This window comes from Bos taurus, chromosome 29, assembly GCF_002263795.3.
Source record: "Bos taurus isolate L1 Dominette 01449 registration number 42190680 breed Hereford chromosome 29, ARS-UCD2.0, whole genome shotgun sequence".
NCBI lineage: Eukaryota > Metazoa > Chordata > Mammalia > Artiodactyla > Bovidae > Bos > Bos taurus.
The window spans coordinates 125,672-197,760 of NC_037356.1; the positions used below are offsets into that span (position 1 = coordinate 125,672).

The 72,089-nt window shown below is 44.7% G+C and overlaps 1 long non-coding RNA gene and 1 pseudogene across 1 annotated transcript in view; both read right to left on the reverse strand.

The window, feature by feature from the left end:
* The window catches only part of LOC132344233 (uncharacterized), a 3,606-nt gene extending 3,350 nt beyond the window's left edge, over window positions 1-256 (reverse strand). The window contains exon 1 of the long non-coding RNA XR_009493410.1: window positions 1-256. This exon is cut by the window's left edge and continues 328 nt beyond it. This is a non-coding gene — a long non-coding RNA (uncharacterized lncRNA).
* Window positions 257-27,607: 27,351 nt separating this feature from the next.
* Window positions 27,608-50,618, reverse strand: LOC132344193 (coiled-coil domain-containing protein 3-like; annotated as a pseudogene).
* Between the last annotated feature and the right edge of the window lie 21,471 nt (window positions 50,619-72,089).

Below are 72,089 nucleotides of genomic sequence, written 5' to 3' on the forward strand. Positions count from 1 at the left end.
AAAAGAGGGAGGGACGGAGTTCCGTCCCGGGAAGGGAGTCTTAAAAAGAGAGAAGTTTCCAAACACCAGGAAACCTTCTCACTGCCGAATCTGTGCCGAGCTTTGGTAGCACAGAGGGCAACATAACAGGGAGAAAAAATACATAAACAATTAAAACTTGCAGATTGCGAGCCCTACGGTAACTCCCCCAGTGGAGAAGCAGCGCAGACGCCTGCATCCATCATTAGCAAGCGGGGGCTGGGCAGGAGGCCTGGCGCGGGCTGCATTGCTGAGAGTAAGAATCTGGCCTGAATACCCTGAGCGCTATCTGAGCGAAATAATTTGGGCTAGCAAACCAGACTGTGGGATATCTACCACGCGAAAAGCCAGCCCTAACCTAAGACCGCCAGGCCCGCGCATGGAACAAAGGACTGAACAGAGATAGCCGGCTGCAGACCTTCCCCCTCCGGTGACAGGCAGCCAGAGCCGGAAGAGGGCAATCGCAGCCCCAGAGAGACATTATCTATAAAACTGTAAGCAGGCTTCTTTGCTAACTAAAACTTCTTGGGGGTCTGGACGGTTAACATCTGCCTGAGAAGGTGCACCGGTTTTACACCCAGATAACCAAGTGGCGGGGAGGCGATAAGTCGCAGCATTGGCGCTCGCCAAACACCTCATCACCTGAGCTGCTCGGACCTGGGAAGAGCACAAAACGCAGGCCCAACTGAGTCTGCGCCTCTGAGGACTACCCGAGTGCCTGAACCTGAGCGGCTTGGACCTGGGAGGTGCATGCAGCCCAGGGCCGGCCTCGGATTGTTCCCGGCGGAACAACCTAGAGTCCGAGCAGTGTGGACAGGGAGGCTACACACGCCGTGAGCGGGGGCAGACCCAGTGTGGCTGAGGCACTGCGAGCGCACGCCAGTGCTATTTGTTTGCAGCATCCCTCCCTCCCTCCCCACAGCGCGACTGAACAAGTAAGCCTAAAAAAAAAAAAAGTGTCCTCCACCGTGCCCTTTGTGTCAGGGCGGAAACCAGATACTGAAGAGATTAGCAAACAGAAGAAGATATAACAGAGGGAAACGCCTTGGAAGCTACAGGCAATAGATCAAAACCCTGTGGTTACTACGGACTACATAGGAAGGGGCCTATAGATCTTGAGAAATATAAGTCTGACCAAGGAACTAGCCAAAAATGAACTAAACCCACAACACCCACAAAAAAACCAAGAAAGTCCTAGATATATTTTTATTATTTTTACGATCATTCTTTCTTTTTTTTTTAATTAAAAAAAAATTTTTAAGTCCTCTATTGTTCCTTTAATTTTCACTTTTATAACCTATTACTTTGCAAAAAAAAAGACCCTATTTTTTTCTTCTTCAGCAAACTTCATATATATATATTTTATAATTTTTTGACCTTGTTTTTAGTTTTTTGTTTTTTGTTTTTGTTTTTTTCTTCTTTTCTTTAACATTGTATTTTTGAAATTCCAAACTCTATTCTAGATTTTTAATTTTCACTTTTTGGTATATGTTATCAATTTTGTACCTATAGTTTTTTTTTTTTATATAATTTCTGTGACTTTTTTTTTTCTTCTTCTCTGTTTCTTTCTCTTCTTCTTTTATATAAAATTGTATATCTGAAATTCCAAACTCTACTCTAGATTTTTAATTTATGCTTTTTGGTATTTGATATCAATTTTGTACCTTTATTTTCTTTATAATTTTTGTGACATTGTTTGTATTGGTTTGTTTGTTTTCTCTCTTTATTTTTCTTCTTCTTTTTTTTTTAACATTGTATTTTTGAAATTCCAAACTCTACTCTAGATTTTTAATTTTTGCTTTCTGGTATTAGTTATCAATTTTGTACCTGTACTTTCTTTATAATTTTCATGACCTTGTTTGTTTTTGTTTGTTCATTTTTTCTCTCTTTTTCTTCTTCTTTTCTTTAACATCGTATTTTTGAAATTCCAAACTCTACTCTAGATTTTTAATTTTTGCTTTTATGTATTTGTTACCAATTTTGAACCTTTAAGGACCCAATCTTCAGGACCCATTTTTCACTAGGGAGTGAGATTACTGGCTTGACTGCTCTCTCTCCCTTTGGACTCTCCTTTTTCTCCACCAGGTTGCCTATGTCTCCTCCCTAACCTCTCTCTACTCTACCTAACTCTGTGAATTTCTGTGTGTTCCAGACGGTGGAGAACACTTAGGGAACTGATTACTGGCTGGATCTGTCTCCCTCCTTTTCATTCCCCCCTTTTATCCTTCTGGCCACCTCTGTCACCTTCCTCCTTCTTCTCTTCTCTGTATAACTCCGTGAACATCTCTGAGTGGTCCAGTTGTGGAGTGCACATAAAGAAGTGACTACTGGCTAGCCCACTCTCTCCACTATTGATTCACCTCATCTCATTTGGGTCACCTCTAACTCCCTCCTCCCTCTTCTCTTCTCCATGTAACCCTGTGAACCTCTCTGAGTGACCGTCACTGTAGAGAAACTTTTCATCTTTAATGTAGATGTTTTATCAATGGTGCTGTATAGAAGGAGAAGTTTTGAAACTACTGTAAAAATAAGACCGATAACCGGAAGCAGGAGACTTAAGTCCAAAACCTGACTCAAGGAACTCCTGACTCCAAGGAACATTAATTGACAGGAGCTCATCAAATGCCTCCATACCGACACTGAAACCAAGCACCACACAAGGGCCAATAAGTTCCAAGGCAAGACATACCAAGCAGATTCTCCAGCAACAAAGGAACACAGCCCTGAGCTTCAAGATACAGGCTGCCCAAAGTCACCCCAAAACTATAGACATCTCATAACTCATTACTGGACATTTCATTGCACTCCAGAGAGAAGAAATACAGCTCCACCCACCAGAACACCGACACAAGCTTCCCTAACCAGGAAACCTTGACAAGCCACCTGTACGAACCCACACACAGTGAGGAAATGCCACAATAAAGAGAACTCCACAAACTGCCAGAATACAGAAAGGACACCCCAAACTCAGCAATTTAAACAAGATGAAGAGACAGAGGAATACTCAGCAGATAAAGGAACAGGATAAATGCCCACCAAACCAAACAAAAGAGGAAGAGATAGGGAATATACCTGATAAAGAATTCCGAATAATGATAGTGAAATTGATCCAAAATCTTGAAACTAAAATGGAATTACAGATAAATAGCCTGGAGACAAGGATTGAGAAGATGCAAGAAAGGTTTAACAAGGACCTAGAAGAAATAAAAAAGAGTCAATATATAATGAATAATGCAATAAATGAAATTAAAAACACTCTGGAGGCAACAAATAGCAGAATAACAGAGGCAGAAGATAGGATTAGTGAATTAGAAGATAGAATGGTAGAAATAAATGAATCAGAGAGGATAAAAGAAAAACGAATTAAAAGAAATGAGGACAATCTCAGAGACCTCCAGGACAATATTAAACGCTACAACATTCGAATCATAGGGGTCCCAGAAGAAGAAGACAAAAAGAACGACCATGAGAAAATACTTGAGGAGATAATAGTTGAAAACTTCCCTAAAAGGGGGAAGGAAATAATCACCCAAGTCCAAGAAACCCAGAGAGTCCCAAACAGGATAAACCCAAGAAGAAACACCCCAAGACACATATAAATCAAATTAACAAAGATCAAACACAAAGAACAAATATTAAAAGCAGCAAGGGAAAAACAACAAATAACACAAAAGGGAATTCCAATAAGGATTACAGCTGATCTTTCAATAGAAACTCTTCAAGCCAGGAGGGAATGGCAAGACATACTTAAAATGATGAAAGAAAATAACCTACAGCCCAGATTATTGTACCCAGCAAGGATCTCATTCAAGTATGAAGGAGAAATCAAAAGCTTTTCAGACAAGCAAAAGCTGAGAGAATTCTGCACCACCAAACCAGCTCTCCAACAAATACTAAAGGATATTCTCTAGACAGGAAACACAAAAACGGTGTATAAACTCGAACCCAAAACAATAAAGTAAATGACAATGGGATCATACTTATCAGTAATTACCTTAAACGAAAATGGGTTGAATGCCACAACCAAAAGACAAAGACTGGCTGAATGGATACAAAAACAAGACCCCTACATATGTTGTCTACAAGAGACCCACCTCAAAACAGGGGACACATACAGACTGAAATTGAAGGGCTGGAAAAAGATTTTCCATGCAAATAGGGACCAAAAGAAAGCAGGAGTAGCAATACTCATATCAGACAAAATAGACTTTAAAACAAAGGCTGTGAAAAGAGACAAAGAAGGTCACTACATAATGATCAAAGGATCAATCCAGGAAGAAGATATAACAATTATAAATATATATGCACCCAACACGGGAGCACCACAGTACATAAGACAAATGCTAACAAGTATGAAAGGAGAAATTAACAATAACACAATAATAGTGGGAGACTTTAATACCCCACTTACACCTATGGATAGATCAACTAAACAGAAAATTAACAAGGAAACACAAACTTTAAACGATACAATAGACCAGTTAGAACTAATTGATATCTATAGGACATTTCATCCCAAAACAATGAATTTCACCTTTTTCTCAAGTGCACATGGAACCTTCTCCAGGATAGATCACATCCTGGGCCATAAAGCTAGCCTTGGTAAATTCAAAAAAATAGAAATCATTCCAAGCATTTTTTCTGACCACAATGCAGCAAGATTAGATCTCAATCACAGGAGAAAAACTATTAAAAATTCCAACATATGGAGGCTGAACAACACGCTGCTGAATAACCAACAAATCACAGAAGAAATCAAAAAAGAAATCAAAATTTGCATAGAAATGAACGAAAATGAAAACATAACAACCCAAAACCTGTGGGACACTGTAAAAGCAGTCCTAAGGGGAAAGTTCATAGCAATACAGGCACACCTCAAGAAACAAGAAAAAAGTCAAATAAATAACCTAACTCTACACCTAAAGCAACTAGAAAAGGAAGAAATGAAGAACCCCAGGGTTAGTAGAAGGAAAGAAATCTTAAAAATTAGAGCAGAAATAAATGCAAAAGAAACAAAAGAGACCATAGCAAAAATCAACAAAACAAAAAGCTGGTTCTTTGAAAGGATAAATAAAATTGACAAACCATTAGCCAGACTCATCAAGAAACAAAGGGAGAAAAATCAAATCAACAAAATTAGAAATGAAAATGGAGAGATCACAACAGACAACACAGAAATACAAAGGATCATAAGAGATTACTATCAACAATTATATGCCAATAAAATGGACAACGTGGAAGAAATGGACAAATTCTTAGAAAAGTACAACTTTCCAAAACTGGACCAGGAAGAAATAGAAAATCTTAACAGACCCATCACAAACACGGAAATTGAAACTGTAATCAAAAATCTTCCAGTAAACAAAAGTCCCGGTCCAGACGGCTTCACAGTTGAATTCTACCAAAAATTTAGAGAAGAGCTAACACCTATCCTGCTCAAACTCTTCCAGAAAATTGCAGAGGAAGGTAAACTTCCAAACTCATTCTATGAGGCCACCATCACCCTAATACCAAAACCTGACAAAGATCCCACAAAAAAAGAAAACTACAGGCCAATATCACTGATGAACATAGATGCAAAAATCCTTAACAAAATTCTAGCAATCAGAATCCAACAACACATTAAAAAGATCATACACCATGATCAAGTGGGCTTTATCCCAGGGATGCAAGGATTCTTCAATATCCCCAAATCAATCAATGTAATACACCACATTAACAAATTGAAAGATAAAAACCATATGATTATCTCAATAGATGCAGAGAAAGCCTTTGACAAAATTCAACATCCATTTATGATAAAAACTCTCCAGAAAGCAGGAATAGAAGGAACATACCTCAACATAATAAAATCTATATATGACAAACCCATAGCAAACATTATCCTCAATGGTGAAAAATTGAAAGCATTTCCTCTAAAGCCAGGAACAAAACAAGGGTGCCCACTTTCACCATTACTATTCAACATAGTTTTGGAAGTTTTGGCCACAGCAATCAGAGCAGGAAAAGAAATAAAAGGAATCCAAATTGGAAAAGAAGAAGTAAAACTCTCACTATTTGCAGATGACATGATCCTCTACATAGAAAACCCTAAAGATTCCACCAGAAAATTACCAGAAAGAATCAATGACTATAGTAAAGTTGCAGGATATAAAATCAACACACAGAAATCCCTTGCATTCCTATACACTAATAATGAGAAAACTGAAAGAGAAATTAAGGAAACAATTCCATTCACCATTGCAACGGAAAGAATAAAATACTTAGGAATATATCTACCTAAAGAAACTAAAGACCTGTATATAGAAAACTATAAAACACTGGTGAAAGAAATCAAAGAGGACACTAATAGATGGAGAAATATACCATGTTCATGGATTGGAAGAATCAATATAGTGAAAATGAGTATACTACCCAAAGCAATTTATAGATTCAACGCAATCCCTATCAAACTACCAACAGTATTCTTCACAGAGCTAGAACAAATAATTTCACAATTTGTATGGAAATACAAAAAACCTCAAATAGCCAAAGCGATCTTGAGAAAGAAGAATGGAACTGGAGGAATCAACCTACCTGACTTCAGGCTCTACTACAAAGCCACAGTTATCAAGACAGTATGGTACTGGCACAAAGACAGAAATATTGATCAATGGAACAAACTAGAAAGCCCAGAGATAAATCCACGCACCTATGGACACCTTATCTTTGACAAAGGAGGCAAGAATATGCAATGGATTAAAGACAATCTCTTTAACAAGTGGTGCTGGGAAATCTGGTCAACCACTTGTAAAAGAATGAAACTAGACCACTTTCTAACACCATACACAAAAATAAACTCAAAATGGATTAAAGATCTAAACGTAAGACCAGAAACTATAAAACTCCTAGAGGAGAACATAGGCAAAACACTCTCCAACATACATCACAGCAGGATCCTCTATGACCCACCTTCCAGAATATTGGAAATAAAAGCAAAAATAAACAAATGGGACCTAATTAAACTTAAAAGCTTCTGCACATCAAAGGAAACTATTAGCAAGGTGAAAAGACAGCCTTCAGAATGGGAGAAAATAATAGCAAATGAAGCAACCGACAAACAACTAATCTCAAAAATATACAAGCAACTCCTACAGCTCAACTCCAGAAAAATAAACAACCCAATCAAAAAATGGGCCAAAGAACTAAATAGACATTTCTCCTAAGAAGACATACAGATGGCTAACAAACACATGAAAAGATGCTCAACATCACTCATTATCAGAGAAATGCAAATCAAAACCACTATGAGGTACCATTTCACACCAGTCAGAATGGCTGCGATCCAAACGTCTACAAATAATAAATGCTGGAGAGGGTGTGGAGAAAAGGGAACCCTCTTACACTGTTGGTGGTAATGCAAACTAGTACAGCCACTATGGAGAACAGTGTGGAGATTCCTTAAAAAACTGGAAATAGAACTGCCTTATGATCCAGCAATCCCACTGCTGGGCATACACACTGAGGAAACCGGAAGGGAAAGAGACACGTGTACCCCAATGTTCATCGCAGCACTGTTTATAATAGCCAGGACATGGAAGCAACCTAGATGTCCATCAGCAGATGAATGGATAAGAAAGCTGTGGTACATGTACACAATGGAGTATTACTCAGCCATTAAAAAGAATACATTTGAATCAGTTCTAATGAGGTGGATGAAACTGGAGCCTATTATACAGAGTGAAGTAAGCCAGAAGGAAAAACATCAATACAGTATACTAACGCATATATATGGAATTTAGAAAGATGGTAACAATAACCCGGTGTACGAGACAGCAAAAGAGACACTGATGTATAGAACAGTCTTATGGACTCTGTGGGAGAGGGAGAGGGTGGGAAGATTTGGGAGAATGGCATTGAAACGTAAAATATCATGTAAGAAACGAGTTGCCAGTCCAGGTTCGATGCACGATACTGGATGCTTGGGGCTAGTGCACTGGGACGACCCAGAGGGATGGTATGGGGAGGGAGGAGGGAGGAGGGTTCAGGATGGGAAACACATGTATACCTGTGGTGGATTCATTTTGATATTTGGCAAAACTAATACAATTATGTAAAGCTTAAAAATAAAATAAAATTAGAAAAATAAAAAAACTTAAAAAAAAAAAAAGAACATGAGAGGAAGAAAAAAAAAAAAGTAAAACATGCGATTTTTTACCATTGTTCTGTCTTTTCATGTACTAATGATATAACCTCAGTTTAAAATATGGAACTTTATGATTCTATCAGTGAATGATTGTTTTAAAATAAAATATCTGGTCTTACTTAAAAAAAAATAATTATTCTCACACATGATTTTTTTTAAGATTTTTTTTTTTTTTTTTTGACGTAGACCATTTTTAAAGTCTTTATTGAATTGACTGCAATATGCTTCTGTTTTATGTTTTTGTGTTTTGGCTGTGAGGCATGTGGAGCCCCAGCTCCCCAACCAGGAATCAAACCCAAACCCTCTGCCTTGGAAGGCATAGTTTTAACCCTTGGACTGTCACGGCATTCCTTCACACATAGATTTTTAAAATATCACATTGTTTTTGAACAGACATCTGCAGGTTCAATTACATAGATTCTTAGAATTTTGAAAAGTAGATGATTTGGCCACTGTACTGTTTTTCTATTTGTGACTAATTGCCTTCCCTAGTGGCTCAGATGGTAAAGAATCTGCTGACAATGCAGGAGACCCAGGTTCGATCCCTGAGTCAGGAAGATCCCCTGGAGAAGGGAATGGCAACCCACTCCAGGTTTCTTGCCTGGAGAATTCCATGGACAAAGGAGCCTGGACAGCTAGAGTCCATGGCGTTGCGGAGTCAGACATGACTGAGCAATTAAAACTTTCACTTTTCACTTGTGGATAATGTGCAAAATATGGAAATAATGGGGGAAAATTATGCATCTCAAAACAGCTCAAAGCTGAAATGTTACACAGCTTCACGATAATGTGCTTATTATCACTATTGATCTATTCTCATATTATACTGTTTATCTGCTTTATATTTATTTTGTATGCTGCTTTAAATCATACTTTTGGATGGGATCCTGTGTTCTCTCAGCATATCTCACAGCCTCTGTAAGTTGATTCTGTGCTTTTTGCAACTAAAAAAAAAAAAAAAAAGAAAGAAAGAAAAAACAACTTTTTAAACTACTAATAACCTGGTAAATCCGCCATCATTGGTTTTTGTGTCTTCTGTCTGCATATTGTTAACAGCTGCTTTCCTGCCATACAGCAGAGATGAGTTGTTACAACAGACATCTTACAGTCCACAAAGTGAAAATATTTCCTGTCTGCCCTCTGCAGGTTACTGACCTCTCCACTAGCACTCAAACACAACATCATCCACGCTTTAAATCAGATTTTCTCAAATAAACACACAAATTTATAAACTACTCAAATGGAGAAAGACAGAAAAATACCTTATGGTAAACAAATTTTTTTTTTTTAATCCAGGCTCCACATCGGCCATCACTTTAAATATCCACATATGTAAATGACCACAGATCTTCCAATGGTTACAAGAGCTAACACTGCTATTGGTGACAACCGGATGCTTCAGGAACTAGTGTGAGAGGCAGTAGATACACAGGAGCCAGAATGCGTGGGCCTGTGCCACAGTTCCATCAGTTCTGAGCTGTGTGTCCTGGAGCAAATAACTTAACCTTTCTGTATTTCAGTTTCTCCATCCATAATGGAGATAATGGTAGCATCAACCTCAGGGGGATGTTTGTGTCCTTTACATAATGTACTTTAGAGAAGGATATGGCTCCAGTATTGCCAGAAAGAAACCCACTCCAGTATTCTTGCCTGGAGAATCCCATGGACAGAGGAGCTTAATGTGCTACTGTTCATGAGGTCACAAAGAATTGGACATGACTGACTAACCACATACATAAACTATTTAGAAGAGGAAATGTTCTAAAGTAAGGCCTGATCCCCCTGCCGTGATTCCAGAGCACTCCTGTGCTCGCCCTCACAAATCAAAAAGAGACCTGACTTCTCTAAGGCAACATGAGAGGCTCCCTGAGTTCCCCATGGTACCTGGAGTGGAATCCCAAGCCTCCAGCTGTGACTCAAGACAAACCAAAAGATTCCCCCGTCCACGCAAGATGAGGCCCTTTTCTCCTGAAGCACCTCGAGTGCAATCACAAGTTTCCTCTCAAAACTTGAGAGGAGGCTTGACTCCCTTCATGCAACTCAAGGGGACCCAGAGATCTGCATCAAAACTCTAGATGAAAGCCGATTTTCCCGCCACAACTCGACAAGAGCCCTGTGTGGCCAACCTCATCTGGAGATGAGGGCCCATTCCCTGCTTCAACTCAAGAGGAATCCCAACTTCCCCTCGCACGACAAGAGGAGGCCTGTGTCACTGATTGAATCTTGAGTGGAACCCAACGGATCCTGCTGCAAGGAAAAAGGACACCGAATTCCCACCTCGCTGCAGATAAGTCCTGATTCCTCTGCAATGGCTCCAATGGAACACCGAGTATACCATCACAACAGGACGGGAGGCCTGTCGCCCCTGCCTATCCTCTTGAAAAAGCCCAAAATCCCTGCCTGAACTTGACAGGAGGCCTGATACCCCTTCGACAACTCGAGAGGAATGCAGAGTTCCATGCCTCAACACCAGACCTGGCCTGACTCCCAAGCTGAAACTTGATAGGAAGCCCGAGATCCCGGTCCCCACAGAGAGGAACACTGAGTTTCCCGACTGAACTAGACACATGGTCCTATTTGCCGGCAGCGACTTGAGAGGAATCCCGACGTGCCCCTCGCAACTTGTAAAGAGACTTGACTAATCTGAGGCAACAAGAGTGGGTCCCTGTGCCCCATCGCTACTAGAGAGGAACCCCAAGCTTCCTTCCCCAACTCGAGAACAACCATGAGATTCTCCACTCAACGCGAGATGAGGCCCTTTTCCAGAGCAGTGTCTCGAGAGAAACCCCATGTTCCCTCTTGAAATGTGAAAGGGTACTTGACACCCTTGATGAAACTCAGGAAGGCCCCCGAGATACCCGTCCCCACTCGAGAGGAACACAGAGTTTCATGCCACAACTCAAGAAGAGCCCCGTTTTCCCCCTCCTCAACTTGAGATGAGCGTTGATTTCCCTGTTTTTCGGGAAAGGAATCCCAACGTTTCTGTCACCCCTCAGGAGGAGGCCGGTCTCATCTTGAAACTTGAGTGCATCCTCAGGAGTCGTGCCTCAATTTGAAAAGACCCCAATTTCCCCATCCACTCCAGATAAGCCTGATTCCCTGGCACTGACTCGACTGGAACCCTGAGGATCAACTCAAAATACGAAGGGAGGTGTGAAAGCCCCGTGGCACCTTGAGAAAAAGCAGCTGACCCCTGTGTCCACTCGACAGGAAGCCTGACAACCATTTTACACCTCGAGAGGAAAGCGGAGTTCCATGTCTCCACACGAGAAGAGGCCTGACTCCACTGTTGAAACTTCATAGGAACCCCGAGATCCATGGCAGAATTGGAGAGGAACCCTGAGGTTCTGGCCTCAACTCGAGATGAGGCCCTATGCCCCTGCATCGACTGGAGGGGAATCCCAAGAGGCCCCTCGCAACTCCAATGGAGACTTGACTCCTGATGCAACACAAGCGGGTCCCTGAGGTCCCCATCGCAACTCGAGAGGAACTCCAAGTTTCCTGCCGCAACTAGAGAAAACCCAGGAGATTCTCCCCTCAACGCGAGATGAGGCCCTTTTCTGCTGCAGTGTCTCGATTGAAATCCCACCTTCCCTCTTGAGCCTCGAAGGGGTACTTGACACCCTTTAGGCCACTCAAGAAGTTCGCCAAATACCCGTCTCCACTCGAGAGGAACATCGAGTTTCCCGCCACAACTCAAGAAGAGCCCCATTTTCCCTTCCTCATCTCGAGATGAGGTTCCATTCCCCTGCTTCATCTGCAAAGGAATCCCAACGTTCTGGTCGCACCTCAGAAGGAGGCCGGTCTCACCTTGAAACTCGAGAAGAATTCCAGGGGTCGTGCCACCGTTTGGAAAGACCCCGATGTCCCCGTCCACGTGAGATAAGGCCTCATTCCCCTACAGTAACTCGAATGTCACCCCGAATATCAACTCACGACATGAAGGGAGTACTGAGAGTCCCGTGGCACCTTTAGAAATAGCCCCAGATCCCTGCCTCCACTCGACATGGAGGCCTGACAACCCTTTTCCACCTCAAGAGGGAAGCAGAGTTCCATGTCCCAATACGAGATGATGTCTGACTCCCCAGTGGAATCCCCATAGGGACCCTGAGATCCCTGTCAGAGCTGGAGAGGAACCCTGAGTTTCCCACCTCTACTTGAGATGAGGCCCTAGCCACCTGCACCAACTCGAGAGGAATCCCGAGAGGTCCGTCACAACTCGAAAGGATTCCTGACTTCCCAGAGACAACTTAAGAGCCTCCCTCAGGTCCCCGTGGCAACTCGAGGGAACTCACCCTTCCTGCTGCAACTCGAGAAACACCTTGAGATTCCCCCTTCCATATGAACTGAGGCCTGATTCCCCTGCTGCAACTCCAGAGCACTCCCGTGTTCAGCCTCTCAACTCGAGTGGAGACTTGACTTCCCCGACGAAACACAACAGGCTCCCTGAATTCCTCGTGGTACCTGGAGTCGAATCCCAAGCCTCCAGCCGGGACTCGAGACAAACTAAAAGATTCCCCCATCAACGTGAGATGAGGCCCTTTTTTTCTGCAGCACCACGAGAGCAATCCCAAGTTCCCTCTCAAAACTCGAGAGGAGGCTTGACTCACTTCATGCAACTCAAGGTGGTCCAGAGATCACCGTGATGACTCGAGATGAAAGGCGAGCTTCCTGCCACAACTCGACAAGAGCCCCATGTGTCCCAGCTCATGAAGATGAGGGCCCATTCCCTGCTTCAACTCAAGAGGAATCCCAACTTCCCCTCGCACCACAAGAGGAGGCCTGTGTCACCAATTGTATCTCGAGTGGAACCCCACGGATCCAGCTGCAAGGAAAAAGGATGCCGAGTTCCCCCTCTGCTCCAGATAAGTCCAGATTCCCCTGCACCGGCTCCAATGGAACACCGAGTATCCCCACACAACATGATGCGAGGCCTGTCTCCCCTGCCTATCCTCTTGAAAAAGCCCAAATTCCCTGCCTGAACTCGACCAGAGGCCTGACATCCCTTTGACAACTCGAGAGGAATGCAGAGATCCATGCTTCAACACCAGACGAGGCCTGACTCCCTAGTTGAACCTTGATAGGAAGCCCAAGATCCCAGTTGCCGCCGAGAGGAACACTGAATTTCCCGACTGAACTTCTAGACATGGCCCTATTCGCCAGCAGCGACTTGAGAGGAATCCCCACGTGCCCCCCACAACTCGAAAAGAGACCTGACTTCTCTGAGGCAACACGAGCGGTTCCCTGAGGTCCCCGTCGCAACTCAAAAGGAAACCCAAGTTTCCCGCCCAAACTCGAGAACAACCATGAGATTCTCCCCTCAATGCAAGATGAGGCCATTTTCAGAGCAGTGTCTCTAGAGAAAACCCACATTCCCTCTTGAAACGCAAAAGGGTACTTGACACCCTTGAAGCAACTCAGGAAGGTCCCCGAGATACCCGTCCCCACTCGAAAGGAACACTGAGTTTCACGCCACAATTCAAGAAGAGCCCCGTTTTCCCCCTCCTGAACTCGAGATGAGGGTCGATTCTCCTGCTTCATCGAGAAAGGAATCCCGAAGTTGCCATCACCCCTCTGAGGAGGCTGGTCTCACCTTGAAACTCGAGCGCATCCCCAGGAGTTGTGCCTCAATTCGAAAAGACCCCGATTTCCCCATCCACTCCAGATAAGCCTGATTCCCCTGCACGGACTTGACTGGACCACCAAGGATCGACTCAAAACATGAAGGGAGGTGTGACAGCCCCATGGCACCTCGAGAAAAAGCCACGGACCCATGTGTCCACTCGACAGGAAGCCTGACAACCGTTTTACACCTCGAGAGGGAAGCGGAGTTCCATGTCTCCACATGAGACGAGGCCTGACTCCCCTGTTGAAACTCCATAGGAACCACGAGATCCAGGTCAGAACTGGAGGGGAACCCTGAGGTTCCGGCCTCAACTCGAGATGAGGTCCTATGCCCCTGCACAGACTGGAAAGGAATCCTGAAGGGCCCCTCGCAACTCGAATGGAGACTTGACTTTCCTGAGGCAACACGAGCGGTTCCTGAGGTTCCCGTCACAACTCGAGAGGAACACCAAACTTCCTGCCAAGCCTTGAGGAAAACCACGGGATTCTTCCCTCAATGTGAGATGAGGCCCTTTCCGACTGCAGCATCTCAAGAGAAGTCCCATGTTTCCTCTTGAAACTTGGAATGGTACTCAACACCCTTTATGCAACTCAAGAAGTTCCCTGACAAACCCATCCCTACTCTAGAGGAACACCGAGTTTCCCAGCACACCTCAATCTCAGCCCCTTTGCCCCTCCTCACCTTGAGATGAGGGTCGAGTCCCCTGATTTGGTTGGAAAGGAACCCTTAAGTTCCTGTTGCACCTCAAGAGGAGGCCAGTCTCACATTGTAACTCGACAGGAAACCTTGTGGGTCATGCCACAATCCCAGAGACACTGATTTCCCCATCCACTCGACATAAGGCCTGATGCCCCTGCACTAGTTCAAATGGAGCCCCGAGTATTGAGTCACACACGAATGGGCACTGACACCCTGGTTGCATCCTCTGGAAAAAGCCACAGGTTCGAAATCCAACTCGACAAGAGGCCTGACACCCCATTCACAACTCGAGAGGCAAGCCGAGTTCCATGCCTCAACACAAGACCAGGACTGCGTCCAACATCCACAGAAACACCGAGATCCATGGCAGAAATGGAGAGGAACCCTGAGGTCTCCACCGCAACTAGAGATGAGGCCCTACTCATCCCTGCAGCAATTTGAGATGAATCCCGAGGTGGCCCTAACAACTGGAAAGCAGATCTGACTTACCTGAAGAAACATGAACATGTCTCCCAGGTCGCCACGCAACTCGAGAGGAACCCTAAGCTTCCCACCACAACTCCACAAAACCAAGAAATTGTCCCCGCCACGGGAGATGAGGCCCTTTTATGCTGCAGGATTTCCCAAGAAATCCCACGTTCCCTCTTGGAAATTTAAAGGGAACTTGACACTCTTTATGAAACCCCAGAAGCATCCTGAGATACCGTCCCCACTCGAGAGGAATGCTGAGTTTCCCGCCACAAGTCAAGAAGAGCCACGTTTTCCCCTCCTCAACTCGAGATGAGCATCGATTCCTCTACTTCATCTGGAAAGGAATTCTGACATCCCCGTTGCCCCTCAAGAAGAGGCTGGTCTCAGCTGGAAACTGGAGAGGAACCCGGGGATCTTGCCAAAGTTCGAAAGACATGGATTTCCCCATCAACTAGAGATAAGGCCTGATTCTGTTGCACCGATTAGAATGGAACCCCGAGAATCAACTTACAACATGAAGGGAGGACTGATACCCAGGTTGTAAATTCGAGAAAAGCCCCAGGTCCCCAATTCAACTTGACTGGAGGCCTGAAACCTCTTTTGCATCTCAAGAGGAAAGCAGACTTCCATGCCTGCACACAAGTCGAGACCTGCCTCCCTGTTTGAAACTGCAGACACACCCCGAGAATCACAACAGAACAGGAGAGGAACCCTGTTGAGGTTTCCGCCTCAACTGGAGATGAGGCCCTCTTCCATTGCACCAACCCCAGAGGAATCCTGAGAGGCCCCTCACAATGCAAAACGATTCCTCACTTCCCATAGGCACCACGAGAAGCTCCTTGATGTCACCGTCACAATTCGAGGGAACACAAAGTTTCCTGCCACAACTCAAGAAGGACCTCGAGATTCCCCCTTCAATGCAAATTGAGGCCCGATTCCCCTGCCATGACTCAAGAGCAATCCTGCGCTCCCTTCGCAACTCGAATGGAGACTGGAATTCCCTGAGGCAACATGAGAGGCTCCCTGTGTTCCCCGTCATAACTCGAGAGAAACCCCACACTTCCTGCCGCAACTCGAGAAAAACCAAGAAATTCCCCGGTCATAGCCAGATGAAGCCCTTCTTTTCCTGCAGGGCCTAGAGAGCAATCCCAAGTTCCCTCTTAAAACTCCATAGGAGGCTTGATTCCTTTTAGTCCACATAAAGGGCTCCAGGGGATACCTGTCGCAAATGGAGAGGAGAGTAGAGTTCTTTGCTTCAACTCGAGACCAGGCCTACTCCCCAAGTGAACCTTGAACACAACCCCGAGATCCAGTCGCCACTGGAGAGGAACATGGAGCTTTGGACACAAGTCGAAATGAGGTCTATTTCTCCTGCAGTGAATTGCAAGGAATCCCAAGGTGCCTGTCACAACTCTAAATGAGACCTGACTTCCCTGAGGCAATATGATTGGAACCCTGAGGTCCGTGTAACAACTCGAGAGGAATCCCCAAATTCCCGCCAAGCCTCGATGAAAACCAGAAGATTGTTCCCTCATCGCGAGATGATGCCCGTTCCCAATGCACCATTTCCAGAGAAATCCCACGTTCCCTCTTGAAAATCAAAATGGTACTCGACACCCTATATGCAACTCCAGAAGTTCCAGGACATACCTGTCCCCACTCGAGAGGAACACCGAGTTTCCCAGCACACAACAATCTCAGCCCCTTTGCCCTTCCTCAACTCAAGATGAGGGTCAATTACCCTGCTCTGTCTGGAAAGGAATGCCGACGTCCCTGTCGCCCCTCAAGAAGAGGCTGGTCTCAACTGGAAACTGGAGAGGAACCTGGGGGTCTTGCCAAAGTTCAAAAGACACGGATTTCCCCATCAACTCGAGATAAGGCCTGATTCCCTTGCACCGATTCGAATGGAATGCTGAGAATCAACTCACAACATGAAGAGAAGACTGATGCTCTGGTTGCAAACTGGAGAAAAGCCCCAGGTTCCCAATTCAACTCGATTGGAGGCCTGAAACTTCTTTTGCATCTCAAGAGGAAAGAAGAGTTCCATGCCTCCACACAAGTCGAGACCTGCCTCCCTGTTTGAAACTGCAGACACACCCCGAGAATCACGACAGAACAGGAGAGGAACCCTGTTGAGGTTCCCGCCTCAACTGGAGATGAGGCCCTCTTCCATTGCACCAACCACAGAGGAATCCCGAGAGGTCCCTCACAATTTGAAATGAGAAGCTCCCTGATGTCACTGTCTCAATTCAAGGAAACCCAAAATTTCCTGCCACAACTAGAGATTTCCCCTTCAACGCGAACTGAGGCCCAATTCCCCTCCCGTGACTAGAGAGAAATCCTGCGCTCCCCCGTACAACTTGAATGGAGACTGGACTTGCCTGGGGCAACACAAGACGTTCCCTGAGTTCCCCGTCAGAATTCGGGAGAAAGCCACACTTCCCGCCACAACTCAGGAAAAACCACGAGATTCCCCTGGCATCGTAAAACGAGCCCTTTATTTTCCTGCAGGGCCTAGTGAACAATCCCAAGTTCCCTCTCAAAACTCCATAGGAGGTTTGATTGCCTTTAGGTCACTCAAAGGGCTCCAGGAGATACCCGTCACAACTGGAGAGGAGCACGAGGTTCTGGACACAAGTCTAGATGAGGCCTATGTCCGCTGCAGTGACTTGCGAGGAATCCCGAGGTGCCTGTCACAACTTGAAATGAGACCTGACTTCCCTGAGGCAACACGAGTGGGACTCTGAGGTCCATGTTGCAACTCGAAAGGAACCCCAAACTTCCCGCCAAGCCTCGAGGAAAACCACGGGATTCCCCCCTCTATGTGAGATGAGGCCCTTTCAAACTGCAGCGTCTCAAGAGAAGTGCCACGTTTCCTCTTGGAACTCAAAATGGTACTCGACAGCCTTTATGCAACTCAAGAAGTTCCCCGATAAACCCGTCCCCACTCAAGAGGAACACCGAGTTTCCCGGCACACCTCAATCTCAGCCCCTTTGCCCTTCCTCACCTCGACATAAGGGTCAATTCCCCTGATTTGGTTGGAAAGGAATCCTGATGTGCCCATCGCACCTTAAGAGGAGGCCAGTCTCGCATTGAAACTCGACAGGAAGCATCGTGGGTCGTGCCACAATTCCAAAGAAACCGATTTCCCCATCCACTCGAGATAAGGCCTGATGCCCCTGCACCGATTCAAATGGAACCCCGAGTACTGACTCACACAGGAAGGGGCACTGACATCCCAGTTGCATCATCCAGAAAAAGCCACAGGTTCCAAACCAACTTGACAAGAGGCCTGACACCCCATTCACAACTCGAGATGCAAGCCGAGTTCCATGCCTCAACACAAGACTAGGACTGCCTCCCCTGTTTAACGTCCACAGAAACCCCGAGATCGATGTCAACCCGAGATGAGGCCCTACTCAACCCTGCAGCGATTCGAGATGAATCCCAAGGTGCCCTTCGCAACTCAAAAGCAGATCTGACTTCCCTGAAGAAACATGAGTATATCCCCCAGGTCCCGAAGCAACTCGATAGGAACCCTAAGCTTCCCGCCACAACTCCACAAAACCCACGAAGTTCTCCCCTCCACAGGAGATGAGGCCCTTTTATGCTGCAGGATTTCCCAAGAAGTTCCACATTCCCTCTTGGAACTCGAAAGGGAACTTGATACTCTTTATGAAACCCAGAAGCTTCCTGAAAATCTTCTCCACTCGAGAGGAATACTGAGTTTTATGTCACAAGTCAAGAAGAGCCCTGTTTTCCCCTCCTCAACTTGAGATCGGGGTCGATTCCCCTCCTTTGTCTGGTAAGGAATGCCAACGTCCCTGTCGCCCCTCAAGAGGAGGTCGGTCTTAACTTGAAACTGGAGAGGAACCCAGGGGTCTTGCCATAGTTCGCAAGACATGGATTTTCCCATCAATTCAAGATAAGGCTGGAATCCCTTGCACCGACTCAAATGGAACCTCGAGAATCAACTCACAACACGAAAGGTGGACTGATACCCCGGTTGCAAATTCGAGAAAAGCCCCAGGGTCACACTTCAACTCGACTGGAGGCCTGAAAACTCTTTTGCATCTTGAGAGGAAAGTAGACTTCCATGCCTCCACACAAGCTGAGACCTGCCTCCCTGTTTGAAATTGCAGACACACCCCGAGACTCACGACAGAACAGGAAAGGAACTCTGTTGAGGTTCCCGCCTCAACTGGAGATGAGGCCCTCTTGCATTGCACCAACCCCAGAGGAATCCCGAGATGTCCGTCACAATGTGAAATGATTCCTGACTTCCCATAGGCACCATAAGAAGCTCCCTGATGTCACCCTCGCAATTCGAAGCAACACAAAATTTCCTGCCACCACTTGAGGAAGACGTCAAGATTTTCCCTTCAACGCGAATTGAGGCCCCATTCCCCTGCTGTTACTGTAGACAAATCCCGCGCTCCCCCCTGCAACTCGAATGGAGACTGGACTTCTCTGGGGCAACACAAGACGTTCCCTGAGTTCCCCATCAGAATTCAAGAGAAAGCCCACACTTCCTGCCGCAACTTGAGAAAAACCACGAGATTCCCCCGGCATCGTAAAACGAGCCGTTTCTTTTCCTGCAGGGCCTAGTGAACAATCCTGAGTTCCCTCTCAAAACTCCATAGGAGGTTTGACTCCCTTTAGGTCACTCAAAGGGCTCCAGGAGATACCCGTCGCAACTGGAGAGGAGAGCAGAGTGCTTTGCTTCAACTCCAGATGAGGCCTGACTCCCCAGGTGGACCTTGAACCCAACCCCAAGATCCCTGTCACGACTGGAGAGGAGCACGAGGTTCTGGACACAAGTCTAGATGAGGCCTATGTCCGCTGCAGTGACTTGCGAGGAATCCCGAGGTGCCTGTCACAACTTGAAATGAGACCTGACTTCCCTGAGGCAACACGAGCGGGACCCTGAGGTCCATGTCGCAACTCGAAAGGAACCCCAAACTTCCCGCCAAGCCTCGAGGAAAACCACCGGATTCTTCCCTCTACATGAGATGAGGCCCTTTCAAACTGCAGCATCTCAAGAGAAGTGCCACGTTTCCTCTTGTAACTCAAAATGGTATTCGACAGCCTTTATGCAACTCAAGAAGTTCCCCGATATACCCGTCCCCACTCAAGAGGAACACCGAGTTTCCCGGCACACCTCAATCTCAGCCCCTTTGCCCCTCCTCACCTCGACATGAGGGTTGATTCCCCTGATTTGGTTGGACAGGAATATTGACGTGCCCATCGCACCCCAAGAGGAGGCCGGTCTTGCATTGAAACTCTACAGGAACCATCATGGGTCTTGCCACAATTCCAAAGACACTGATTTCCCCATCCACTCGAGATAAGGCCTCATGCTCCTGCACCGAGTCAAATGGAACCACGAGAACCGACACACACGAAGGGACACTGACACCCCGGTTGCATCCTCCAGAAAAAGCCACAGGTTCCAAATCCAACTCGACAAGAGGCCTGACACCCCATTCACAACTCAAGAGGCAAGCCGAGTTCCATGCCTCAAAAAAGACTAGGACTGCCTCCCCTGTTCAAAGTCCACAGAAACACCGAGATCGATGTCAGAAATAGGGAGAAGCCCTGAGGTTCTCACCTGAACCTGAGATGAGGCCCTACTCAACCCTGCAGCGATTTGAGATGAATCCCAAGGTGCACTTTGCAACTCAAAAGCAGATCTGACTTCGCTGAAGAAACATGAGCATATCCCCCAGGTCCTGAAGCAACTCGAGAGAAACCCTAAGTTTCCCACCACAACTCCACAAAAACCACGAAATTCTCCCCTCCACAAGAGATGAGGCCCTTTTACATTGCAGGATTTCCCAAGAAGTCCCACGTTCCCTCTTAGAACTCGAAAGGGAACTTGATACTCTTTATGAAACCCCAGAAGCTTCCCGAAAATCTTCCCCACTTGAGAGGAACGCTGAGTTTCATGCCACAAGTCATGAAGAGCCCCATTTTCTCCTCCTCAACTCAAGATCAGGGTCGATTCCCCTGCTTTGTCTGGAAAGGAATGCCGATGTCCCCGTCACCCCTCAAGAGGAAGTCAGTCTTAACTTGAAACTGGAGAGGAACACGGGAGTCTTGTCACAGTATGAAAGACATGGATTTTTCCATCAACTAGAGATAAGGCCTGATACCCTTACACGGATTCGAATGGAACCCCGTGAATCAACTCACAACACGAAGGGTGGACTGATACCCCAGTTGCAAATTCGAGAAAAGCCCCAGGTTCCCAATTCAACTCGACTGGAGGCCTGAAACCTCTTTTGCATCTCGAGAGGAAAGCAGAGTTCCATGCCTGCACACAAGTCGAGACCTGCCTCCCTGTTTGAAACTGCAGACACACCCCAAGAATCACAACAGAACAGGAGAGGAACCCTGTTGAAGTTCCCGCCTCAACTGGAGATGAGGCTCTCTTCTATTGCACCAACCCCAGAAGAATCCCGAGAGGCCCGTCACAATGTGAAATGATTCCTTACTTCCCATAGGCACCATGAGAAGCTCCCTGATGTCACCATCGCAATTCGAGGGAACCCAAAATTTCCTGCCACAACTCGAGAAAGACCTCGAGATTTCCCCTTCAACGCGAATTGAGGCCCGATTCCCCTGCCTTGACTCGAGAGAAATCCTGCGCTCCCCCTTGCAACTCCAATGGAGACTGGACTTCACTGGGGCAACACAAGATGTTCCCTGAGTTCCCCGTCAGAATTTGGGAGAAAGCCCACACTTCCCGCCGCAACTCGAGAAAAACCATGAGATTGCCCCTGCATCGTAAAACGAGCCCTTTCTTTTCCTGCAGGGCCTAGAGAACAATCCCGAGTTCCCTCTCAAAACTCCATAGGAGGTTTGACTCCCTTTAGGTCATTCGAAGGGCTCCAGGAGATACCCGTCTCAACTGGAGAGGAGAGCAGAGTGCTTTGCTTCAACTCCAGACGAGGCCTGACTCCCCAGGTGAACCTTAAACCCAACCCCAAGATCCCTGTCACAACTGGAGAGGAGCACGAGGTTCTGGACACAAGTCTAGATGAGGCCTATGTCCGCTGCAGTGACTTGCGAGGAATCCCGAGGTGCCTGTCACAACTTGAAATGAGACCTGACTTCCCTGAGGCAACACAAGCAGGACTCTGAGGTCCATGTTGCAACTCGACAAGAATGCCAAACTTCCCGCCAAGCCTCAAGGAAAACCATGGGATTCTTCCCTCTACTTGAGATGAGACCCTTTCAAACGGCAGTGTATCAAGAGAAGTCCCATGTTTTCTTTTCAAACCCGAAATAGTACTCGACAGCCTTTATGCAAATCAAGAAGTTCCCCAACGTACCCGTAGCCACTCGAGAGGAACACCGAGTTTCCCGACACACCTCAATCGGAGCCCCTTTGCACCTCCTCATCTTGAGATGAGGGTCAATTCCCCTGATTTGGTTGGAAAGGAATCCTGACGTTCCCGTCGCACCTCAAGAGGAGGCCTGTCTCACATTGAAACTCGACAGGAACCCTCGTGGGTTGTGGCACGTTCCAATAGACACTGATTTCCCCATCCACTCGAAATAAGGCCCAATGCCCCTGCACCGATTCGAATGGAACCCCGAGTATCGAGTCACAACATGAAGGGGCACTGACACCCCGGTTGCATCCTCTGGAAAAAGCCGCAGATTCCAAATCCAGCTCGACAAGAGGCCTGATACCCCATTCACAACTCGAGAGGCAAGCCAAGTTCCATGCCTAAACACAAAACCAGGACTGCGTCCCCTGTTCAATGTCCACAGAAACCCCGAGATCAATGTCAGAAATGGAGAGGAACCCTGAGTTTCCCACTGCAACTCAAGATGAGGCTCTTTTCGTCCCTGCAGCAATTCGATATGAATCCTGAGTTGCCCCTCGCACTTGAAATCAGTTCGGACTTTCCTGAGGAAACACGAGCAGGTATCCCAGGTCCCATGCAACTCGAGATGAAGTCTAAGCTTCCAGGCACAACTCCAAAAAAACCACAAAATTCTCCCCTCCACGCAAGATGAATCCCTTTTACACTGCAGCATTTCCCAAGAAATCCCACGTTCCTTCTGGGAACTCGAAAGGGAACTTGACACCCTTTAGGAAACCCCAGAAGCTTCCCAATATACTTGTCCCCACTCGAGAGGAACACTGAGTTTCCCGCCACAGCTCAAGAAGACCCCAGTTTTCCCCTTCTGAACTCCAGATGAGGGTTGATTGCCCTGCTTCGTCTTGAAAGGAATTCTGACATCCCCGTCGCCCCTCAAGAGGAGGTCAGTCTTACCTTGAAACCGGAGAGGAACCCTCATGGGTTGTGGCACAATCCAATAGACACGGATTTCCCCATCCACTCGACATAAGAACTGATGTCCCTGCACCGATTCGAATGGAACCCCGAGTACTGAGTCACAACACAAAGGGGCACTGACACAGTGGTTGCATCCTCTGGACAAAGCCACAGATTCCAAATCCAGCTCGACAAGAGGCCTGACACCCCATTTACAACTCGAGAGGCAAGCCGAGTTCCATGCCTCAACACAAGACCAGGACTGCCTCCCCTGTTCAACGTCCACAGAAACCCGGAGATCGATGTCAGAAATGGAGAGGAACCCTGAGGTTCCCGCCACAACTTGAGATGAGGTCCTACTCATCCCTGCAGTGATTCGATATGAATCCTGAGGTGCCTCTCGCACTCGAAAGCAGTTCTGACTTTCCTAAGGAAACACGAGCAGGTATCCCAGGTCCCACGCAACTCGAGACGAAGTCTAAGCTTCCAGGCACAACTCCACAAAAACCATGAAATTCTCCCCTCCACACAAGATGAGACCCTTTTACACTGCAGTGTTTCCCAAGAAATCCCACGTTCCCTCTGGGAACTCGAAAGGGAACTTGACACCCTTTAGGAAACCCCAGAAGCTTCCCGAGATACTTGTCCCCACTCGAGAGGAACACTGAGTTTCCCACCACAGCTCAAGAAAACTCCAGTTTTCCCCTTCTCAACTCGAGATGAGCGTTGATTCCCCTGCTTCATCTTGAAAGGAATGCCGACATCCCTGTCGCCCCTCAAGTAGAGTCCGGTCTCAATGGGATACTGGAGAGGATCTCGGGGGATCTTGCCACAGTTCGAAAGACACGGATTTCCCCATCCATTTGAGATAAGGCTGATTGCCTTGCATCGATTCGCATGGAACCTGAGAATCAACTAGCAACACCAAGGGAGGCCTGATACCCCGGTTGCAAATTCGAGAAAAGCCCCAGGTCCCCAATTCAACTCGACTAGAGGCCTGAAACCTCTTTTGCAGCTCGAGAGGAAAGCAGAGTTCCATGCCTCAACACAAGTTCAGACCTCCCTTCCTGTTTGAAACTGCAGACACACCATGAGATCCACATCAGAACAAGAGAGGAACCCTGAGGTCCCTGCGTCAACTGGAGATGAGGCCCTCTTCCATTGCACCAACCCCACAGGAATCCCGAGAGGCCCCTCACAAAGCAAACTATTTCTGACTTCCCATAGGCACCATGAGAAGCTCCCTGAGGTCACTGTCTCAAATCTACAGAACCCAAAGTTTCCTGCTGCAACTCGAGAAAGACCTCGAGATTCCCCCTTCAACGCAAATTGAGGCCCGATTCCCCTGCCGTGACTTGAGAGCAATCCTGCACTCCCCCTTACAACTCGAATGGAGACTGGACTTCCCTGGGGCAACACGAGAGGCTCCCTGAGTTCCCCATTGTAACTCGAGAGAAACCCCACACTTCCCGCAGCAACTCGAGAAAAACCACGAGATTCCCGTGTCATTGCCAAATGAGGTCCTTCTTTTCATGCAGGGCCTAGAGAACAATCCCGAGTTCCCTCTCAAATGCCAGAGGAGGTTTGACTCCCTTTACGTCACTCAAATGGCTCCAGGAGATACCCGTCGCAACTGGAGAGGAGAGCACAGTGCTTTGCTTCAACTCAAGACGAGGCTTGACTCCCCAGGTGAACCTTGAATGCAACCCCGAGATCCCTGTCGCCACTGGAGAGGAGCACAAAGTTTTGGAAATAAGTCTAGATGAGGCCTATGTCCCCTGCAGTGACTTGCGAGGAATCGCGAGTTGCCTGTCACAGCTTGAAATGAGACCTGACTTCCCTGAGGCAACACGACCAGGACCCTGAACCACATCGAAAATCGAGAAGAACCCCAATTTCCTGCCAAGCCTTGAGGAAAACCACGGGATTCTTCCCTTAATGTGAGATGAGGCCCTTTCTGACTGCAGCTTCACAAGAGAAATCCCACGTTTCCTCTTGAAACTAGAAATGGTACTTGACACCGTTTATGCAACTCAAGAAGTTCCCCAACATACCCGTCTCCACTCAAGAAAAACACCGAGTTTCCCAGCACACCTCAATCTGAGCCCCTTTGCACCTCCTCATTTCGAGATGAGTGTCGATTCCCCTGCTTTGTCTGGAAAGGAATCCCGACGATCCCGTCGCACCTCAAGAGGAGGCCTGTCTCACATTGAAACTCGACAGGAACCTTCGTGGGTCGTGGCACAATCCAATAGACACCGATTTCCCCATCCACTTGACATAAGGCCTGATGCCTCTGCACTGATTCGAATGGAACCCTGAGTATCAAGTCACAACACGAAGGGGCATTGACACCCCAGTTGCATTGTTCAGAAAAAGCCACAGATTCTAAATCCAACTTGACAAGAGGCCTGACACCCCATTCACAACTCGAGAGGAAAGCCGAGTTCCATGCCTCAACACAAGACCAGGACTGCGTCCCCTGTTCAATGTCCACAGAAACCCCAAGATCCATGTCAGAAATGGAGAGGAACCCTGAGGTACCGGCCTCAACTCGAGATGAGGCCCTACTCATCCCTGCAGCAACGTGAGAGGTATCCCGAGGTGCCCCTCACAACTCGAAAGCAGATCTGACTTCCCTGAGGAAACACGAGCAGTTCCCCCAGGTCCCCACACAACTCAAGAGGAACCCTAAGCTTCCCGCCACAACTCCACAAAAAGCACGAAATTCTCCCCTCCATGCAAGATGAGTCCCTTTTACACTTCAGTGTTTCCCAAGAAATCCCACGTTGCCTCCGGAAACACTAAATGGAACTTGACACCCTTTATGAAACCACAGAAGCTTCCCGAGATACTTGTCCCCACTCGAGAGGTATGTTGATTTTCCCGCCACAGCTCAAGAAGACCCCTGTTTTCCCCTCTTCAACTCGAGATGAGGGTCGATTCCCCTGCTTCGTCTGGAAAGGAATGTGGACATTCCCGTCGCACCTCAAGAGGAGGCCGGTCTCAACTGGAAACTGGAGAGGAACTCGGGGGTCTTGCCACAGTACGAAAGACACGGATTTCCCTATCCACTCGAGATAAGGCCTCATTGCCTTGCACCAATTCGAATCGAACCCTGAGAATCAACTCACAACACGAAGGGAATTCTGATACCCTGGCTGTAAATTCAAGAAAAGCCCCAGGTCCCCAATTCAACTCTCCTGGAGGCCTGAAACTGCCTTCACATCTCAAGAGGAAACCAGAGTTTCATGCCTCAATACAAGTGGAGACCTGACTCCCTGTTTGAAACTGTAGACACACACCAAGATCCACGTCAGAACAGGAGAGGACTCTGAGGTTCTCACCTCAACTGGAGATGAGGCCCTCTTCCATTGCACCGACCCCAGAGGAATCCAGAGAGGCCCATCACAACACAAAACGTTTCCTGACTTCCCATAGGCACCATGAGAAGCTCCCTGAAGTCACCGTCGCAACTCGATGGAACCCAAAGTTTCCTGCCGCAACTCGAGAATGACATTGAGATTCCCCCTTCAACGCGAATTGAGGCCCGATTGCCCTGCAGTTACTCGGGAGCAATCCCGTGCTCCCCCTCACAACTCGAATGGAGACTGCACTTCCCTGGGGCAACACAAGAGGCTCCCTGAGTTCCCTGTCTTAACTCGAGAGAAACCCCACACTTCCCGCCGCAACTCGAGAAAAACCACGAGATTCTCCCGTCATCGCCAGATGAGGCCCTTCTTTTCCTGCAGGGCCTAGAGAGTAATCCCGAGTTCCCTCTCAAAACTCCACAGGAGGCTTGACTGCCTTTAGGCCACTCAATGGGCTCCAGGAGATACCCGTCGCAACTGGAGAGGAGAGCACAGTGCTTTGCTTCAACTCAAGACGAGGCCTGACTCCCCACATAAATCTTGAACGCAACCCTGAGATCCCTGTCACCACTGGAGAGGAATACGGAGTTTCAGAACACAAGTCTAGATGAGGCCTGTTTCCCCTGCAGTGACTTGCAAGGAATCCTGAGATGCCGGTCACAACTCAAAATGAGACCTGACTTCCCTGAGTCGATATGATTGGGACCCTGAGGTCCACGTCGCAACTCAAGAGGAACTGCAAACTTCCCAGGAAGCCTCGAGGAAAATCACTGGATTCTCCCCTCAACGCGATATGAGGCCCTTTCCCAATGCTGCATCTCCAGAGAAATCCCATGTTCCCTCTTTAAAATAGAAACAGTACTCGATACCCTTTATGCAACTCCGAAGTTCCGCGACATACCCATCCCCACTCGAGAAGAACACCGAGTTTCCCGGTACACTTCAATGTGAGCCCTTTTGCCCCTCCTCATCTCGAGATGAGGGTTGATTGCCCTGCTTTTTCTGGAAAGGAATCGCGATGTTCCCATCGCACCTCAAGAGGAGGCCAGTCTCACATTGATACTCGACAGGAACCCTCGTGGGCCGTGCCACTATCCCAAAGACACCGATTTCCCCATCCACTTGACAAAAGGCCTGATGCCCCTGCACCGTGTGGAATGGAACCTGAGTATCGAGTCACAACACGAAGGGGAACCTACACCCCAGTTGCATCCTCCAGAAAAAAGCCGCAGGTTCCAAATCCAACTGGACAAGAGGCCTGACACCCCATTCCAACTCGAGAGGCAAGCCGAGTTCCACGCCTCAACACAAGACCAGGACTGCCTCCCCTGTTCAACGTCCACAGAAACCCCGAGATCAATGTCAGAAATGGAGAGGAACACTGAGGTTCCCACCGCAACTTGAGATGAGGCCCTACTCATCCCTGCAGCGATTCAATATGAATCCTGGGGTGCCCCTCTCACTCGAAAGCAGTTCTGACTTTCCTGAGGAAACACGAGCAGGTATCCCAGGTCCCACGCAACTCGAGACGAAGTCTAAGCTTCCAGGCACAACTCCACAAAAACCACGAAATTCTCCCCTCCATGCAAGAGGAGTCCCTTTTACGCTGCAGTGTTTCCCAAGAAATCCCACGTTCCCTCTGGGAACTCGAAAGGGAACTTGACACCCTTTAGGAAACCCCAGAAACTTCCAGAGATACTTGTCCCCACTTGAGAGGAACTCTGAGTTTCCTGGCACAGCTCAAGAAGACCCCTGTTTTCCCCTCCTCAACTCGAGATGAGGGTTGATTCCCCTGCTTCGTCTGGAAAGGAATGCTGACACCCCCGCCACCCTTCAAGAGGATGCCGGTCTCAGCTGGAAACTGGAGAGGAACTTGGGGGTCTTGCCACAGTTCAAAAGACACGGATTTCTGCATCCACTTGAGACAAGGCCTGATTGCCTTGCACCAATTCAAATGGAACCTTGAGAATCAACTTACAACATGAAGGGAGGCCTGATACCCCGGTTGCAAATTTGAGAAAAGCCCCAGGTCCCTAATTTAACTCGACTGGAGGCCTGAACCTCTTTCACAGCTTGAAAGGAAAGCAGAGTTCGATACCACAACACAAGTCGAGACCTGACTCCCTGTTTGAAACTGTAGACACACCCCGAGATCCACGTCAGAACAGGAGAGGAACCCTGAAGTTCCCGCCTTAAGTGGAGATGAGGCCCTCTTCCATTGCACCAACCCCACAGGAATTCCTAGAGGCCCCTCACAACGCGAAACGATTCCTGACTTCCCATAGGCACCATGAGAAGCTCCCTGAGGTCACCGTCACAATTCGATGGAACCCAAAGTTTCCTGCTGCAACTCGAGAATGACATCGAGAGTCCCCCTTCAACGCGAATTGAGGCCGGATTCCCCTGCCGTGACTCGAGAACAATCCCACGCTCCCCCTCACAAATTGAATGAAGACTGACTTCCCTTGGGCAACACAAGAGGCTCCCTGATTTCCCCGTTGTAACTGGAGAGAAACCCCATACTTCCCGCCACAACTCGAGAAAAACCATGAGATTCTCCCGTCATCGCCAGCTGAGGCCCTTCTTTTCCTGCAGGGCCTAGAGAGCAATCCCGAGTTCCCTCTCAAAACTCCATGGGAGGCTTGACTGCCTTTAGGCCACTCAAAGGGCTCCAGGAGATACCTGTCGCAAGTGGAGAGTAAAGCAGAGTGCTTTGCTTCATCTCAAGACGAGGCCTGACTCCCCAGGTGAATCTTGAACGCAACCCCCAGATCTCTATTGCCACTGAAGAGCAACACGGAGTTTCTGGACACAAGTCTAGATGAGTCCTATTTCCCTGAAGTTACTTGTGAGGAATCCGCAGGTGCCCGTCACAACTCGAAATGAGACCTGACTTTCCTGTGGCTATACCAGCGGGACCCTGAGGTCCACGTCACAATTCGAGAGGAACCCCAAACTTCCCGCCAAGCCTCGAAGAAAACCACTGGATTCTCCCCTTAACGCGAGATGAGGCCCTTTCCCACTGCAGCGTCTCAAGAGAAATCCCACAGTTCCTCATGAAACTCGAAACTGTACTCGCCACTCTTTATGCAACTCCAGAAGTTCCCCGAAATACCCGGCCCTACTCGAGAGGAACACTGAGTTTCCCGGCACACCTCAATCTGAGCCCCTTTGCCCTTCCTCATCTCGAGATGAGGGTAGATTCCCCTGCTTTGTCTGGAAAGGAATCCCAACATTCCTGTCATACCTCAAGAGGAGGCCCCTTTGCCCCTCTCATCTTGAGATGAGGGTAGATTTCCCTGCTTTGTCTGGAAAGGAATCCTGACGTTCCTGTCATACCTCAAGAGGAGGCCGGTCTCAGATTGAAACTTGATAGGAACCCTCGTGGGTCGTGCCACAATCCCAAAGACACCAATTTCCCCATCCACTCGAGATAAGGCCTGATACCCCTACACCAATTCGAATGGAACCCCGAGTATCATGCATAAACATGAATAAACATTAAAACCATCTTTAGTGGAAAATATCCATGTAGAAAAGACCTCGCATATCCCATATTCACCATGTCTGCTTTAAATCCATCAAGTTTGTCCAAATCACTGAAAATCTCAGTAACACTCTTAAAAAAAGAAAAAGACTGGGAAGAAAAGATATATTCATACAATTGAACAATTGCTGAAAGGGTACTGGGGCTGTGGATTACATTATACTGTAGAAACCATATGATTTCCTGATTTTGGAGATTATGTGCAGGTTTTACAGGAGAATGCACCCATTTTGGATAAAACACATAGAGTATTTTAGATGATGTGGCAAATGTGAGCACTTTTCCCCATTGCTAGGGCTTTTCTGTACATTTTAAATTCCTGGAAAGTAAATTATGTTTCAAAACAAACATGTCAATACCATAAAAGAAAATCAGATTAGACAGACATGAAACTTTCCTATAGAGGTCAAGACTTCCCCAGACGAAGTTCAAGGGAAGCTGTGATTGATGCTCACTGTCCTTGAAGGAGTTCACACGGAATGAAGAAGTACTATGGGAAGTCTATTAGTAACCACCATGCCTTAGGTCCTCTGGATGACCTATTGCAGGAGAAACAGATTTTACAAATAAAATTTTCCCCATGACTTCACAAAAAGTTGTTAGACTACATTCAGTAAAGCTGAATAATTTCCAATCAATTTACAATCATATAAAATACAACTTACAATCCCAATCAATATAAAAAATCACTTGCATTTCTATACACTAATAACAATCAGAAACAAAAATTAAGAAAATCCCACTTATAATTGCATCCAAAAGAATAAAACATCTAGCAACAAACTTAATCACGGACATAAAAGACCAGTAGTCAGAAAACTAGAAAGCACTGATAAAGAAACCAAAGAAAACACAAATAAAAAGAAAACTACTCCACGCTCATTCACTGGAACAATGAGGAATTAAAATGTCCATTGCAACCAAAGCCATCAACAAATACACTGGCTGCAATCACAAAATAATATTCAATGGCCTTTTTCACAGAAATAGAAATATTCCTAATATTAGGCTGCTAATATTGAACAGGACCTTAAATGGCCAAGAAGACTCTGAGAAAGAAGAACATAGCTGGAGGCATCTTCCTCTCCGACTTCAAACTACATCACAGACCTGTAGCAACCACCACAGTGAGGATCTGGCAGGAACACAGACACATGGACTCCAGGAAAGAACAGAGAGGACAGGAATGAACCCACATGTACGTGGTAAGTTCATGAAAATCAAGCCAGGAACGAGCGAAGAGGAAAGGACAGTCTTCTTAAGAAACAGTGACAGGAAAACTGGCCACCTACTTGGAAGAACACCAGTGAAGGTCATCCTCTAGATCATCTAACAGAAATCGAACTGAAAACCCGCCATTTTGCACATGGAGCTATTTCCCCCCGTGAGTCCTCTGAGATGGACCTCTGGTCAGCACTCAGCTAGACACAGGAAACGTCTAGTTCGTCCTCATTTTTTCTTCTTGCAGCGCCTCCCTGCTGGCAGGCACTGAGGCAACCCCGCTCCTCTCAGCTGGGACGCAGTCCCGTTACCCAGGAGCCTGAGCCCTGAGGGCCCTGAGGAGACAAAGCTCCCGCCAGCTGGTCACCTAGCCCAGTCTGAAGGCAAAGCGTCCTGCGCCTGTGGGTCAGAGCGGGTTTTGGCGCCCCCTGTGGGCCGCCAGAGAAGTGCGAGCAGCACCGCGCTCACAGACCTCAGAGGGCTCACTCAGAAGCAGCTCTGCTGTGAGCACTCAGACTCGAAGCCTAAACTGAAATGGAGCAGAATAGCTCCATGACCCTCCTCAAAACATGGCTAAGGAACAATCAGAGCCTGTATGGAATGCAGCCATAAAAAGGAACACATTTGAGTCAGTTCTAATGAACGGGATGAACCTAGAGCGTATTAAACAGGGAAGTCAGTCAGAAAGAGAAAAACATGGAATCTAGAAGGATGGGTCTGACGAATCTGTTCACATAGCAGCAACGGAGATGCAGACATAGAGAACAGACTTATGGACAAGGGTGGGGAACAAGAGGGAGAGGGTGAGATGAATGGAGAGAATATTATGGATGCATGTACACCAGCATTTGTAAATAGACAACCAATGGGAATTTGCTATATGACTCAGGGAACTCAAACTGGGGCTCTGTAATAACCTAGAGAGGTGGGGATGGATGGGATGTGGGAGAGAGATTCAAGAGTGAGGGGACACACGTACACCTATGGTTCATTCATGTGGATGTATAACAAATCAAACCAATATTGTAAAGCAATGATCAATCAACTAAAAATAAATAACTGTTTAAAAAAGATGAAATGAACAGAAACACAAACTTTGCAGCTAACACCGTAATTCAATTTAAAAAACTATACAATTTGAGAAAACAACAAAAGATCTACATGACCTTTGATCTGGTGATGAGTTCTAACACACAACAAAAAATCCAACTTAACAAATTAGGAATATAAATTATTTAAAACATTGACTTTTACAATTTTATAGATTTACTCTGTGAAGGACCTTATTCGAGAGAACAAAAAGACACACTGTTAAATGACCCACTGACCAGGCAACAGAGAACAGAAAACACTTGCAGGAGTCATCTTGCAACAGGAGGTCCTGGTAAGAAACAAGGAACTAACAAGCTACCACCAACCAGGATTCTGGAGAAGTCAAAAAGAGATGGGAGACTACAGTCCAGAGGTCCTACCAACTTCCCAGGATCCTCCTCGCTGGAATCCATCTCAGCTGAGTGATGCGTGTGCCCCCAGGAAGGATCCCAATTCAGAATGACTGGCAAGAGACAAACCAGAAACTAACCCAATGACCATAAACCCTGAGACGGTGAGCCACGTGGCAGAGTGGTTCTCTCTGTTTCCCTCACTCTCCTGCCCTCCGCCCCGGCAGCCCTTCCCAATGATGTCTCTCGCTTGGATGGCACTCCTCTCCTCAGACAATTCATTTCCAAGTATCAGGCAAGAATCCACTCTCAAGCCCTGGAAGGGATCCCCCTTCCTTCATCAAAACCACAACCCAGGAGAAAATATCTTCCAAATGCTACCTTGTAGAGAAGGCAATAGCAACCCCTCCAGTGTTCTGGCCTCAGAAATCCAAGGGACAGAGGAGCTTGGTGGGCTACAGTTCAACAGAAGAGCATTTCTCAGGGGAGGAAACAGTCCCAGGGAAGCTGAGGCGCTCACCAAAGGCCCCAGAGCTTTGGATGGCACAGCCAGAACTGTGGCTGAGGGCTCCCAGTGGCCAGGCCTCTTGATCCTGGCCTCTCTCATCCAGTACATGTGTGGAAAACTAGAATCAAAAACATGCCTGAGGGTTTACCTGGGGGCTCCATGGTAAAGAATCTGCTTGCCAGTGATGGAGATGCAGGTGTGATCCCTGCTATGGGAAGATCCCACATGCTATGGAGCCCGTGTGCCACAACTTCCGAGCCTGTGCTCTAGATCCTGGAAGACACAATGCTGAACTCACATACTGCAGCCAATGAAGCTTGTGAGCCTGTGCCCGACAACAAGAGGAGCCACTGCAGTGAGAAGCCCGCACACCACTAGTTATGGCCCACACTCACCCGAACTAGGGAAAAGCCCACACACAAAGACCCAACACAGCCAAAAATAAATAAAATTGTTTTCCTTAAAAATGCATATTTGACAAAGAATCTGTACTCAAATTGTCCAAGAACACTAGAGCAAACAAGCCCATTCATAATTGGTAAAGATTGAAATAGACACCTGGCCAAGGAGGGTATACTGATAGTAAACGATCCTACAGAAACGTACTCAAAATACGGTGAGATGTATGCACAGCCCCCTTTGGAAGACAGTCTGACAGTTTTTTTCAGTAACCACATGGGACAAGCACTGAATTCTATATATGACAAGTGGTGGAAGCCAGGTATCTTACTATTGGAACGGGAAGTTACGGAGAAACAAAAGGAAAGGTTCCAAGATTCATGGAGACATCATCACAAATTACCTTTAACTGAATATGTTTAAAGGTAAGATGGAATACATGTATATATTTCCAAGTATTGTCAGCTGAGCATATTTAGCTCCTACATGTATGTTTTGCATATCATTCTCTAATGAAAGGGAACAGGAAATGTCCCTGGTGGTCCGGTGGTAAAGGATCTGCCTACCAATGCAGGGAACATGGGTTCACTCCCTTGTGCTAGAAGATTCCATATGCCCAGGGGCAACTAAGCCCCCATACAACTATTGAAGTACTCGCATGCTGCAGAGCCCAAGTTCTGCAGAGCCCAAGAAACTGCTGCAATGAGAAGCCATGGCACAGCAACTAGAGGGCAGCCTCTGCTCACTATAACTAGACATCTAGCAACAAAGACTCAGCATAGTCAAAAATAATTCAATGTTAAAAAAAAAAAAAAAAAGGACAGAAGTTCTTTGAATAAATGACTGAAATTAGAGGTGAGGCAGTACATATATGAGCCAGGATAGTCTTAAAGTATGAGAAAGTAAAGACAACTATCAAGCTGTCCAAACTGAAAAAAATGAATGATTACACAGTTTTATCTGTATACGCTAGCGAATAATAATCTGAAAAGGAATTTTAAAAAAAATTCCCTTTCAATAATATCAACATTAATAAAATACTTTGCCATGGATGTAACGAGGATGACAAGACTGGCACACTGGAAATTATACACGACTGCTGAAAAAATATCCTGAATTCATGTACAGATATCCCATAGCGATGGAAAGACTTAAGATGGCAATACCACGGAATGCATCTTCAATCTGAAATGAAGATCCAATATGACTTGATTGCTCAGAGCTTTTGTGTCATAAAGATTTATTAAAGTATAAAAGAGATAGAGAAAGCTGCTGACATAGACTTCAGACAGGGGCAGTAAGAGTACCCCCTGCTGGTCTTTAGCCAGATGTTATACAGCCACTAGTAGTTTGCTAAGGAAAGAAAGGCAATGTCTCAGAGAATGGCACCAGGCCCCTCACTCACAACATGCATTGAGATAACACTGGCAGCAGGTGAGTCATCCTGGGCCATAAAATGATTGACATGAATCTTGATGAAAGGCAGATTTCAAGGCAAATATATCGTTTCATTAACATAGATTAGGAGAACAAGGTATGAGTAAGACATAATGGTTTGTCAAGTCAGTTCTGAGCCTTTAGGGGGAAACTACCTGAAGACAGTCTAGCGGAAATACATACTATATTAACATAGCTTAAGACAAACATTTCCTTACAAAAAAATGCATTGCTTAGCTCAAGGTTTGAGAAAAATTAAGTTCAGGTGGAGCCAGGAGTCGTCATGGCAACACAGAATTTTCAAGAAACCTCCTTTTAAATTTGTATCAAGAAGGGGGAAAAAAATGTAACACTAGTTTGTTTCCTCCAGCTGCTTAAGAGAGAGAGAAAAAACCATCTGACACTTGCAGCCTATTCCCTCTGTCTGGAGACCCCCGGCCTTCCTGCCTGTTACCCTCTCGGGGCCTTTAGGAAGCAATACACAAGCTGACCCTAGCATACACGTGGAATGACAATGGACTCCAAAGAACCAGAACAATCACGTGAGTCTGCAGTCCTAAGGTCCTCTGGTATGCTGTGCTAAGTCGCTTCAGTCACGTCTGTCAGAGCCCACCAGGCTCCTCTGTCCATGGGAGTTTTCCAGTCAAGAATACTGGAGTGGGTTGCTGTGCCCTCCTTCAGGGGATCTTCCCAACCCAGGGATCAGATTCCCGCATTGGCAGGGAGGTTCTTTACCACTAGTACCACTTGGGGCAGAAGTGCCTAAACAGAGATCAGGGAAACCCAGTTAGGAGAAGAGACTCAGAGGAAAGGAAGTGAGGGAAGGAGACTCTTAGTCACACTCAGAGAAGCCCAGTAGGCAATTCCGCAGGTGGAAGAGGGGAGGAAGCAGGCTGGAGCTGTGTAGAAGATGAAAGAGGGAACTAAAGCAGGGCCCCCAACTTCTAGGATCTAATGCCTGATGATCTGAGGTTGAACGGATGAAATCATACTAGAAATAAGTGTTTGGTCACTCAGCCATGTCCAACCCTTTGTAGCCCACCAGGCTCCTCAGTCCATTGAATTCTTCAGGGAAGAATACAGGAGTGGGATGTCATTTCTTTCTTCAGGAGATCTTCCCGACCCAGGGACTGAACCCAGGTCTCCCTCACTGCGGGCAGACTCTTTACCAACGGAGCCAACAGGGAACAAAAATAGAAATAGAGTGCACAATAAATGGACTGCACTTGAAACATCCTAAAACCTTCCCCCACCCCTGTCTGTCAAAAAATTGTCTTCCAAAAAAACTCCCAAGGTCAAGGAAGGAACTTCAAGTGTATTTGACTGTCCCAGGTTGCTGGCTTAGGGATATGCTGAAGCAAGGGTGTCCCAAGAGGTAGAACCTCCCTTGTGTGGGGTCCTCAACAGACCTCCAATAGCCTCAGTGATGAAGGGAGAGATTTGTTTCATTTTTTTTTAATATCTTTGTTGGATAAACTTAAAGCTTAGAAATTCTCTTACAGTCTTCCTAATAAAATTTGTCCTTTCTTGACCGATCTGTGAAGTACCAACTGATTCTATATTAGATCCTATATTAGAATAATATATTCTATATTAGATATATTCTATATTAGAATAATATATTCTATATTAGAATCACCGTTCTAATATACCTCATAGTGTTATTGACACTATGGATATAATTATGTGAAATTGAACTTATTCAATAAAAATGATGAAGCATCTGCCCTGTGCCCAGCACTTTCCAAGGGTTGGGGAGTACAATGAAAATACTCCATTAGATGGACAGCTGGTAGGAACATTCTTTAAAAAAGCCTTTTACATTTCCACCAATAGTTTATTCTCAATGTCAACACTTGCCAATTAATGACCATGCTGGGTGGGAAGCTCATTAAAAACCCAGGAGCCAGGGTTCCTAGAAGGATATCCCATTCTCCCTTGGACAGTCCTCCACCCTCTCTGGCTCTCAGTTTCCTCATCTGCAAAATCATGGACAACTAACTATAATTAATCCCTGAAACCCAAGCCTATTGAGGGGGAAGGGAAATATTACTCCAAGACCTGGATGAGAGACCAGACTGAAAGAAAAATATGTCGTTGCTGGTTTTCAGTCAAACAGACAGATACAATGAAGGAAGGAGCCCCTGTCCCTGTGGGATTTGCCTAGGGGTCTAGTCCTGGAAATTCTTACACATCAGGAGATGGCTCCGAGCTGGATTTCCACCAACAAGAACATCCATGCAAAGGACAAGCCTGCAGAGCTCTGTGCCCATCAGCCACAGGAAGAGACTGCCTCCCGACAGCCAGCAGCATTTACAAGTGACCTCCTAAGGCCTTCACAAAACTACAGGGTCACCTCTGGGTTTTCTGTTTCCCTCACTTTTCTGACTCTTTTCTTTAAAAAATGCACATTTCTTCATAGAATGCCACAGTGTAAGGAAAATAGGCCTTCAAATTCTAGACCTCAATTTGCAAAAACTTGGAGCTTGTTTTTGTTTTAATTAAAGCACCACATAATTTAACATTTTTACTCCTTCTAATTATTCAGTTCCAAAACACCAAACTTATTGCACTGGGTCCCCATGGAAAGGCCCCCTCTCAGCAGGACAGCCACAGATTCTACCATGAAAGGGCAGCAAGGTGCCCTCCTCCCTTCTTTTCTGCCTCGGTGGCCACCAGATGTTTAAATCCATGCACCCTACTAAATATCTAGGGTGCAACTGGTGGACCCTTCCCTTTCCCATCCCAGTAGGTGGTCAAGGACCCGCTGGGCTGCAAAGTGGCAGAAGCAGGGCTGGGCCAGCCAGCCAGAGTAAGGGTTATGAAGTCCCCGCAGGTGAAATCACCAGGCAGGATGAATCCCTTGGACTTCCAGCAGGCACTAGGCTGCTTGGGAAAACCCCCACGGGTCTGAGCTTTATGTGAAGGGGTAAAGGGGTAAAGGCCTTGACCCCAAAGGTGAGGCCTTTCTGCAACCGCCAGGTTAGTGGGCTCCGAGACTGTGCCAACAGAAAGGGAAGAATACGTGGTTCCCTGCTCCACTGAGTCCCAGTTCTCTTACCTGTGGCCCACACCCCTCCATTCCGCTTACTGGATGCCGATCGCTGGGGACCCAGGAGCGCATGAAATGGGTGTTCCCAGCCGCAATGGCGACCCCTGAGAGCACAACTGGGACTCCCCACCCCAGACGCATTCCCAGTGTGCCACCCCCACCCCCACCCCAACACACGCTCCCAGTGCACCACGCACCCACGCCCACTTCCAGGAGAGGCCCATGGGCCTCGCTACTGCCCCAGGGGAAACACAAGGACAAGCAAATCCACCCCACAGAGACAATCCAAGCTTTTTACCAGCTGATCTGTCTATGATTCAGGGAAAAAACTATGATTACAGAAAGGAAAGATGACCTGACCTAGGACGGCCATGATATTCTATCAGTTCAGTTCAGTCACTCAGTCCTATCTGACTCTTTGCAACCCCATGAATCGCAGCACACCAGGCCTCCCTGCCCATCACCAACTCCCGGAGTTCACCCAGACTCACGTCCATCGAGTCAGTGATGCCATCCAGCCATCTCATCCTCTGTCGTCCCCTTCTCCTCCTGCCCCCAATCCCTCCCAGCATCAGAGTTTTTTTCCAATGACTCAACTCTTCGCATGAGGTGGCCAAAGTACTGGAGTTTCAGCTTAAGCATCATTCCCTGCAAAGGAATCCCAGGGCTGATCTTCAGAATGGACTGGTTGGATCTCCTTGCAGTCCAAGGGACTCTCAAGAGTCTTCTCCAACACCACAGTTCAAAAGCATCAATTCTTTGGCACTCAGCCTTCCTCACAGTCCAACTCTCACATCCATACATGACCACAGGAAAAACCATAGCCTTGACAAGATGGACCTTTGTTGGCAAAGTAATGTCTCTGCTTTTGAATATGCTATCTAGGTTGGTCAGAACTTTCCTTCCAAGGAGTAAGCGTTTTTAATTTCATGGCTGCAGTCACCACCTGCAGTGATTTTGGAGCCCCCAAAAATAAAGTCTGACACTTTTTCCACTATTTCCCCATCTATTTCCCATGAAGTGATGGGACTGGATGCCATGATCTTCGTTTTCTGAATGTTGAGCTTTAAGCAAACTTTTTCACTCTCCACTTTCACTTTCATCAAGAGGCTTTTTAGTTCCTCTTCACTTTCTGCCACAAGGGTGGTGTCATCTGCATATCTTGGGTTATTGATATTTCTCCCAGCAGTCTTGATTCCAGCTTGTGTTTCTTCCAGTCCAGAGTTTCTCATGATGTACTCTGCATATAAGTTAAATAATCAGGGTGACAATCTACAGCTTGACGTACTCCTTTTCCTATTTGGAACCAGTCTGTTGTTCCATGTCCAGTTCTAACTGTTGCTTCCTGACCTGCAGATCAGGTGGTCTGGTATTCCCATCTCTTTCCGAATTTCCCACAGTTTATTGTGATCCACGCAGTCAAAGGCTTTGGCATAGTCAATAAAGCAGAAATAGATGTTTTTTTCTGGAACTCTTTTGCTTTTTCCATGATCCAGCAGATGTTGGCAATTTGATCTCTGCTTCCTCTGCCTTTTCCAAAACCAGCTTGAACATCAGGAAGTTCACGGTTCACATATTGCTGAAGCCTGGCTTGGAGAATTTTGAGCATTACTTTACTAGCGTGTGAAATGAGGGCAATTGTGCAGTAGTTTGAGCATTCTTTGGTATTGCCTTTCTTTGGGATTGGAATGAAAACTGACCTTTTCCAGTCCTGTGGCCACTGCTGAGTTTTCCAAATTGGCTGGCATATTGAGTGCAGCACTTTCATAGCATCATCTTTCAGGATTTGAAATAGCTCAATGGGAATTCCATCACCTCCACTAGCTTTGTTCATAGTGATGCTTTCTAAGGCCCTCTTGACTTCACATTCCAGGATGTCTGGCTCTAGGTCAGTGATCACACCATTGTGATTATCTGGGTTGTGAAGATCTTTTTTGTACAGTTCAGAACCAGACCAAGTTGGTTAAAAGGAAACTTCTTTTTTTATTGGAAACCATAAAGCTGGTTCTTTAGCATATGCAATTAAAAACAATTAGCTTGTTACAAAGGACTGCCTATGGCAGTGCTTGAACTTAATCCTTGCCACAGAATTCAACAAGTCCCTGGTGGCTCAGACGGTAAAGTTTCTGCCTATAATGTGGGAGACCTGGGTCCAATCCCTGGGTCGGGACAATCTCCTGGAGAAGGGAATGGCAACCCACTCCAGTATTCTTACCACCACCCGCTTCCCCCCCTCCACCACCGCCCAAAAAAAGCGGCTCAAAGAAATATTTTAAATCTCAGGTGGAAAACTAGAAGATCCCTTGTCTGTCTGTCTGGATTTATGTATGTCTCAGTGTGAGTCTTTTGTTTTTGGATAATATTGCTTAAGTTCTGAGTTCTTATTTAAATGGTCTCAAGAAAGGAAGCCCTTACAAATCAAACAGTTGGAAATACAAGAAAACATTGACCTAAATGAATTTCAGATTCACATGAACTGGGAAATAGTCAATATTAAATATCTAGTATTTGGTGTTTTTTTTTTTTTCCGCTAATCTACTATAGACATGTGTAAGAGTCATTAACATTAAGTACAACTTTTCATAGTGCCTAGGTTTATTATAAGTTAAAAATTGCTATATTGTTATATGTGTCACAAGCTTGTCAACAAGAAAGTACCACTAACAACAACAAAAAAACCAAAAAATATAAATATGATATGAGCTTTTAGATAAAATATTAATAATAATTATACTCTAAAATTTATATCTTTATAAATATAATATTAGTATATTCTAAATTTTTTTCTCAACATTGAAACTCTGGTATCTAACACAGCAGCTGCCTCATGGCAGTCACTCAACAGTCACTTGTTAAAGACTGGACTGAACAATTCCACAAAATGAGATGTGTACTGATATAATGTCATACATGTCCACACTCCAGGTAATATCCATGGACTGGAAACAGTGTAACTACCTATCAACAGGGAACTTGATTAAATACACAGTGAGGCATTGATACAATGGAATACGACACAGCTGTTTAAACCAACATACATGTCTAGATATAGCAATTTACATGTCTACTTACACGTACCCACTTGTGAACAAAACGGCACAACCACGTGTGCACATTGCAGTGCCACTGGTACCAAAAGTGTGTGTTAGTCACACAGTCATGTACGACTCTTTGTGACTCCATGGACTGAAGCCTGTCAGGCTCCTCTGTCCATGGGAATATAGGAGTGGGCTGCCATGCCCTTAAAGCAGACAGTGAATCTTGACTGAACTGTTTGTTGGGGGAGAATACTCATTGGAAGCTTACAAGAAACTATTAACAGTGGTTATTGGTTTGGAGGGTAGGTCGGAACTGGGTGGATGGGTGTCAGAGGTGGGAGAAAAAACTCTACTGACTACCATTTTATACTTTCAGATTTGGGAATCCACATGAACATGGTTTATAACTCAGTACATGAATTTTTAAGTGCTCTGTGACCAGAACCCAGTAAATTCTGATGAATGAATTACAACACACATGAGAGCTTCCCCATCATCTGTTCCCCTCTCCACCACCTACCCTGTCACCATTGCTCCCACTGCCACTGCCCTGGGAAGACACAGGAAGCTTTTTAAAAGTTGCATCATCTTTAATTTTTAAAGCCGTACTTTCTAACTATCCATTTATAGTTGTAAACCCCTTCATCACTCTTTACAACTGACAAAGTGCTTTCAAACCTATGATCTAATTGGGCCCTTAGGACAACCTGAGACAGTTTATATGTTTTGAAAGTGAAAGTTGCTCAGTGGTGTCTGACTCTTTGTGACACCATGAACTATAGAGTTCATGGAATTCTCCAGGCCAGGATACTGGAGAGGATAGCCTTTCCCTTCTCCAGGGGATTTGCCAACCCAAGGATCGAACCCAGGTCTCTTGCACTGCAGGGGGATTCTTTACTAGTTGAGCCACAAGGGAAGCCCAAGAATACTGGAGTGGGTATCCTCTCCCTTCTCCAGCAGATCTTCTTGACCCAGGAATCAAACTGGGGTCTGCTGCATTGCAGGCAGATTTTTTACCAACTGAGCTATCAGGGAAGGAGAAAACTGAAGTTTTGGGAAATAAAGTGTTCTGCCTGAGGTCATGCCTCTGAAAATGGCACAGCCAATCCTGATTGCCTGATGAGGATGGCACCTCCCTCACCATCCTTCCCAACTCTAAAAAGTGAAAAAAAGAAAGATGACAGGAGGTCTTGCACAGATTTTATGTCAGTCCCATGACACTCTAGGTTGGATTGATGTATGTGTGGGTCAGTCTGGGTCACGGTCCCAGGGGACAGGACTTGCTGAGAGAGGAAAACAGCCAACTTTTGTTTTGATTGTTACACTCATCCAGCAGGGAAGAAAAAAGGAAAGGAAAATGTTGTTGGCTGGCGTGGAGAGAACCTTGCCAGAAAATGGGATGGATGCTCTAACTTGCCAAAGACATCCCCGGAGGCCACATTAACACCATGATACTGAACCAGAGAGATGCTGAACACTTAGGGGTGCTGCTGATTCCCTGCCAACTTTTGAAAGCAAGCTTATGTTCCCACTGACCGAAGCATGGGGCAGGGGGAGCAGTGGGATGTCTAAGGATGGAATTAGAGGATGGGAGGATTTGGCTGCTGAGGACAGAGTTGCAGGTTGTCCTGGGTATGTATCACAAAAACTTTCCCTACATCAGATTTTCCTCTGGCTCCATTTCTTAACCTGCGGACTGACCCTAGAGTCCCAGATTCATGTGATGCTGCAAGAGAATGAGAAGGAGGAGATGCAGCATTCACGACCACGATCTAAACACACTGTTCAAGCTGTTTGGGGACTTAGAGAAGAGCAGCAGCAACAGTGGAAATGATGAGAACTCATCAGTGTGCTCCTGAATTCATCGTCATCTAAGACACGGCATGTGACATAGGGAAATTGTGTAATGTGCACCATCCAGGGCCTTTCATAATGCTCTCAGAATAAATGAAGGATTCACATGTTCCCACTAGCAAGAGTCTAACTGGAATAAAAAGGTGACCCAAACAAACTCCTCTGATGCTTTCTAAGATGGAAGACCCATCACCTTAGGAAAAACAGACTGTTTGTGTCATAGCATGATTTATTTACCCTGCATAGGAGAGAAAGCAGGATACTCACCTTCACACAGAAAAAACAGAGAGGACTTCCCTGGTGGCACAGTGGATAGGAATCCATCTGCCAGAGCAGGGACATTGGTTTGATCCCTGGTCCGGGGAGATTCCACAAGCTGAAGATCAACTAAGCCTGTGTGCCAAAAGTAGTGAGCCCACAACCCACAACTACTGAAGCCCATGTGCTCAGAGCCTGTGCTCTGTGATGAGGGAAGCTACTGCAATAAGAAGCCTGTGCACTGCAACAAAGAGTAGCCCTTGCTTGCCATAACTAGAGAAAAGCCCTCATGGCAACAAAGATCCAGCGCAACTAAACATTATATATACAGTTTTTTTTAAGGCAGATAATTTTTAGTTTTAGTTTTTGTTTTTGTTTTTTTTCAAGAAGGGAACAAGTAACTGTCCATAACTCTTCATCTAATTCTGACACCTTCAATTCACAACTATTTTAATCACTGCAGAGAAAGTAAAAATTTCTCAAAGAATATCATAAAATATAAATGCTAGCACCTTAGTTTTATTTTAAACCTAAATTCTCAAATGAACTAGCTAATTTAACTCAGCTCTGATGTGGTACCTTTCAAAGTGGGTAGAAGAAGGGGCCAAGATGTGATACATACAAAGTCCATCAACACCTCAATTTGGCTCTGCAGCAGCTCAGCAGCCTATAACAATTAATTCTCTTTCCCTAAAAGCTTCTGACTCAGTGCAAACACACATACCCACCCTCTGTTATCTAAGAGACCAGGGTGATGAAAGGGAAAAGGAATTCTTCCCAAGATCAACATCTGACCACCAAAAATAGGACCGCCTTCACATTAAAACATTTCTCCACAGTCCCATTGTTCTATTTGTTTCAAATGATGGAAAATCGAATTATAGTAAAATGTTAATAGCTTCATTGTGTGACCACAGGGCTAATCAGTTATATATCTAAAGAGTTTGGGGCTCAGCTGTGAGGTACTTTTGGATCAATATCTGATCTTTGACATTAATGTACTATTACCAAGGATTTAGTACATGAAGCAAAAATCCCACAAAATGGAGAACCACAGGACCAAATCTAAAAAGATTTAATTTGAACGTGCTACAGTCTGACCCAGGCTGGGGATACTCAGGCTTATACTTGGTGGGTCCAGTTCAATGAGGAGTGGGCGCTGGCAAGGATTAAGAGTCAGGTAGGAAAAACAAAGTGGGGCAGGGGGAAAGAAAGGTAGAAAAGCTGTAGACTGGACACCCATGGGGTGTACCATCTTGAATTGAGAGTCAACAGAAGACTGTGACAGTGTTGCCAGTTATACAACGTCTATTTTTATTATTTAAGTAGAGTTTAATTACAATGTTGTGCTAATTTCTGCTGTAAAGTGACTCAGTTACACATATACATATGTATATGTATATGTGCTTAGATCCATGTGTGGAGTGAAATACATGACAAGCACTCAGAAAATTTTGGCAAATCTTCAAGAGTGGTCAGGGACTTGAGAACTGTCAGTAGGGAGGCCTAAGGAAGGAACCCTGGATAATGTATGGAAAGGAAGAATGAACACTTTTCCGTAGTTGGATATACTTGCCCACGATGAGACCAGTTTCTGTGCAAAGAACATGAAGAAAGCCTCCAGGTGCCATGGAGCCCTGGGAAGGAGGTTTGGAAGAACAAGGCCACTCCCCTAGGCCAACCCACCAGACAAGAGAAAGACAGTGCCACCACTAAGGGCACCACAGATGAGGGAAAGAAGGAAACTGCCTAATACATGCACATTGGTTCATTAACCCACATCAGAACTGTCTCCTGTGGTCTGTCTCGTGGTCCTATAAACATCTTGGTGGGAGACTGGGAGCGATGGGCCATGGCCTCCCTGCTGCCCTGGATCAGTTGCGACAATGCCACTGCTTAGAGAAAGAGACAGTCATCGAAATATCCCCACAACTCAGGCATCTGCCTCAGACTGAAATATGCCTTTTCTATCTTCATGCCCAGAGTGATCTGGATCCTTCTGTTCCATGGGAAGTAGATCCTGCCACTAAGCGTTTGCATGCTGCAACTGAAGATGCTGCATGCTGCCAGGAAGACTGGAGATCCCACATGCCACTACTAAGACCCAGCAGGGCCAAGTAAAAACATACATAAGTATTTGAAATCAACAACAGAAGTAGTCATAACAGCTCAGTGTATTGAGTGCTTACTCTCAAACACCTCACTAAAGGCTTTACCTATTGACATTCCCTACATATTTAAATCATGTCGCATCCGCCCTAAGATACAGATGTTGCTATTGCTTCCAATTTACAGAAGAGGAACCTGAGGCACAGCATCCCAACCTTCAGCCCATCTTGTCCCCTCACTTTGTGAGGAACCTCATGCCACACAGTACAGCCTGAGGACTCCAGAGTTTATGAGCAGTGCTTGTAACTTCCACGAGGGCTGTGGAGAGGGTGAAAAATACTTCTTGATTTGGACTTTGGAAGAGGACTCTTGACTCCCTTGCTCACAACATTCATATGAGTCATAACTATCTTATTATTTTGCTGTAGCACAGGGGATAGCCAATTCTTACTCTAGTGTCTTCTTAGACCTCCCACTCATTGGAGAAAATTGCCAGCTGCTGCCCTTGTGAACAGTTTGAAAACTGGAAAAGGCTAGAAAACATCCTTCTGTTCTCTTGAGTGTCTGGAAAGATGGCATATTGGAAATTGATCCATGAGGCAAGAGGTTATAGTTCTCATCCATCCTAATGGAAAAAAAGGAGGCAAAGCTGTAGACTGGACACCCATGGGGTGTACCATCTTAAATCGAGAGTCAACAGAAGACTGTGACAGTGTTGCCAGTTATACAACATCTATTGTTATTATTTAAGTAGAGTTTAATTACAATGTTGTGCTAATTTCTGCTGTAAAGTGACTCAGTTATACATATACATACATTTTTAAACATCTTTTCCATTATGGTTTATCCCAGGAGATTGGATATGGTTCCCTGGGCTAAGGTAGGACCTTGTTGTTTATTCCAAATGTAACAGTTTTCATCTGTTAACCCCAAACACCCAGTCCCTCCACTCCCTCCCTCCATTCCCCTTGGCAACCACAAGTTTATTCTCTGTATCCATGAGCCTGTTTCTGTTTTGTAAACAGGTTAATTTGTTCCATATTTTACATTCTACATATAAGTGATATAATATGGTATTTATTTTTCTCTTTGTGACTTACTCAGCTTACTATAATTATCTCTAGTTCCATCCATGTTGCTGCAAACAGCATTATTTCTTTCTTGTTATGGCTGAGTAATATTCATATATATGTACCACATTTTCTTTAATCACTCAACTATCAAAGGAAATTTAGGCTGTTTCCATATCTTGGCTGTTGGGAATATTGCTGCTGTGAACATGAGGGTGCATGTATGTTCCTGAATTACAGTTTTGTCCAGGGATATGCCCACGAGGGGGACTGCTGGATCATATGGTGGTCTTATGAATTTTCTGAGGATCCCCCATACTGTTTTCCATAGTGGCTACCCCAACTTACATTCCCACCAACAGTGTAGGAGGGTTCCCTTTACTCCAGACTCTACTCAACATTTGCTATTTGTTCTGTTTTTGATGATAGCCATTCTGCCTGATAGGAGATGGTGCCTGGCTGCAGCTTTGATTTGCATTTATCTAAGAATTAGTGATGCTGAGTATATTTTTATGTGTCTACTGGCCATCTGCATGTCTTCTTTGGAGAAATGTCTATTAAGGTTTTCTGACCATTTTTTGATTGTTTTGTTTTGTTTTTGTTGTTGTTGAATTGTATGGTCTGTATATTTGAAATTAAGCCCTGGTCTATTGCATCATTTGCAAATATTTTCTCCCATTCCTTAGGTTGTCTTTTTTTTTTTTTTTTTTTTTTTACTTTTTTTTTTTTTTGCTGTGCAGAAGCTTGTAAGTTTGATCAGGTCCCCTTTGTTCATATTTAGTTTTATTTCTATTACCTTGGGAGACTGACCTAAGAAAACAAAGGTCCAATTTATGTCAGAGAACATTTTGCCCATGCTCTCTTCTAGGAGTTTTATGGCATCATGTCTTATGTTTAAGTCTTTAAATTATTGTGAGATATTTTTGTACCGTGTGAGAGCATATTCTAACTTCACTGATTTACATGCAGCTTCCAATTACACATCTACATGGCTCACATTAGAGGAGTCACTCTCTCTGATTGTTTCTCTACCTCGCACTGCACATGTCTATCCTTAAGTTTTTCAAAAGATGTGAGTTGGGGGATGGGTGTGGGTTAATATTTGTGTATCTCCAAAGCTGCCTTCCTTCTCCTAGTGGAGTGCTCCTTGTTTCCTGGGCAAAGGAAAGCCAATTGCAATGACCCAAGATTCAAGTCCTATCACTGCTGCTTATCTCCTATTTGACACACAATGACTTTCTTAAATTCTCTAAGCTTAAATGTACAATCTATAAAACTAGGATGACAACAGCATCCTTATTTGTTTAATGGTGGTGTAAGGAGTGCATTTTTTTTTAAGTAAGTAAAGTATTTGGCACAGAGTAAGCACAGTATAAAACTTAACATTTTTACAGAACCCTGCATAAAGTACCTGTTGGCAAGACAGAGAAGTCAAGAGAAGGAAAGGGAGAGATGGAAGCAGCACTCCAGCCCAAAGTAGGCATTTGGGGGCTCACCAGGGAGTCTCCACTGCCACTTTCTCCTGTGACACTGACCAGAATCTGTTCTCCTCTGCAAGAGGCCCAGAATAACAGAGGAATGCTTTGTATGTGGTTGTTAACACACATCAGGGCAAAACAGCCCTGTGAAATAGAAATCTTATCAGACTACCATTTGACTCTGTATCTCTGCCCTAACGTTTTATAAATATGTCAGAGAAAAAGAGGAAAGAGCTGGCTGACCACCAGAGAGCCAGTGAACAAAACTGTATTTCATTATAAAATCAGAAAAGAAAATAATGTCTTCTTAAGTACTGTGGTTCTTTCTACTTTGGAAAATAAAGTTTTCTTGTTGAATAGTTTTAGAGCTGGTTTCCCTAAATAAAGACATGTAAAAATCTAAGTTTCTCCATATCAAGAATTTAATATCTCATCCCTTGCCAGTTTTATTTAGAAACTGTACTTCTCCAGTATTTTTTTTTTTAATTCAACTTAATCTGGCTAAACCACCCAAGCCAAACAAAGCATGCCATGTAATCTAAAGTTAGATATTCTGGCTTTAATATGGAAAACATGTGTTACCATGAGCTTAAGGATGCCCCTGTGTGGAACCTTCTGTCTTCTTTCTCAGTGATGTGAAATCTCAAGAGCTAAAAGTTAGTCTGCAGACCAAGGTCATGGACATTCCAAATATCCTTAATGCTATGCCACATACTGGGAAGATGGGACTTATTGTCCGATCACTATCCATTAGATTCCATTTTGAGGTTCCTCTGTATCACCCTCCTCCTCCAACTGGAGAGAACCAATGCATTAGGGTTCCACCTGCTGTTTGTATTGCAAACTTCAGTTGAGCCCATAACCTGAACCCTTATCTACATGCATTTCATCGTGACCACATGACAAACTTTCATGGAACTTCACAAGATTCCAGGAGTCTCCCAACAGACAAGGCCTGGTCTAATTCACCTCTCTGTTCTTCAAAGCCCTGTGAGCACCTTCCCAATCCCTTAATGCCCCTGTCCCCAGGCCCTTCCTCTCTAAACTTTTGCTATTTGGAAGAGCCTGGCATTGAGGTCTGCTGGCAGCTGATATGAGTGAATCCAAGTGAAACAAGAGGACAGCTGGGCTGCATTCCACACCAGTCCATCTTGGCATTTAAGCAGGTGTGCAGGATTGAGTAACTACAGATTCCTCATCTAACCTGCACCAGGTGTTCTGCATCAGTTACTAGGATTTAATCTCAACCAACCTTGTTTGGCACATTATGAAGGTGAGGCTCTTGAGGTTCTTAGGAAGAACGGGCCCAGCATTCCAACAACCATCTGATTCCAAAGGTGTTTGGACTGGTTTTGACCACTGTCCATCCCAAACAACTCCCAAGGCATCCACTTTAAAATATAGCTTTCCTCCTCTATAAGGATTCCACCTCAATTAGGGTTCCACTTTCTTATTTCAAACTCCAGGAGATGCCATCGCCTGAACTCTTATCCACAGGCATCTCATCTGCACCACAGACCAACTTGCATGGAACTCAACCAGAGAGGGCTCCTGTCCAATTACCCTTCATACTCCTTGTAGTGCTGTGACCAGGGCCTTCTTCCCCCATTACCCTCCCCACATATACCTCTGCTATTGGGAATAGGCTGTTTGTGGCTGGAAACCACATTGAGCTTTGGCCTGAAACACTCTTCCCTGGTCAAGCAAAGGAGCCATCCCTTTTTTTCCAACAGTGTTACCCAGAGGCACCCAATATCTCTGTAGTCTCAACATGAGGAGAACCAAAGAGCAGAAAATGTGAAGGAGACCAGGGGAGACCAGGGCGTCACTTAACATTGCCCAGACAGGATTCTGGAGGAGTTCCTGAGCCTGCTGGGGTTAAAGGTACCTCTGCTGGCCAGCCAAGGGGCCGAAGGGATGGTATGGGCGAGAGGTGGCAGGCTCACCTGAGGAAGAAGAAATAGGAGTAATCCTGGACCACGGTATGGGAGTGACAGGAGAAGTAGCCCAGAACGGTGAGGTTGAGGCTGGAGCCCCGGGGCACTTCGAGCATGCTGTCCCACGCCTGGTGGCACAGCATCTCGATCTCAGCAGAGTAGAAGAGCCCCGCGTCGCTGGCTTCATACTGCCAGGGCAGGTCCGTGCAGCTCCTCATGCAGCGCCAGCACCTTGGCCTACATGATAGTCTCGGCCAGCTCCACTCGGCAGCCCTCGCTCAGGGGTCTCCACTCGGAGGGCAGCTGGCAGCCACGGCGGCCTCCAGCCCGCCGGCCAGGCAGAGCGCGACGAGCAGCAGCGGGCGCAGCATGCCGGCGGCTAGGGCGGGCGGCGGGAGCCGCCGGGTGGCCGCCGCGCCCCAGGCGCGCTATCCGGGGCGCAGGGACGTGGTGGGGGATGGGGGAGCCCCGCGGCGGCAGCGAGAGCGTCGGGGAACCCAAAGTGGTGGGCCCCACCAGCGGGAGGCGCAGCCCCGGGCGCTCGGCTGCGCGCACAGCTGCGGAAGCTAAGCGTGCTGCTCCCTCCTCCGCCGGGATCCCCCTGAGGGGCCTCGCTTGTGAGACTTGTAAAAGGGCACGGGGAAGGCCGGCCACCGCCGCCTCCTGCCCCCCACCCCTGGCTGGGGCGTGGGCGGCATAGGGAGGGGCAGAGGCGGGAAGCCGTCCAGGGGCGCGGGATGCTGGGGAGACAGCGCAGTCGGCGCTGGACCGGGAGCCCCCTGGCCGAATTTGGTGTTTGCGCCAGCGCGGAGGTCCTCGGCTGAAAAGTCAGTGTGGGGAGAGGCGGCCCAGCCCTCTTCCGGCACCCTGCGCACCGACCAGGTTGAAGCTTTGCCGGCACAAAGCGCGCTCCAGACATGGCTTTCTTAGAATTATTGCCCTCAATTGCCATGAGTACTCAGGGTACGTTTTTGCATTTTCTCAGTAGTTCATTTACACTCAAATGGCACAGAAATCTAACTTTACCATCGCAGAGTTTCCCTTGGAAATTCTGTGTGATCTAATAAACTTTTCTGAATCTCTCTCTCCCTTTCCATCTCTTATGTTTTAAAGATGCTCTTAGGAAAGCCTTCAACATCTGAAAAGCCAAAGCCACATTGCCTGGTTTTTCCTACAGCTACATGGTCCCATGATTAACCTCATTCCAGGTTCAGATTCTGAACACCCTACACCTGAGAAATAGATTCAGAAGTTCCAAAGAGCTTTTCACAAGTCAATGAGTGACTCTGAAAAGACCTAAACTCCACACTTAAATCTTTATTTCTAAATTAGGCAGTTCTTTTTATCTCCCAATTGCCTTAATTATTCTTCATGTAGTAAGAAAAAAAAGATTATAAGTATAAATATTTTGTATAGTCAAAACATCATATATATGAAATAGCATGGATATAATATACATATCATCATACATATGTCATACATATTATATTTACAATAAGTTGATAAGCAAAACTGCTGTAAAATGGAAGGCTCTTTGTTCTGCAAGCATCTTATTAACCAGGCTTTCTGCAAGTTTAAGTCTTAGAACTCAGCCAAAGTCTTCTCTGACTGAAAGGAAGAGTTATTAGGGAATTCGGAAAGGAAAGGTAAAGAGGAAAGTGGGGAGGGGGAAAGAGAGAAAATTCCAAGGACTCACATCCCCTGACAACCAAATCTTCCTGTGATCCCCAAGTCTTCAGTTAGGACAATTAAATTCATGCATGCTTCTTGTGACAGGGCAGAAATCCAGCTGGCTCGAGGCAGGGACTCAGGAGGAAGAGGCTATGAGCAGCATGGTCTCAGGGGATCAGAAGATCCTGGGAAGGCTTTGGGCATGCCTTGAAGTGAAATGGCCAGGACACCAGCCAGTGTGGCCCAGCTTCTGAGGGAATTAAGGCTAAAGATCCATAAAGTCACACCAATCCAGAATCCAACGGGTGACTCAATGGACAGATGTGTGCTTAATCGCTCAGTCATGTCCTACTCTCATCGACCCCAAGGACTGTAGCATCCCAGGCGCCTTGGTTCATGGGATTCTCCAGGCAAGAGTACTGGAGTGGGTTGCCATGCCCTCCTCCAGGGGATCTTCCCAACCCAGAGATCGAACCCAGATCTCCCACATTGCAGGCAGATTCTTTACTGTCTGAGCCACGAGGGAAGCCGTGACTCAATGGACCGGATTCTTATTCCTACAAGATCATCTTTGTTGGAAGAGGAAAGAATTAAGAGTAAGAGCTCCTCACGGACAATAACAAACCTCTACATAGCTGGAAGTCAGCCTGGAGCCTCAATTATTTCTGTAGAAAACAGTTATATTGAGGGAAGCAAGTGAACAGTAGTCCTGATGGTAAAAGACTCCTCCCGACAACCCCACCACCACCATGGGACATGGTAGAGTTAAGCTTTTCCCACAAGGAGAAATGGCATTTGAGGATGGCATCAGACATCCTATGTTAGGACTGCCCATTTGTTTCTCCTTCAATATATGAGTTAAAATGTTTCATAATGTCTTAGTCTGTTCAGGGTGCCATGGCAAAATACCACAGCCTGAGGGGCTTAAACAACAAACATTTATTTCCCACAGTGCTGGAGGCTGGAAGTCCAAGATCAGGGTGTCAATGGGATTGGTTCCAGGATAGTAAATGGCCACCTTTCCTCTGTGTCCCCACATGGCCTCTCTTCTTTGTATATGTAGAGAGACAGACATGTCTGGCCCTTCTAAGGACACCAGGCCTATCAGATTAGACCACACTCTTGTGACCTCATTTAACCTTAATCATTTCCATAAAGGTGCTATCTCCAAATACAGTCTCATTGGGGGTTAAAACTTGAACAGAATTCAGGGCAGAGAGGAGGGGATGTGAACAAGGGACAGAATTCAATCCATAACACTCATTTAGCAGGTGTTCTGCAGGTTTGTCGAGAAAGAGGGGATATAAAATGGTTTATATTTCTGGCACACTAACTTAGAGCAAGCATTGCCAATTACAATATTAACAATAACAACTGCTAACATTTATTCACCACTTACTATGTGCCAAGCACTATTGTATGTTGTCATAATGAAGGCTCCAAACACTCAAAATGGGCACTGCTATCATCCTCAGTTTAGAGACAGGGGACTTAGCTACAGAGAGGTTAATTGACTTACCCAGGATCACATAGGCAGAAAGGAACTGAGCCAGGATTCAAACACCAGCATCAGATTTCAGAGTTCATGTTCTTAACTACAGCATTAAAATATGGACAAAACAAGCAATGTTTTAAAGGCACAGGTGGGCGCTTTATCAAGAAACAAGTAGAGGGGACTTCCCTGGTGGTTTGTGGCTAAGACTCCATGCTCCAAATTCAGGGAACCCAGGTTCAATCCCTGATCCAGGAACTAGATCCCACATGTTACAACTAAAACCCGGGTCAACCAAATAAATAAATGAATATTTAAAAAGAAGCTGAATTTATAAGTAATAATAACCTTCGCAGAATCACCAGTGATGGCTAAATGAGGGAGTAACCGGACTAACATTAATTTTGTTTTCACCAGTAGCCCTGCTCTATTTTAAGTTGTCAAGTTTATTTTAAGTCAGTGCTGTAACTTTTGCAGACAAGAGAATAAGGAATTTTTTTTTTTAATTGTATCTAGTGCTTCAGAGGGCTGGAAAAATTTTTTCTGTTTCCACAGACCTGAAGACCCTGATTATTCTTTCCATTTAAATGAACAAATAAGTAAAAATCAGTATGCACAGCTGATGTCTCTCTTGTTGTATAAACTGGACAGAATCAAAACTCTTCCAGTACTACCCAGAATGCATTTTCCGGATGCAGGGGCCTGTGAGGGTTGTCCTTCTCCTGGATTCTTCACAGACACATCAGTCATGTTTTTGCTTCTCTAGAAGGTCTGGCCAGAGAAGGCAATGGCACCCCACTCCAGTACTTTTGCCTAGAAAATCCCATGGAAGGAGGAGCCTGGTAGGCTGCAGTCCATGAGGTCGCTAAAGTCGGACATGGCTGAGGGACTTCACTTTCACTTTTCACTTTCATGCACTGGAGAAGGAAATGGCAACCCACTCCAGTGTTCTTGCCTGGAGAATCCCAGGGATAGGGGAAACTGGTGGGCTGTCGTCTATGGGGTCACATAGAGTTGGACACGACTGAAGCGACTTAGCAGCAGCAGAAGGTCTGGCAAAGTGCCTCCCTGATTGGGGTTGTTCACCTGGAGCCCTGGACATATGTGAGCATCCCCTGGTGAGCAGCTCCCCTTTGGAGGCCAAGATCTCCAAGGAAGCAGAGCTCAAGGAAGCCAGGATGGGAAGCAAAAATTCTATAACTGTGTTGTGGGTTCAGTAGTGAAACAAGCCACTTCCACCCCTTGATTACAAGATCCATATGTTCTGGCTGTGAGGGGGAGATAGCACCATTATGCTTAAAATATACACTATATCCTTCACAGCATGTACAATAATAGTCTTTAAGACTGCACCCCACCCTTTCAGGATGTTGACTCCCATCTGACACACTTGAGTCTTCATTAGCTGTCACACTGTCTCAGTAAGCTTTCAAAATTTGCCCTGTTGTTTCTAGGTGATGGCGTCCTCAGTAAAACCAGTTAATTCCATGGCCAAGGGCACATTGCTGTATTCCCGTTGCGATCAAAGAAGAGATGCTATGAAAATCACTGATCAGAAGCAATGCTACAGGAAGTACCACGAAGCTGGAAAATGAGTTCTGTGGACAGAATTCCTGGATGAAGCACTGTGGGGCAGGAAAGGCAGATCTACACCTAGAGTGTATATACTCCAGTGAGGACAAGTCTCTGCTCCCTCCAAGATGGAAGAGGTTCAGTGTAGTCACTTAAGTCATTTCAGTCACTCAGTTGTGACTGACTCTCTGCAGCCTCACGGACTGCAGCACGCCAGGCTTCCCTGTTCATCACCAACTCCCAGAGCTTGCTCAAACTCATGTCCATTGAGTCAGTGATGCCAACCAAACATCTCATCCTCTGTCATCCCCTTTCCTCCTGCCTTCAATCCTTCCGAGCATCAGAGTCTTTTCAAATGAGTCAGTTCTTCACATCAGTGGCCAAAGTATTGGATCTTCAGGATCATTTCTTCCAATGAATATTCAGGACAGATTTCCTTTAGGATTAACTGGTTTGATTTCTTTGCAATCCAAGGGACTCTCAAGGGTCTTCTGCAACACCACAGTTCAAAAGCATCAATTCTTTGGTTCTTAGCCTTCTTTATGGTCCAACTCTCACATCCATACATGACTACTGGAAAAACCAAAGCTTTGACTAGACGGACCTTTGTCAGCCAAGTAATGTATCTGATTTTTAATATGCTGTCAGGTTGGTCATAGCTTTTTTTCCAAGGAGCAAGCATCTTTTAATTTCATGACTGCAATCACCATCTGCAGTGATTTTGGAGCCCCCAAAAATAAAGTCTCTCACTGTTTCTATTGTTTCCCCATCTATTCGCCATGAAGTGATGGGACTGGATGCCATGATCTTCGTTTTTTGAATGTTGAGTTTTAAGCCTTTTCAGCTTTTTTCACTCTCCTGTTTCACTTTCATCAAGAGGCTATTTGGTTCCTCTTCACCTTCTACCATAAGGATGGTGGCATCTGCATATCTGAGGTTATTGATATTTCCCCTGGCAGTCTTGATTCCAGCTTGTGGAATGATCCAGCCCATCATTTTGCATGGTGTGCTCTGCATATAAGCTCAATAAGCAGGGTGACAGTATACAGCCTTGACGTACTCCTTTCCCAATTGAGAACCAGTCCGTTGTTCCATGTCTGGTTCCAGCTATTGCATCTTATCCACATACAGATTTCTCAGGAGACAGGTTAGATGGTCTGCTATTCCCATTTCTTTAAGAATTTTCCACAGTTTGTTGTGATCCACAAAGTCAACGGCTTTAGTGGAGTCAATGAAGCAGAAGTAGATATTTTTTCTTGAATTCTCTTGCTCTTTCTATGATCCAACAGATGTTGGCAATTTGATCTCTGGTTCTTCTGACTTTTCTAAATCCAGCTTGAACATCTGGAAGTTCATGGTTCACATACTGTTGAAGTCTGGCTTGGAGAATTTTGAGCATTACTTTGTTAACAAGTGAAATGAGTGCAATTGTGTGGTAGTTTGAGCATTCTTTGGCATTGCCTTTCTTTGGAATTGGAATGAAAACAGACTTTTTCCAGTCCTGTGGCTACTGCTGATTTTTCCAAATTTGCTGGCATATTGAGTGCAGCACTTTCATAGCATCATCTTTTAGGATTTGAAGTAGCTCAACAGGAATTCCATCACCTCCACTACCATTGTTCGTAGTGATGCTTCCTAAGGCCCACTTGACTTCACATTCCAGGATGTCTGGCTCTAGTTGAGTGATTACACCATCATGGTTGTCTGGATCATGAAGATCTTTTTTGTATAGTTCCTCTGTGTAGTCTTGCCCCCTCTTCTTAATATCTTCTGCTTCTGTTAGATTCATGCCATTTCTGCACTTTGTTATGCCCATCTTTGCATGAAGTGTTCTCTTGATATCTCTAGTTTTCTTGAAGAGATCTCTAGGCTTTCCTTTTCTATTGCTTTCCTCTATTTCTTTGCATTGATCACTTAGGAAGGCTTTCTTATTTCTACTTGCTAGTCTTTGGAATTCTGCATTCAGATGGATATATCTTTCCTTTTCTCTTTTTCCTTTTGCTTCTCTTCTTTTCTTGGCTATTTGTAAGGCCTCCTCAGACAACCATTTTTCCTTTTTGCGTTTCTTTTTCTTGGGGATGGTTTTGATTGCTGCCTCCTGTACAGTGTTATGAACCTCCATCCATAGTTCTTCAGGCACTCTGTCTATCAGATCTAATCCCTTGAATCTGTTCGTCACTTCCACTGTATAATCATAAGGGATTTGAGTTAGGTCATACTTGAATCGTCTAGTGGTTTCCCTACTTTCTTCAATTTAGGTCTGAAGTTTGCAATAAAGAGTTCATGATCTGAGCTACAGGCAGCTCCTGGGACCATAATAAGGCATTGGTATAGGTCCCAACTATGGACAGAGTAAGCCCTCAGCCTTGAGGTTAGTGAGGCTGACCTTAGGCAGATAAGTTCAGAAACACAAAGTGAGCAAATACTCATGAGAAAATGGTACCAACTGACTTGCTCAATACCAGGCAAACACCAGGCAAACACCAAGTTTAACCACAAAATTTTGGTTTGTAAATAACATATCTGTAATGTGCAATGAAGTGAAGCATAATGAAAAAACATATGCCTATATCCTAAGTATATATAAAATAGGTATGTCCTGATATATATTATATGTACATATATACATATCATATTGGTGATATTATATATATATATATTTTTTTTTCTGACAATGCCTGACTAGCACACTATCCAATCAAACCCCTTCACCTGTCGTTTTAATATTGTACATGTGGAACAGGGCTGACCAGAGACATGTGGAAAGGCTGAGCAGAGACCAAAAACTTAAAAGACATTCTTCTCATTATATCATATTTCCCAGTTGTATGGTGCATTTCTTGGAGGTTCTGAATGTGCTATGTAAATATTAAATCCATCTTCCTTCTGTCCCCTTGGGAGGCAGGAAGCCAGTATTATTTCACAGACAAAGAAGCTGAGTCCCAGGGGTTAAATGCCTTGCCCTTGTCACATAACTACAGGCAGTTAGGTGTGCTGGGAAAGGGGCTTGGGGTTAGGAATCCCTGCCTGGCGTCCCTGGGCTCCCAAACAGAGCTTTCCTTAAAGATAATTCTGTGTTTAAACTCTGTGGGAATCTTGTTCTATAACAGGGAAGTTATGGGACTGCTGACATGCCACATACATTGTTCTTCCCTTGCCTGTTCATACAGAGTACATTTTCAGAAGGCAGGTTTAGGACATGTAGGCATTGTCTATAATAGCTTCAATCCATCCAATCTGGGGACCAATATTTAGCCTAAACAACCATTCTGGTGCTGAATCCATGACAATTCTATCAGGAGAAGATAGAAACAAGAGGGATAAACTCTTGATAGACATCTCACTCTATAGTTTTCCATGTCTGCATTTCAGAAAAAGAAGGAGGTAAGAGTGGAGTTGACAAGCACCTCACAGGAATGCATCACTCTGTTAGGTGTTAAACACTGCACTCACATTTTTTCCTCACTCCATCACAGTAAAGACTTGGCCAGACCCCTTTTCACAGTTGGCAAAACAGAAACAGGGGGACTAGTTGATTTTTCCAGAAGCTGAGCTGAGGGTCTAAGAATTCCTGTTGCAATTTTAAGTCTATCAAACTAAATCCCCACCTTCCTCTCGTGTAAGTTTCTAGATGTCAAATGGAAGTGTTTAGGCATAGATTGAGCATCTTGACACTGTTGTCAATCATATGTACGTTTCAACAAATAACTTGCAACATTTCCCTTTCAACTGCCATGTGTCAGGCACTATTCTAGGCTCTGGGGATACAGAAGTGAATAAAACAAAGCACCATCCTTTTGGAGGGAATATCCACCAAAAGTCAAATTGGTGCCATCAACAGGTTGGGGAGAGAAAGGCTTGCCTTGGAAGACACAGCCTTTACCTGGGGAAGAATGGCTTGAGAATCTTGTTCAATGTCCTCTGAAACACCTTCACTTAAATAAAGTCCATGGAACTGACCACGGTTAAGATTTAGCATTGTGGGGCTCAGATGAGTCTCTAAGGAACCAAGTTCCCCTTTATATTTCAGAGCATAACCAACCCTCAGACTGAGAGCAAGGTGGGTTTCATTGACATCAATATCACACTGTTCCCTTTCACATCAGTGTCCTTGGAAGCAAATGGAAATAAGCCACAGTTGAGAAGTGGAGAGAGGGTATCCGTGTGATTATTCTAATGCTGCTCTGACTTTCCCTGAGATATTATCAATGAGTGGTTCTTTCCCCCATGAAGTGAAGTCTCCCAGGGAGGTAGTAGAAGCCATGGCAGGCTGAATGGGACACAGTTAGTTCTTAAATGGGGAGAGCCCTCCTGCTAAAGAGAAGACCCACATCTCGGTCCACTCTCTGGACTGTGAATTCACACACTGTGTATCCTGGACCAGTTCTCACCTCTGGGCACTTGCCTGATTCCTCAGCTCTTCAGTACCTGTCCTGAGAATTTATGAATATGACTGAATAGCACACATGGGAAATTTCATTAAGACCCAAGCATACAGACCACTGTGTGTTTTCAATGTGCTGGTTCGATGTTTTGGCCAGCTGCATAGAAGAGTTAAGATCCTGTTGGAAAGCTTGCTGAGAAACAGGCTTTTATTCCAGAGGAAGGATCTCACAGGATTTTTGGCTTGATGGGACACTGTGATGACTGTTGAGAAATGAATAGAAAAGTTGGAAGCAGTTTGGGGATTTTTATGTTTACTGTGAAAGCATTGGAATAACAGGGTTAACAAATATAACTGAAACATAAATAATACTAGATTGAAGCCCCTTTTCTGGCATCAGGAAAAAGTCCAACAGGTTCATTTACAGCAAAACCCCCAAGGCATCACCGTTAGAATGTTGGTTTTTTTTTTTCCCCTGATTTTTTGTTTTCAGTTGCCTTCAGCACGTATTAACCTTTCTATCTGTGCTTTCATTGCAAAGGCATAATGTGGTCAGTATTTCAGCAACTTCTACCTCTAAGATAAAGTACATTGCAGAGGAATATCTATTTTTTCCCCCAAATTTTCCATTACTGACTTTTTTCCACTTAAAAATTCTATGACTTACTGCCAGTGACACTTCTTTACATATTACAGCCTTTAAAAATAAGCTTTCTAAATTTGCATTAATAGTATGAACACTACATGTAATGACAAGCAGTGGGCAGACACTGAATAATTGTTAAATGAATGGACAAATATGTATGTTCTGTATCTATAAATGTACAACCTCAGCTGAAAGTTTATCCAACACTGAAACAATTTATTCAGTTTAAATGTCATCTTTTCATGTATTAAATTTGTGTGTTCAAATTAAAAAAGATGTGCACTTTGGGAGTAGATTATAACTGTAATATAATATAGCTATACATGTTCTACTCTTTATTTACAAAAAGGAGTGCTTTGTGGAAATACCTAAGCTTAACACTCAGCAATAGAAGCAGGTAACTCTTCTGGATTAACTCTTTTAAAGAAACCCACTTGACGTACAATACGTTCCTTTGGATCCCTCTCCTCTTCTCAATCTCAGCTTAATCTGACACGAATCTCTAGATCTTCACTCCAGAGCTTCTCATTCCACTTCAATCCTTTCCTGGAGTCAATTCCCTCCTGTTTTTAGTAACAGACTTGGAGTAAATGGGCTTTTAAAAACTCTTGCAGCTTTTTTTAGCAATTACTTCTGAACTTCAACTTGAAGGAGAGCTCATTCCTGTAACCAGCTTCTATCACAGTTGTTAAAGCAATGCTGCCCAGAAGTGTGGCTTCCTTTGCTTAGTTCTCTTATCTCCTCTCCAAAGGGGAAACATCAGAGGGAAATATAGAGGGATCTGCCCTCTGAGTACAATACCTACCTCCTGTCACTACTTTCTGTCCAACCAGCCTACCATCACCTAATGGATGGATTCTCTCCAGTACGACGGACACTGTAGAGAAAGGACATTCTTTACTCCTTTTTTCCTGCTTTACTACTTCTTTACACAGTCTTCTCTCTATCTTCCCACAAGAGATGAAGATGTACTGATTTTATTGCCCAGCACCCAGGACATGCCTAGGTCACACTTGCCAGGAGCAGGCTCTTGGTGCCTTGGAGGATTCCACGGATGGGGAGAGCTTTCTTGTCAGCATCCTTCTGCACACTGTGCAGCAGCTGTCTTCCCAGAGCATTCATTTCTTTTCTCCACCTCTTCCACACTAAGTGGGCCAGACTTCTCTCCAGTTCTCTCACACCCCAAAATTACATCTGAGTGGGTCACACCAATATTTAGATTCAGGGTGAAAAACATAAGCTCCTTTTAGATGGTGAGCCTGAATCACATACTTCAACTCAGCTTCGACCACAACGTTAAGGCCTATCTGGTCCTAGGGCCTGTTCAGTTATAAATCGAGTGGCACCAGAGTGCATCTCATTATATGAGAATCCAATGTATGAGTTGTTTAAAAGAAGCAAAACTTCTTAAAGAAAAATTATTCATTAATAAACTGACTACTTATAAAATTAATGTCTAACTGAAGACCCATTCTTTCAAGACATTAGTATCCATCCTACCAACATTATAGATAATAAATTCAAGGACAGTAAAAGTGAAAAGAAATTGTAAATATTGCAAAAGGTGCAGGATTTCATGAAGTTGATGAAAGCAATGTCATAGAACTGTTTGAAATATGTCAAGCTAATAATAAATGAGAATATACACAGCTTGTGAAGGTGTGGTTTAATCACTAAGTCGTGTCCGACTCTTGCAACCCATGGACTGTTGTTTGCCAGGCTCCTCTGTGCATGAGATTCTTCAAGCAAGAAAACTGGAGTGGGTTGCCATTTCCTTCTCCAGGATATCTTCCCGACCCAGGGATCGAACCTGGATCTCCTGCATTGTAGGCAGATTCTTTACCAACTGAGCTTACAAGGGAAGCCCTTATATACAACTTGACCAGTTAACAATTTAAGAAGAGAAAATAAAGATGTTGACAAAAATACAGAGTCACGTGGGTGAAAATTAAAATTTTGAATATTTTTGCAAAAGTAGCCCTTTTCTGACTATATGGCAAAAGTCAAACGTGAAGTCAAAAATATTTTATCCTACCATTATACAAGTGCATCTAAAAACCATTAGTGACCTCTTTGGCTGATCTATTGCTGTATAAGAAACCACCCATATATTTAAAGACTTAATAACAATGTAACATTTCTCCCCATTCCCCTGGATGATCTGGTAGTTCTGCTTTACATGGTACCTTTAAGATTCTTAGAAGTTTTCTTGTTTAGCTGAGAGGATCACTGAGATACTCTTTAAATCTTGCTCATGTTTTAACAGAGACGTTGACCCTGAGGTCATGTTTTACTAACAGCACTCTGGATTTCATCTTCAAATCAAGGTCATTTTTCACTTTGAGAAATTTTCCTTGGAGAGATGAAAGCAATTTTATTATCAAACTCACAAGGTCTAGTGCCTTTTCAGTTCTCCTAAATTTGCTTGAATTCTAAACATGTCCTTCTTTAGCTCAAGTAGCTCCTTCTGGACTTTACCACAGGTGTCTAAAAGGAGGCAGATGACACTTTCAACATCCTGTCCATGAAAATCCTTAGCCAGACCCCACGTTCATGAGGCGCCTCTTCTAGATCCCATATTTCCACCAGCATAGTTCTGGGAACTGTTCTGTGGCTATAGAACTCAAGTTCTCTTTCCTGCAGCTTCCAGTAGGATAGCCTCCACTGCGTTTCAGCCTGCACCAAACAGACTCCTCATCATTCCTCCAAACTTCTCCACTCTTCCACCAGACACAAAATCAATGCCACCTGTGGTGGCAGGACTCCACATGGCTCTGTTTTAGCTATAGACTTCTGCAGAACACATCACCCCAAATTTAACAGCTTCTCACAATTTCTTATTCATTTTTACAGCTCTGGGGGTTGACCACAAAGTTACTAGGCTTCAAGGTTACTAGTCTTCAAGAATGTTGCTGGCTTTGAGTTGGATATCTAGAAGATCTAAAATGGACTCATACAGATGGATGGAAATCAGTACTGGCTGCAGGCTGGGAGCCCAGTTGGGAGTTGGCTTAAGGCCTCCATTCTCCTCCAAGTGGGCTTCTCCACATGGCTGCTTATGTTCCTTCACAGCATGGCAGATGGATTCCAAGAAAACAGAGCCCAATGTGAAAGAACTTACCAGGCTTTCACTTGCATCACTCTTCCTAATGCTCCACTGGTCAAGGCTCATCACATGGCCAAGTCCAGAATCAGCATGTGAGGGGACGCCCAGGGTACAAGCTTAAAGCAAGCCAGAATACTGAAGGGGGTAGTCTTTCCATTCTCCAGGGGATCTCCCCAACTCAGGGATTGAACCCAGGTCTCCCACATTGCAGGCCGATTATTTACCAGTTAAGCCACAAGGGAAGCCCACAGTGTAAATGAACCCTCTACCACGGACTTTATCATTTAACCATTGCAGCACTACAAGGTAAATATTATTAGCCTCATTTATTGATGATGAACTAAAGCAATAGTTTAGAGAAGTTATATTAACTTACTTAAGTTCTCAGGGTCGTACTATTAGTAAATGCTGGAGCCAGCATTTAAGCCTTCTATTCTATCTTCTCAATGAGTGATGGAAACCAAGGTTAATATTCCTCTTAGGGAGATACCATGATTCTGCAGTAGTATGCTGACCACATATTTGACCATGACACCCCCTGCTTTACAAGAGGACTTCTCTGGTGTCTCAGATGTTAAAGCATCTGTCTACAATGCAGGAGACCCAGGTTCAATCCCTGGATTGAGAAGACCCCTGGAGAAGGAAATGGCAATGCACTCCAGTACTATTGCCTGGAAAATCCCATGGACAGAGGAGCCTGGTAAGGCTACAGTCCATGGGGTCACAAAGAGTCGGACACGACTGAGCAACTTCACTTTCACTTTCCCCTGCTTTACAAAGGCCAGGTCAACACAAGACATGGTGTCTCAGCATCAATAGTCAATGGAATATCTCAGAACAGAATTAGGAACACATGTGACCCAGACATCCGAACAACCTCACTGGGATTTCTAATATATTTGTCAACTTTTTTCTAATTTACAGTTCCTAGAGCACTCCCAGATGACAGAGCAGTACCAAAACTTGAGAGATTTAGTGGATTACGCTACTTCAACCACCAAAAATATATATATATATATATTGGAGCCAACTTGTGGACTTCTGCTGGTTTCTTAGACTACTACATAACTGGTCTGAGTTGGAGTCCTAGAAGGTCAAATTGATGCAAAAACACAAGTACAGAAAATACAAGGACAGTAAAGTATAAAGGGTACTATCTCTTTTTCTGACAATCAAATTTACCAAAACCAGGTTTCTGCCTCTTTATAAATGAGGTTACTTCAGACATTGCTCGACTATAAATGCCACAATGACAGGAAGCATGGTGTTTCAGTCCCTGCTACATTGCTACATACTGAAAAGTGGTGGCCACACTGTCAGTGCTCAACACAGTGAATGGGTCATTGTGCCATCTAACCATGCCTGGAATTTCCTGCTGATTTAGAGTAACCTGTTCTAAACAAGGTGTGTGGTGTGTGAGCAAGGATGAGAGTGGAGGCTTGTAAGCCTCTCCCCCAGGCTCCTGCTGTGGGCTCTGACACCACTGCCCCCACTGGGGATTCACTTTTAGGTCTCAAACTTCTGGAAATTTTTGTGACATGAGGAAAGTTGCTTTGATACTGCCTGAGGAAATAGTTTCATTCTGTACATTTGAGTTACAAACAGAAGAGACTGAAGGAAATCTCTGTAACATGCAGCTCTGGGATTATTTCAGGATGCCCAAGTAGAGTGCACCATGGCTCTCTCTATTTCTGGGGTGGCAATCTTACATGTGGGGAGTTTACTAGGTGGAAGTGGCCTCCACAAGCTTTAGTGCTTTTTGCTCCTGTTTTGCTCCAGCATGTCTTACATTAATTTTCTACTAGCTTCCTGAAAGTCAGATAAAGAAACTTGCACCTTTTGCCATGACACTATGATGGGTTTTATATCACAGCAGCTAAACAATAGATATTAGGCACCCCCCCTAAAAAAAAGAGAGAGAGAGACAGAGATAGAAAGAAAGAAAACGAATATCACCAAAACTTAACAGATGGAGCAAAAGAAGTTCTCAGAGGAAAGTTTATAACAATAAATGTGTACATTAAGAAAAAAGAAAGCTCTCAGATAAGCAACTTAATAAGGAACCAGAAAAAGAAGAACACACCAAGCCTAAAATTAATATAAGGAAAAGAACAGAATGGAAATAAATGAAATAGAAACTGAAAAAAATAAGATAAAATCAATGAAACTAATAAGCTCTGTTTTTTAAAAATATAAACAAATCTTTAGCTAGACTCATCAATAAAAAGAAAGGACTGAAATAAAATTCTAAATGAAGGAGAAGACATTAGAAATGATAGGATACAATAACAAAGGATTGTTAGAGACTTCGATGAACAATTATATACCAAAAAATCAGATAACCTAGCAGATACAGACAAATTCCACTTTGTTGTCATATATCCAAAAGTTCCTCAAATACCTAAAACACTCTTTCTTACTGTAGGCTTCCTGGAGACACTATATAAGGTGATTATTATGTGACTTAGGTCTCTTTTACATTTCTTTCACATTAGAACATTCCCCTTCTTTTCCCATGTCATTGAGTAGCTTGAAAAAACTGGGCTCAGAATCCTGAAGGACTTGCCACACTCTGAGTAAGTTGCGAAGCCATGTCTTAAGCTGTGAACCACCCCCTGGCCAGCTAGGATTTCCAGAGGTGTATCATTTGATATTGTGGACAATCTGCATTGTCTCACTTAATGAAACTGGTGTGTGTATCATCTGTGCCCACATCACCCTACTCCTCCCCTGAATCCGCTTAGAACTCCAAGCAATAGCTTTCTTCTCTAGGAGGTCCCTAATGGATTTCCAAGGAGAGCTGAAAAGGAGAGTAGTGTTTCCACAATCCAGAGAAACAGAACCCTGGGGCTGTGTAGGCACTCTGCTGGGAAAGAACACAAGTTGATTGTCTCAGGAAAATAAGCAGCCAACAGTATCTGTGTTCTGGAAGAGGAAGATCCTATCACAAACACATGTAGAGTACTTGTTGAGGCTCAGCAGCAGAGCTGCCGCATCAGGCTAGGGGGCTTAGGTGGATTTGTATGTGAACCCAAGTCGCTCCTTTCTTTGTATGTACATGCAGCCTGCACCAGCAGGTTAGAAACAATAATATGGATGAAGCTCCCACAGGTCGGAGCACCTGGGAGCCAGCACCTTGCTCTGGATGCTAGAGCTCCTGGACATGAGGATTGATGAGCTGGACAGGGGCCTCTTCTACACAGCAGCCCAGCAGCACTGGCAGCTCGTCCTGGCTACATCTTGCATGGCTGCTTCAAGGTTCTGAACTTCAAGGCAAGAACTCATGCCTTCTGAGTTCCCACTCACCTGGGCTACTTTCAGGGTCCAGTTTCCTCCCAATAATCCAGGGGAGCCTGATAGGATCCCCTGGAGGAATCAGAAATGAAAAACTCTAAGATACTCCTTTCGATGAACTAAGAGAGCAGCTCAAATGCAAACATGCACGTGCTTCAGTCTGGATGAACACACGCTGGCTGGCTGTCAGCTTTGAGCCAGGCTTGGTGCTCGGCACTGGGGCACATGGAGAATCTTCCAGAATACCCCAGACTGGAATATCCCACTCTTTCCAAAGCTGTCAGTCTGGGCACAGTTGTGTTCTATCCATCCCTGATCTTTTTTTTTTTTTTTTCAAGTATTTTCAGAATGGATTCCAACTTAAATTTTTCTTCTATAGTTTATATTATGTTGCTACTGTCTTATACTATAAATAGATATCAAATCATACTAATAAAATACCATTAGCATCTTTGAAGGCTTTCCAGGTGGCAGAATGGTAAACAATCTGCCTGCCAATGCAGGAGATGTAGGAGAGCTCAGGAAGATGCCCTGGAGGAGGGAATGGGCACTGAGTCCAGTATTTTTGCCTGGTAAAGCCCATGGACAGAGGAACCTGGCAGGCCAGTCCATGGGATCACAGAGAGTTGGAGAAAACTTAGCAAATGAGCATGCACACAAGTATCTTTGGCACAGGACATTACAACACTTCACAAACACTGGCCAGGAATAGTAAATTAGTCTGTGAATTGATTCCAAATTCACAGGTGGATAGTAGTAGGTGGGTGTTTAGAGTCAAGAGATATCAGAAAAAATTCTGACTTAGCATTAATAATTTGCATTATGATCTCAGGCAAGCCCCTCCACCTCCCTGGAGCCCTGTGTCCTCTCTGTATGCAGCACTGGCAGCTAAAAATAAAATGATCCTCAGTATTTGAAACTCTGAGAAATGTGACTTTTATTCATCCTAATAGAAGCAGAAGCATTATTTATATGTAGACACCAAGGGTCTGGATGCTGTTTCTCCTGTACAGCAAAGTTTCACAGAAATAGATTTTCCTGCCCATGCAAGGGGATGTCATTTACACTGGTCTCTTTCACCCTTCCCTGTTGTACAATCTACACACGTTGGTCACTGACAGTGAGCCTGACTACTCAGCAAGTTGAGTTGTGCTCAGAAGGAAACAGCTGGAGCCAATCCACGAGGACAGGTAGAATAAGTCCAGGTTGCTGAACTCCTGGCCATCTGCACACTTTAACTTCCAGGTGGTCTTGGAGAGTAACCTTCGGCTGTTTATAAAGCCATAGTCCTTTCTTTAGTAAATTATGCCCTGTGTGTGCTAAGTGAACTAAAATTATTCACTGTGTATCTGACTTACAAATCGACTCCTTTAACTTCTAGGGAATCAATTACTCTGTCGTTCAGTTGTTGTTTAGTTGCTAAAGTTGTGTCTGAATTTTTTGTGACCCTGAATCCCAACTAACTTTAAAACGTTTTAAGGGCTCAGCCTCAAATGAAATGCCTCACAATGAAGAATAAAAATATTCTTCTTCATATAAAATAATTAGCTAAAAAATAATTAGCTCCATAATAGGAGTAATTATTTTTTAAACTCTATGTCTGAATGCACTTAAAAAAAAAAGTATCCTCAAAAGTTTTCCAAAAAATGACACAAAAGCATAGGTGAAGTCAACTTAGCCAGAAATAACTATTAATTTGGGCACTTTGAGGTAAGTTGAAACAGGTTTAGTATTCTCTTGGTTTCTAAAAGTCAGTGTCTTTGATTAAAAATAAAGGTAAAGTTAGATGACTGGTATTTTGACATCTACCCAAGTTTTATTTCCGGTACAGCTATCCAGACTAAAACACCACTTGTGGCAAAACTTGCCCATTTTTATGTAAATGTTTGTTTATACTCAGCTTTCTTAGCACCACACCATCATGTCCTGTTCTAAATAATCTTGTCCCCCCAAAAAAATAATAATAATAATCTTGTCCCATGGTACGTGGAAGTACACGTATGTATTCATTTCCCCGGCTGTAAGTCCTTTCAAAATATCTGGCAGAGAACCTGGATGAAGTGTGAATGCCCCAGACAGTGGCCATTGGACAAGGACCACATGCTAACACCCACCACTATCTCCAGGGTTACATGATCAGCAAGGTTTGAGTGGGCCACCCCAGGCTCGAAAGACTCCAATTGGTTTTCTTTGACCTTGGACTTGGGTTCAGTGATGTCGTGCATAAGGCGAAGAGACTGAAAACAGGTGACCTGCTTCCAAATACTAACTCCATCATTTCTTGCTGTGTTATCACAGGTAAACCATTTAAATCCTCTGAGCTCCAATTTCTTCCTTCTACCTACCTACCTATCCATTCATCCATCCATCCATCTTCTAAGTTCATCTATCACAGCAGGTTGTGGTAAAGAGGAAAAGAGGAAGTATAAAGAGGGAGTCACTTTGAAAACTGCAAATGCACAAATTAATAGCAATCATTCAGATGATGATAGATGAACAAGGGCTTAGGGCCTAGGCCTAAACCTGGGCTTTCTATTGTCTGAGGGTTTCTGGGATTTGAGGCAAGAGTGAGGCATGGAGTGTGAGCCAGGGGATGATGACTCCCCGGATAGTTCCATGAGGTGGTCCCAGGGCCACATCAACATGATTGTCATTCAGTGTGAAAGAAATAAGTGCCACGCATGGGAGGAGGAGTGTAGTGGTAACGTGGGACATTAAGTTGGAGCTGAGAACCTGTTAGACCTGGATCCTGCACTAGAAGGAGGGCAGTGGGAGGAAGTGTGGAAAGAGCCTGAACCAGACCAAATGGAGCCATTTCTGGACCCCTGCCTTTTCATTCTCCTTATGTGCTGTTGGATATAGAGACCTTCAATTTCCTGCTTGGTTACCCCTTAAAATAATTCTTTAAACTATATGTCTTTTCAAATTATTCATTTGTGCATATTTCAAAATGCATATTAATACTATCTTAACAACAACAACAAAAAACCCTATATGACATTTCACACCTGTTTAAGTTAACATCTAAAACATTTCTTCATCAATCTAAATAGTTGCAAAGGATATAATCTCTGCTGAAACAGAAGTAGGAAACGTTTAAAAGTAAAATCCTAATATGATTTCTTCACTGTTTCCAGGACAATCTAATGCCACAGCAATTTGAGATCCACCTTAATTTGTTTTAGTATACACCTACAAGCTTTTCTTTAGTAGGCAAAAGTTATTTCATTTACTCCTTAAAGTTGTATTTCCACTATACTTTTTTCACATAATTTTATATTAATGTGATACATTTTATACCTAAAATCCTTTCATTGATCACTCATATTTATCTGCAGCAAAAGTATATATATAACTTGAACTTAATTTTGTACATTTTAATTTGAAGGTAATGTTTAAATCCTGTAGCCAAGTAGCTATAGATATTAAAGAAATAATTCTAGACAGAACTATCATTATAAGTACAATTAATATGTGATTTATCACAACAGGATTTCATAAATAATTATTATATATAAAAAGTACAATATTATTGGAAAAAAACAGTTTTCATCAGACTTGCTAAATTAAGATGCATTTCCTAAAATAGATGGCAATCCTCACCAACATTTTACAATTATTGTTGTCACAGTTATTGTACAGTCTATGAAACATTTTTCTTGAAAATGAAAGGAACTTTATCATAGTAATGTCTGTTACTGATCTCCCTCTGATAGGGTGATCTATCATGAAAATGATTTTTAATGATCTAACTTTTGACAGAGCTCAACTCAGTCTTCCCTCAAATTTCATGAAAGCAAAGTATTAGAAATCATCTGAGTTGGAAAATGATTCAATACTAAATCAACAGACTTTCCTTTCTCAAAAAACACTATTTTGTCTGGCACCTAAATGATTTGTGGGTCCTGGAGAAACTCATCATAGTAAGCAGAGGGAGAGAGGCAGGTCTCACCTTTATAGAGAGGTCTTTGTAGAAAGCAAGACCCTCTGCTCACATGGGACCACTCACTGCTGCTCAGCTCTCAGCAGAGCAACCTTTGGAAAGGGTGCACAGGCAGGCTGTGGATCTTCATTTTTTTTTTTAATCCACGTATTGATGTAACCTTAGCCAGCATTCACATACCACCAAGCATGTGGGGGTTCAGTTGTGAAGGCTACCCCTTTGGACTGTCTGGGAGCTGACTCCCACTGACCTGGGAGCTGAGTCTCAGCAGAGCTGGCAACCCTGGACAGTGGGAGATTCCCTGACTTCTCCAGCTGGCATTCTCCAAACTGGGTTGGGATGGGGGAACAAGGGGGCATTAGTGCACGTTGAAATGTGAGTGATTCCCAGTGAAGACAGAATCCCAGTTGAAAAATATTTGGGAAAAGCTCCCTTTTTTTCCCCCTCTTAGAGATTTGAAATCAAACCAGAATATTAAAGGCTAAAAAAGCTGTTTAACTTTCTTTAGTGTAGGTTTTTGGAAATCAGTTTGCTCCCCCACCCCAATCTTTTCTCCCAAAGAACACAGAGTTATACAGAAAGAGACTTTAAATCATCTGTTCTGATCCCCAGAGCACCAGACTGAGTCTCCTATGAGATCTATGTAGTCTGATCTGTTTGTGACAGCTACAGGCCTCTCTAGTTTCCAGGGGACCTGAGATTGGTTGGTTTTCAAGGGCTGTTAACCTGCTGGGGCAGTGTTACCCTCTGCCCCAGTCTTCCTACTGATGTTACCCATTTTTAGATGGATGTTCTGGTACAACAGGAAGGTCTGAGCTACTGATATAGGGGCAGCACCCACTGCAGCTATGAACTTGAAGCCTTATGATCAGCTCTCAAATAACCACCAGTGGAGGGTCAGTTTGGGGCCTCCCCAGCTGTCTTTCTGTGCCCCATGGTCCATGATGGTGTGGGCCAAGTCAAGAGACGAGTATAATCAGATGCAGAGTACAATTAAACTCAAACATATATGAGTGGAATGTGTGTGTGAGAAAGAGACTGTGTCTCATCATATGACTGTCTTTATTACATCCGGAGCCACGTGGATTGTAATCATCTGGTTTGAATTGTCCATCTTTTCATTGCCAAGCATGAAGAGTTCGCTACATTACCATGATGAAGATAAGAATATACGGTTCAAGTACCCGCTGGGGAGAGACGTCCCTGACGCTGTTCACTACATGGGAAAGAGGGCTGGGTCACCTGACTTCAGTCACATTTTGGAACTTCGCAGGCATTTGATCTAAGACACCACCACTGACAATACACAAGAGCAAGTCCCTGCTATCCTTTCCTCCTGGAAGACCCCAGGACTTCAAGTTAGAAATCAGTCAATATGCGATGCACCAGTGCTGAACATTTTGGTTAGCATGGAGATATAATCAGACTCTCCACTCTGACAGCAGCTCAGAACTCAAACAAACCCATCATACCTGCTGGGAACAAGGTTGAAGAGTGAGCTAGTGGAGCATCTCTGTTCTTAGAACACAGGAACTGTGAAGCGTTTCTGCCTGTACCTTCGTTCTGCACACAGTCTTCACTCTACACAGAACAAGACAGCTGATGAGAACCAGAGGCCAACCACATGGATGACCGGTCTAGCCTCAAATAGAACTGGATTGGCCCTTGGAAAGCCTCTGCTCTCAACTGTGGGGCTGCAAAATAACCAATGATTTTTTAAAAAGCTTCTGCTAACCGAGGAGAACAGAACTCAAAACAGCTGTAAGGAATGAGTTAAGGCATCAAAACCAGTCTTTCATCTTAAAACCACTGGAGATTTCCTGGGAAATTATCCTCCGAAACTCCCTTTTATGGAAAGACAAGGGGAGGAGAAATCAAACTGTTCGCCTACAGGGAAAGGAGTACGTCAAGGCTGTATATTGTCACCCTGCTTATTTAACTTATATGCAGAGTACATCATGAGAAA